The following is a 66262-nucleotide window of genomic DNA, read 5'->3' as shown; positions in this document are numbered from 1 at the left end:
TGATAACCGGCATGTAGATTGTAGTTGTTATTTGTTTCACATTGCTGTCATGGATTCTAATGGCAGGATATGTCCTACATACGAACAGCCTTGATTAAATTGCTTCCTTGATGCTATATCGTAATCGCCAACAAAGGCTGTATGTATCGAGTTATGTATCGAGTACACTGAGCCCAAACATATCTGAAATGGAACAAACAGTACATCTGCTAAATTGAGAAAACATTGTGTCATGTAAAGATCCCTCGAAAGGGCCGTTTCAAATGAGGAGAAGAATAGAAAAAGAAAGATCATGGTTCTTCAAATATCATTGAAATGTGGAGTGGCACAGCGGAACAATATTGCTTATTTTGGAAGGAAAAAGTCAAACAGATTTTTAAGACAAGTTGGGAAATAATGTTCAAAATAAATCTACACGTATGGTCATCATAAGATGCACCCTCAACAGCCATGTTTTTAAATGCCATAGATGCTATTATTGGTACAGATCTGCTAACTTCAGAACGAAAGTGAATGAAATTTGTACCTGCCTGGAAAAAAAAAATCTTGTAGAATAGAAAACTACACACAGCCATTGCAAAACGATCAAGACTGATGCTATTCATTTCTTGAAAATTTGCAAATACCGGAAGAAGGCAATGCAATTTCGTGTGCAAGTTTACAATAACATTCAAATCAAATTAAGTACCGGGTATACTCAGCCACCATAAACAGTATCCTCAACGACTGTGGCAGCATCTTTGTCAAAATGCCTTTCATACACATGTACACTGTTCTTTTGGTGAAAGCAATATAAGAATACTTCTACACAGCCATTTTATGAAATGTGGTAGTAAAAAAAAAAAATCATCGAGGAACAGTGAATTAATCAATTAATTAGACAAATTCGTATAGCGCAGCTGCAGCATTGCTGCTACTATGTAAATATACTCTACTGCGCTGTGATGTAACAGAGCTCCTAACATTGTTACTGATTAGACACTTAAAAAATAGGTAACAAATTAATCAAAGGCTTCTGAAACAAGGTAAGTCTTTAACAAAGATTTGAAGACAACAAGTGATGGGGTCTTCCTCATATTTTCAGGTAATTTGTTCCAAAGTTTTGGAGCAGCACAACTGAAGGCACAATCCCCCAAGGTTACTTTTGTTTTTAAGTGAGGTTGCTTTAGAAGCAACTTATCCTGTGTACTTCGTAAATTATGAGAATATGAATGTGACTTCATTGATATTAATTCTGACAAATAACCAGGTGCTTGACCATGCAGTACTTTATGAATGACTAACAAAATCTTACATACAATTTTCTGCCTTACTGGCAACCAATATAACTTCATCAAAACATGTGTAATATGTGAACATTTTGACGAACTGGACACAAGTCTCGCACATGCATTCTGAAGACGCTGAAGCTTGGTCATCTGTGAATCTGGTTAGCCAAACAATAACCCATTACAATAATCAGGCCTACTGCTAATGAAAGCGTGAACAACAGTGAAATAAAAAAAAATGATTTAATTGGTGAGCTAGTTCTAAGATATAATTTCAATTGAATTCTGATTACAGTGAATCATGTTAAAGGCATTGTATTCCTAAGGAAACATAACAAATACGGGCACTTTTTTTTCTTAATTTTAAAGGCCATTTTTCGTTTTTATATCTGGAAATCATAAAATGCATAAACTTATGAAAGGGTCAAAGATCCAGTAAATATCCTCCAATCCCCCAATACCTGCTCTGTGTAGACAATAATGTTAATTATCCAAGAAAACCTAGTTCAAGGAAAGTGAACATTCAATACATGATGGTACAAACATGTCAATTTAATACTTTGTCAATTATGTGGAACTGTCGTCACACATTGTCAAGACGTACTATAGACCTATTTGGAGAAGCACGCATTTATGGCGGAGGCATGCCAGTCGCCATAGCGACATTTCTAGGTTTGTCTTCTAGTTTCAAGTTACATTCTCGGGAGAGGTCCTAGGAAAGTCCCATGTTTGAATAACATGGTGTTACTATCAGACTTAATAGACTGATATTGTTCCTGAATATTCATATTCCTTACTTTTTCATTGAAAATCTTCTGTATTGCTACGTAAAATATGCTTCATTTTTTTTCACTGAAATCTTGATTTTTCGTTTTAGAAATTTAGTTTTTGAACTAGCTAATTGTGCAAGCTCTGCTTTTTAGCAGGTTCCTTCCATATATTCCTTACTAGCGGGGCTACTGGATATTTCAACTCACAGTGATTTCATGATTATGATAATCAAATTTTCTGAATCAAATGTATCCATATGTGTTTGTAGGTGCAGCTGTATATAATATCATCATTATGCATTTCTGATCTGAATGCTGATTCAACTGAGAATGTACGAATGTATTTGCTTCATGACATTTTGTATTGTTTGGATATGGAAAGAAATGAATGAAACGAAATGCAATTAAAACGACAATGAGTCATTATTATCGGAAGTGCGCTTCCCACGCCCACCTTGAGAGTGGCTTCGTGCTTTTGACAGTTGACCGTCCGCCCTTTTGTCGTTCAGGCTCAAGTCCACATTCATGACGCGTTGTGGCTACAAAACTTGTGGCTATAACGAATAAAATACATATAAGAATCGTTCCTTTTTTATTAGCAAAAACTATAATTCATTTCATTCGGGCTGGATCACTCCTTTCATTAGTGTTGTTATGAAAGAGCATACCCATCATTCTTATTCCACTCTGAAAACGGATCTATCATACACTAATCATCCTTAAAGGGGAATTTACCGCAACTACTAGCATATGAGTCAAAGCCGCAATATCAGTATAAAGAACACATCGGTGAAAGTTTGACGAAAATCGGATAATCTGTTCAAAAGTTATTGGTATCGAGACCACTGGATCAGAAGACTTCATGACAGCACGTATATGCCCTATACAATGTAAAAAAAAAATATGAAAATACAACATATTTTCGTTTTTCGAGCATAGTGAAAGGGCAATATACTGTAGTATAGACTTACGTTATTTCAGAAAGCAGGGGGACAATATTCTTTACCGTTGAAATATGTCATTAACAAGTCAAGGGAATGTGTACTTTTATATTGATACATTTAGAAATCATTATTTATTTATTTATTTGTTTTGTTTCAGTAGGGTAGTTCTGTCAGTGGCTTAACACTGTTATTCTCAGAGGCCCTACACATATAATAACGTACATCACGAAATACATTGTAGACACATTTACCAAGAAAAATAACATAATGTACAATTACGGTACACTTACAACATGGCCAAATAATTGAGCATTGCGGAGGATGGTAGAAAATAAATAAATAACATCATTTTTATCATTACAGTTCACTGAAAAAGTGATAAGCTGAGACATACCTAAGAAAAATCAAAATGTCTAGGTTACAGCACATGTATATATTGCATAATCCATAATTCTTCATATCACTTCAGATTACATAATTGTGATCTTTTTCGGAAACAATCAACACACAAATTTATTCATTTTTATTATTATATGATAACAGAGCCTTTAAAAACAGGCTAGCTAAATAAACACAAATTTCCTGCTCACAGAACCTTTCTTTCATTCATTATAATTACTGAAATACTATAGCATATGAGAGAGAGAAAAAAAAATCCTGTTTCAATCAGTATCATATCTGATGGTATCGACCGGAATCTCGGTATTCAAGTGGATACACAACACATTAACCTCAATTTCATTTTCTTTTCTTTTCCCTCTTTTGCCCTTTGTACCTTGCTATTTCAGCTCTCATTATAATTCATGTCATCAGCACTTTGGGTCCTATCTCCATTGCAAAACGTATTCACATTGCTATTTGCTCCTGGACCCCACAGTTACAATTAAAGCTTTACTTCTGCAGTTCTTTCATATTTCATATCTTCTTTAGAATTCTTTTTTTATTGGTAGATATCCATACCTTTACATCATAATAAATTTCTTGTTGGTTTGTATTTCTTTTTTGCTTAATATATGTATAGTATAAATGCCAATTGAAATATGAAACAAAATGCGCACTGAGAGTTTAGATATGTCCGAAAAGATTGAATTGTGTTGTAGATTGCTGCAGTATTCAAGCACCAATTATTTTCGTCCGGCAACCTTTAATGATCATGTATAGTGCTTAATATATGTATAGTATAAATGCCAATTGAAATATGAAATAAGATGCGCACTGAGAGTTTAGATATGTCCGAAAAGATTGAATTGTGTTGTAGATTGCTGCAGTATTCAAGCACCAATTATTTTCGTCCAGCAACCTTTAATGATCATGAACTTTTGGTAGGGTATTTGGTTCAGCCCAATCAAGGTTGAGTGATTAGAATTCTCTGAGAGCAATTGGAACAAAATAACGGTGTCCCCCATTTGACCCCGATTTGACTTGTAGCAAAAGATGAAACTCTGAAAAAAAAGGTTGTCCAAGCTAGATTTATATCATTATCATGACAACCCTATCCCTGAAATCACTCTCACATGTTAACCTTATAGTGCGATGGTCACTTATGACTTTATACTATTTTTCATTTCATTCATTTTCATTCATTTCATTTAGTTCATTTTCAAAACAAAAGTACATATAGGCAAGGCTCGACACTAAAACATCTTTTTGATGTCCTGTTTTACCAAGTTTCATTTTTAGGGGGCCAACGATGAGATTTGGTGGCCGGAAAAATCAAACGAAAATTGGGAAACATTGAAATAATCACAAACCACGAAAAGATTGGTGAAGATTTGGCAAGAAAGTGGTAAAAATACCACTCTATAATTGCGACAAAGCACACTAAGTCTAAGTCAAAAGAATAAACATAATTTTCTATGACTATTCAACATAGGTCAGGGGCGGATCCAGGGAGGACCGCAACCGGCGCACGCCCCCCCCCCTTTATTTTTCGTTGAAGCAAAAGAAATAAAAAGAAAAAAATGGGGGAGGGGTGCGTGCGCCCCCCTTTAATTTTGTAAACGCGCCCCCTCTTTACGGAATTCCTGGATCCGCCCCTGTATGTGTATACTCATGTCTGTCACAAATATGTTGAATGTTTCTTACCTTGAACTAGCTTTGATTGGATGAATGGCTATATATTGTTTAAGAGTGCAGGTATTTGAGATTTGATGATTTTTACTTGACGTTTGACCCTTTTATAGATTCATACATTGACTACTTTTCAAGGTATGGCAAAAAGTTTAATTTAGTATTACATAGGCCTAAATAGTAAAATATTAGCATTCAACTGGGACTTTGACCCTTGACCTTATAATCAATATGAGGGAATAGTGAAATTTTGAAGAGTTGACGTTGACCTTTGACCCCTGAACTTTGACCCATGACCCCCAAATTCCCTCGATAATCACTGCTAGTCAGTACGTGCATATGCTCTAAGTTCCATGAATGTACCTTCGAACCATTCGCGAGATATGGAGAAAAAAGTGACATTTTAATATTTTCACTTGATCTTTGTCCTCTATTTGGAGATTTTTTATTTGATGACACATGTATACAGTAAGTTACAAGAAAAGACCCTCAGGCTTTGCCTAGATAAGGGGGGAAATGCATAGTGTCATTTTGAGCATTGACCTTGGCCTTTTGACCATTCACCTTGAGCATGTGCACCCGAAAGTTGGCAGGCACAACTTCGCCCACAAATGTAATACATGCCAAGTTTCATTACAATATTGTACTTCAAACGGTTATTTAGTTACGCCGTCCACAAAATTGATTACGGACGGAAGAACGGAAAGACGGACGGACGGACGGACAACCCGAAAACATAATGCCTCCGACGACACTTCGTGGGGAAGGCATACCCCCCCCCCCTAAAAAAAAAAACCAACCAAATAAACAAACAAACAAACAAACAAACAAACAACAACAACAACAACAACAAACAAAACACGGTGACATGGCAAGATTTACATTACGATAAAGAAACAAAATTGTGAACGGAAAGACATTTATATGGTGTGATTTTGGACTGTACCGAAATAAAGTATTGGTAAAGGTGGAGACTGATGAAAATGCAGGGCTTGGAATATGCAGTCCCCTCAAGAGCAATAACTAATTGCTGAACTGAAGCACACTGCCCTAAACTAGAACACATTGAAGATGCTTAAAAAAAAAAGAAAGAAGACAACCCCCACGTATATGCACATACACACACAAACAAACACGAGGTAGCTCTGTCATAGAAAAGAATAAACATAGGAGTGCCAGACCATAAGGTAATTGTGCTAAAAGAAAAAAAAAAACACCATATGGTCAAATGATTGTGAACAACCAATCAGTGACGTATATCAACATGAGAAGCGTTTAGTGGGCGGGTATACTAGTTGCGTGTTGCCTCATTTACTTCATTCGTTTGGGATTTTTTGCTGAACCGGGCACACGTTACCAGCGCTGCCACCATGCAACGATACTTTGAAAATCAAAACATCGCAAACGACTACCTTAGATTTCGGACAGGCTACTCGCCCGCAGTGGTAGACAAAGCGATAAACTTTCTTGCTGAGAAGGTAAGTATGCAGTTTGAGATTCATGGTCTAACATTGTAATGGTCCTATAATACTTACGCGGCAAGTAAAGCGAATCTTCGATGTTCATAAACTGTTGGTATTCATTTCGAACATTCCTTGACAAGATTTCCCAGAAGCTCGAGTTTTCTTTCTTTCAAAAGTTTGTCATTTACTTATGGTAATTGTCACAGTAAAATGTCAAACATTTCCCTTTTTGTCAACCGCATCATTTTTTCAAGTTATGTTTCTGATCCTTACGTGACAAAGGAAGAGAAACGGCTCAAAGACTAAAATTTCCCGAACTTTTGCAAATATCTCTAGCTGCTTTCTTTTCTTTTTCTGAGAGCTACATGTATACTGCTGCAATATCACCTTTGCAGTAAGTGTATTACTCCTATTTGTGTCAAAGTTAACTGTTTACAAGTACGCCTACTAAGAAAAAAAAGAGACGATTGAAATGTCAATATTCCGTTATCATACAGCGTCATTATACAGTGAACAACAGTACGAATTGTCTGAGGGATAAGAACCCCAAATATATACATTTGGATTGCGTGAAGGCATACAGCATCAGTAGCAAACATCAGAGAGGTTTTGGAAAATCAGTCGATCAGTACAAAGTAAATGTATTATATTTTAAAGTTTCGTTCCCGCCATCTCTACATATAATTATAAGAAGACTCTTCATTGCTTCTTCTTTCTTTTTTAAGCATAATAACATAACAATTGTTTTATAACAGTACTCTTTAAGATGTCAGAGAGAATTATATCACCTTCGACATGGTTTCATCAGTAAGTTTCAGTCATTTTTTGTATCTCCATTTTATTTTGTACGTAACAGAAAATAAGTACAACCATATCAAACATATTATTCACTCGTCATGAAAAAAATTCACATTCTGATCATGTGAAATAATACATGAATTTCATAAAAGATCTTTAAATATACAGGTCGGGGAGACCGTTATCAATAAGCAAATCGCTTGACTTGGACAACGGCCTCTGAAAATTATGCCTTGTAACAATAATCGTATTCTTTTTTAAACTAAATGAACGGAATACACACACGTAGAACAAATAACGTCAAACTTTAAAGTAATTTGAATGTCATTTGACCAAAAAGACAACACATGGTGGAATGTATAATAAGAAGAGGGAAAAAACGAGAATAAGGGACCCGAATAGGAAGAGCAGAGACGAGAAGAGAGGAGAAGAGAGAAAAAAAGATGAGATACAGCGTTCAGGAGTTGGGAGCTAACAAAAGCGTAATTTCTAATTCGAGTATACATTGAGAGCATATGTACACGTCAGTGACAATTCAAATAATGAAAAAAAATAAATTTTGTGGAATTCTCTTCATATTTACTTATATCATAATTGCAGTATTCACTGTAACATCGTAAAATGTCATGGTTGAAGTCCCCCTGTCCAACGATGGCTGTATACTAAATCTTTAAAGATTCCCCTATCGAAGGATTTTCCAATTTTTTTTCAAATTCTCATTTCCTTACGAAATGAGCATTTTGACCGTTAGGAAATGAGAGCATTTAGTTACAAAATGCTCATTTCGTTACGAAATGACTGCATTTCGTTGCGAAATGTTCTTTTCGTTAGGAAATATAGTCATTTTATCGACGAAACGTTCATTTCATTACGAAATATTAATTTCGTATCGCCGAAATACTGTTACTTTGTAACGAAATGCTGTCATTACGAAATATACTCATTTCTAAACGAAGTCATAATTTTGTCAACGAAATGATTGATTTCGTAACGAAATTGACTGTGTGTCACATTGCGCCCCATAAAATATAACTTTGGATGTGCAGAGGTGCATGCATGTGTGTCACTAATAAGCAGTTTCCTCTCGCACGATGCTTCCTCGTATACACAGTAAAATTAGTCAATCTTACGTAGTGGTTTGAACCATGTGTGCTAAATTTAAAATTCATGAAAATGTGAAACTGTCCTCACTTGGCAATAACGGAACTTTACAAACTTGCACGCTCATAATAGGCCTACAGTACACCCCCCCCCCCCACCCCCGGGCGCCCGTGATACTGAGCATGGAGCCTATTGTATAGATTAAAAAAATCCTTGAATAGTCATGTACACTATTGTTCAGCTACCCGCATTATCATTAGTTACTTTCCGTAATTGATTGTGTCATGCCAGAATGATTAAAGGATTCACGCAAAACAACTTATCATAAAAACAGGCGGTGGATTATTTTATCTTGATATTGACATAACGCATATATCCGCAGAAAACCGGTCCTTACCACTTTGCACTCGATGTCGGGTGTGGGCCGGGTCAACTTACTCGTCTCCTGGGGGCGCACTTCACCTCCGTGACTGGTATGGACATCAGCCCGGCTCAGATCCAAGCTGCGAAGACTGCCCAAAATCCGGAAAATGGAACTTTTAGGTAAACGACGTACATTCTGATTTTCAATGTGATAGATTTCAGGCTCTTGAACAGTAATATTCTAATTTATCTATTACATGCAGCAGAAATACTTATTTCATTGCATTTAATTTGTTGGTTTCTGCAACTTTTCCGTGAACACCATTTTAGAGAAAATGCATACATGTAATACAAAATTAATTAAACAGGTAGGCCTAGGCCTATGCCTATAAACTCGGACCCTTGTAAAGGGATCGTTTAGGGGCCGAGTTTACTCGTTAGGCCGAGTTTACACTCAAATACGGTATATAAACATGAATAAGAAATGTATATTGGATTTCTTGATATCAAATTAGTGTGATGTAATCAGCTGACGATACAGTAATTGACAATATTAAATGGGTTAGTCAAATACGGATAGTAATTGGCTAAACACAGTCACGTGATGGAGGTACATATGTTATGTTCGCCCATGACAGAAGGCCTAGGACCGCGCGCGCACAGTGAATTTGGTTCTGCGCGAGGGAGCGATCGAGTGCGTTGTGCTGGTGGTTGTCGTTGACGTATTTGACGTATTTGACTAACCCATATAACAGATGATGACTTTTGTTGTCGGGAACCTGTACCAAACGTTCCACCCTCAGGGTTTGAAATGCTAATTCGGGAGGCTATAGGCTTATAACCTTTCGAAATAGCATTTCAAACCCTTCGGGTGGAGCATTCGGAATGTTCCCTCCCCCGCCAGTCATCATCTATAATGTATTTCTCTTAGTACGTCTTATAAGAACGACTAGAAGTAGGTACAGGGTGAATTTAGATCACAAAAAAAAGTGATCGGAGGGCCCTTCACATTCATTTCTATATGTGTGCGTGTGTGTGTGTGTTTATTTATGTTTTGTGCATTGTTTGTTTGCTTGTTTTGTAAACAAATATATTGAATGTAGACTCAGTTTTCCAATGTGATGGAATTCCTTTTTCCGCAAGGGCAGATCGTCCATTAAAAAGACAAATGTAATGATTTCACGTGTAAAGTTTTCTTCAACATGACCGAAAACAACAACAACAACAATAACAATGACCAGAACAACAACAACAACTCATACTACTACTGCATTTTCTTCCACTACTACTACTACTACTACTACTACCACTGCTGCTACTGCTACTACTACTATGAGCATGAGGAATGAGGATGAGGAATCGACGCGGCAGATGGTTTATACAGGCCATGAATGTTCCGAGTAAACACTCTGACATTGATAAAATTAAAGTGAATGATGAAGTGATTAATGATTCTCTTCATATTGCAAATATTTTCAATTCCTATTTTTCAAAAATAGGTGAAAATTATGCTCAAACTATTCCTGCAACAGAAACTCATTTTACTGAATTTTTAGGTCAGCGCAACTCTGATTCCATATTTTTTACACCAACTAATAGATTTGAAATTATTGATATAGTTTCCTGTTTTGAGAACAAACGAAGTTCTGGTTATGATGAGATAGATAATTTCATACTTAAGGGTGTTATTTCCTCGATTGCTGATCCACTTGTTCATATATTTAATTTGTCAATCCTCAACGGTGTGTTTCCGGATAAAATGAAATTGGCTAAAGTAATACCAATATTTAAGAAAGGTGATAAACTTGAAGTCAATAATTATCGCCCAATTTCATTATTGTCCTCACTTTCTAAGGTTTTAGAAAAACTCATTTATAAGAGAATGATCAATTTTTTGAAGGTACATGAAGTTTTTACGAACTATCAGTTTGGTTTTCGTGAGAAACATAGTACTTCGCATGCTATTTTGTATTTCGTTGATAGAGTAGTTCATGCCATCGATAATCATTCTCATTTAGTTAGTATTTTCTTGGACTTCTCCAAGGCCTTCGACACCATCAATCATGACATTTTACTTTATAAATTATCGCATTATGGAGTACGTGGGAAGGCCTTGGAGTGGTTCAAGAGTTATTTGTTCGATAGAAAACAATTTGTTACAATTAAAACAATGATTCAGTTATCAGAGAAGTCAAATGTGGCGTCCCACAGGGAAGTCTTTTAGGGCCGTTATTGCTCATTATCTATATCAATGATTTTTGTCGTGTATCTGATGATCTCTCTTTTATTCATTTTGCAGATGATACTAACGTATTTTTTGCCCATAATGATATTGATTTACTTGTTCACAAAATTAACATTGAATTGAATAAAGTGACAAATTGGGTCAGAGCTAATAAGTTATCACTTAATGCTCAAAAAACGAAATACAGTTAAACTCGCATAAGTCGATCTTCTCGGGACTGAGCAAAACACATCGACTTAGGCGAGTTTCGACTTGTGCGTAAGTCGAAAAAATCGACTTACAGTTACACCACGCGTACATATTATATGTATAATGTACATGTATGTTGTCTACTCTGGAGCCGAGAGCTGGAGCGGTGTGCGCGATATTTGCCCTTCGAATGTTACCGTTAATCATTTTCAAATGTAAAAACAAGCAACCGACATTCATTCTAGGATCTTACGGAGCTGAATATCATCCTTATTCATTTCCGAACGTGAAAGCAAACATCCGCTTTTTATTTTATCATCTGAGCCGATTGATACCGTTAATCATTTCCAAATGTAAAAGAAACAATCTGTTACTTATTTTAGCATCGTACGGAGCAGAACATTACCGTTATTCGATCTCCAAATTCAAAAGCAAACACCCGACATTTATTTTATGATCGTAAGGACCCGAATGTTACTGCTGTCCACTTCCGAAAGTGAAATTAATCATCTGACAATAAGGAATTATGTCAGCATCGTAAGGAGCCGAATGTTATACTGTTTTTCATATTCGAACGTCAAGGCAGACATCCGACATTTACTTTACCTTTAAACGCAGCTGAATGTTATCGTTATTCATTTCGAAATGTTAAATAGCAAATGTCTGATATTTATCTTAGCATCTTAATTATGGAGCAGAATGTTACTGCTATTCACTTCCGAACGTAAAAGCAATCATCTGACATTTTTATTTTGGCATCTTCCGGAGCCGAATGTTACATGCTATTTACTATCGAACGTAAAAAAAGCGAACATTCGGCATTTATTTCATCATCGTATGGAGTTGAATATTATTGTTTTTCATTTCAGAACGTCAAAGGGATCATTCGACATATATTTTAGCATCTTCCGGAGCTAAATGTTATTGTCATTTACTTTCGAACGTAAAAGCGAACATCCGGCATTCATTTCATCATCGTACTGAGTTTAATACTATTGTTATTCATTTCCGAATGCCAAAGCAAACATTCAACATTTATTTTAGCATCTTACGGAGCTGAATGTTATTACTATTTACTTTCGAACATAAAAGAAAACATCAGACATTTATTTTATCATCGGACGGAGCTGAATACTATTGTTATTCATTTCCGAACGTCAGAGCAAATATCAAACATTAACTTTACCATCAAACGCAGCTAAATGTTACTGTTATTCATTTCGAAATTAAAAAGCAAACATGCGACAGTTATTTAGCATCGTATGGAGAAGAATATTGCTGCTACATGTATTCACTCCCGAACGTAAAAACAATCATCTGACATTTCTTTTAGCATCTTCTGGAGCCGAATGTTATTGCTATTTACTTTCGAAAGTAAAAGCAAACATCCGACATTTATCTCATCGTCGTACGAAGTTGATTACACGTGTATTATTGTTATTCATTTCCAAACGTCTAAGGGATAATTCGACATTTACTTTAGCATCTTCGGGAGATGAATGTTATTGTTATTTACTTTCGAACGTAAAAGTAAACATCCGGCATTTATTTTATCACCGTATGGAGTTGAATATCATTATTATTCATATCCGGACGTCAAAGCAAACATTCGACATTTATTTCAGCATCTTCCGGAGCCGTAATTTATCCTTATTCATTTCCGAACGCAAAATCAAATATCTGATAATTAATTTCAATACCATACGGAACTGAATCTTACCATTATTCATTTCAAAAGTATAAGCAAACATCCGACATTTATTTTAGTATTATACGGAGTCGAATATTACCGTTATTCATTTCTAAAATTAAGAGCAAACATCTGACATTTATTCTAGCATCTTATGGAGCCGATTGTTACCGCTGTTCATTTCCAAAACTGAAGGCAAACATCCGGCTTTTGTGGTGACCCGGCGTGCGTTTTTGGTGACCCCGGTCGCAAATCAACCATTCGCGAAATCGTGATTCGATTCGCGAAAAGAAAGCTAAATATAAGGCATAGATCGCTACACTCGGCAGGGGCTACGTCGTCCTTTCACCAGGTCTCGGTAACGGAAACCAAAATCTCGCGTGAGTTCTTGCGTTACCTATCGTTAATGTCAACGAAACATCGTTGATTTGCGCTTGGGATCGTTACTACAAACGTTCATTTTCCCGATCGTTAGTTTGCGTTACAAACGATTCAGGTGAAACCGCTTGCGTTAATGAAACGTAATGTTTATTAACGCAAAGTTTCTTTTGGTATATACAGTATGTAAACAAAAACTGGCGTCTCGTGATTTTGACAGTGATTTATTACACAATAAAATCTTATTCGACTTAGGCACAGTGAATTCAATGGTTTTTCCGTGAAAGTGTTCTTGGAATTTCATCGACTTAGGCGAGTATTCGACTTAAAAAAATTCGACTTGTGAGTGAATTAATACACGTAAGTCAATGGGGAAAAATCGGGACTTTTTAAAATCATCGTTTAACTGTATATGATTTTCAGCAATACTGTTGATAGTTTAAACACTAGTATAGTTTTAGATGATTCTCATCTACAAAGAGTATCAAATATTAAATTCTTGGGGGTCATTGTAGATGATAAACTTTCCTGGAAATCACATGTTGATAATATTTGTAATATAATATCGCGTAATACAGGTGTTATTAATAGATTGAAATTTCATATTCCTCAAAAAACTTTACTTATGTTATATTCGTCGTTAATATTGCCTCATTTGAATTATGTAGTTTTAGTATGGGGCAACACGCATCAGAATTTACTTGAAAGAGTGTCCCTCTTGCAAAAGAAAGCACTCCGCATTATCTGCCATTCCCCTGTACGTTCTCATACAAACACGTTGTTTACCTCCAATAAGCTCTTAAAAATTAAAGATTTATTTTTGTATAACTTAGGCTAATTTATGTATAAGTATTGTAACAATTTGCTTCCGTCTATTTTTAATTCCATGTTCCTAAAAAACCAATCATTTCATGAATATCCCACTAGGCGTTCCAATGAATTTCACTTACCCCTCTTACGCACGATTCTTGCTAAAAATACACTTATTTATATCGGCCCAAATTATTGGAATTCTCTGAATCATGATACAAAAAACGCCCCATCCATACATTCTTTAAAGAGGAGACTGAAGTCCTTTCTATTGCAGTCGTATGACTTTCCAGGACTCAACTAGCCATTTGGCCTTCTTTCTCATATACAGACTTACTTTTTCCTCTTTGAAGAATAAATTCTAATCTTTTGGATGTCTGCTGCTATCTACGCTTTCGCCAAAAGAGTCAAAGACATGAATGTCTGCCTTATTCCTGTTCTCACGTCCCTTCATTTCCTTGCTTTTCTCCTTTCAGACGCTACAATCCCTTTTTTCCCCTCCACAACCATTTTCTGTTTCTCTTGATACGCTTCTGTCGAAGATCGCTGTCTCTGTTGTGCATTTTCGTTTGCTATTTTGTCTTCTATTTGTTCATCGTTTCCATTCCGTTTTGTCCCGTACAGCCTTTTCTTCAGTAGTTGTTTTGCTGTCTAGTCTTGTTTCATGTTTTTTCGCGTCTGTTAGTCTTGTCCATCCCGTTTTGTCCCGTACAGCCTTTTCAACAGCAGTTGTTTTGTTGTCTAGTCTTGTCCTATGTTGTTCACGTCTGTAATAGTAAGTGTATTTATCTGTGATTCTAGTTCTCAGTGGGCTTCCAGACTTCTTCCTCTTTTTTTTTTCCTCTCCTATTGTATCTATAATGCTTTAGTTAATTTTTCCATTGATGTTATTATTCCAGAGGGGCCCACATTCTACAAGCTCTGTCTTTTTAGTGGGTCTCTCCATTTTTCGCACTTTAAGCAGTTATACATGTACTATATTTCGATCACTTCTGTTTTTTTTTTCTACAATGTATAATTACTATGTGGTCCTCCTCAATTGTTTTATATTCTTTTCGATACATAATGTTCTGTTTACCTTATTCTCTGTTGTCAAAAGAAGTGTAACTTATATGTTTTGTCGAAAAATGAAATAAACTTTGAATTGAATTGAATTGAATTGAATTCTCTGGTTGTGTGTTTCTTGTTCTTTCTTTTGTTTTGGAATAAAAAATAGGGGACGGAATGGTAACAAGCCCAGCCCTCCAGACCTTTTTTATGATCCCTGCATGGGTGGATGGTGTATACCGAACAATTTTCAGTATCATTCTTCTCAAATATCACAGGAATCGTGTTACAAGCTAAAAGAATTGGGAGACTGAACGAAATCCAACATTGATTAGGTCATGTGTGCCGTTGTCCATACACTTTGGGTTTCTCTCTATGTTTAAGGACAATGAAGTAAAAATAACAACAGCAATACACCAGAGGGGGAACAGATTGTTATTCTATTGCGAAGCAGAAGAAGTAAAACTCTTCCAGATAAGAGAAGGATGAAGTAGAAAAACAATAAGATGGAATGATTTCGCCAGAAGGACATCATATGACATAAAGGAGTGAGACCTCACATTCTGGTTTAAAACAAATGTTGAACACATATAATTACAAATCACTTTGCCGGCATAACAATTTCAACGAAGCAGCATTCTTTTTACATCTTTCTTAATGCGGATATAACGATAGAATTTGACCTATTGTGTCAATTATAGTTTATCAAACATCTGAACCAGTGTGTTTCTAAGGCCCATATTGTATTAAAAAACCATTAATCTTGTGATTACCTATTACGTGGCATTCATCACACTGTATACTTGAATATAGTTCCGTCCAGATGCTGATCCTAAACGTCAACGTTAGCTAACTTAGAGGAAAGAAGTTCTTGTCCCTTAACGGGATGGTATAGTTTTGGTTGAGATGGAGTTTCAGATTTTAAATTTTTCAAGATAATTCCAAACCACTAATCCAAAATATTTGAAAGAATACAATCAAGATAACGAAAGGCTTAAAACGTTTATTTGATTTAAAGAAAGGTTTTGAAATGACCGAGATATCGAAAAACAATAATAAAGCAAAACAAAGTCGTCCTAACAAAAGTTAGGACCAGCCCTTTATTTGGACCTCTTTGTTTTGGATATCTCAGCTATTTCAAGGCCGTTTTTTCATAAAATAGATTTTTATTTCTTTTAGAATATCTTTCTTTTGTTATTTCATATAAGTGGTTTCTAATAATCTCGTAAAAAGTAAAAAACAGAATCCTCATCTAAAAAAAAATAACAAACAACTAACCCTTCAGGGGGCAAGAGCTTATCCTCAAAGTTAGCTTAACCCTTAAAGTAAGAATCACCACCTGAACATAACTATTGAAGTGATGAATCTCCAGAATTAAAAAAAAAAGAGCAATTCACCACTGTTCTCAAAACCTTACAAAGTGGGATTTTTTTTTCTCCAATAATTATCGAAACTATTCCTACATGTCCTAGAGGATCTGTGATGTGATGTTACTTCATGCAATAGAACAAACTCCTATAGTTTTCGGCGCAAGGGCAAAATATTGTTACAAAGTATTTACAACTGCAACTGATTTACAAATTGCTTATGGTGCCAGTATTATGTTTACTATTGTACAATGGGGAACAAGTATCAATAAAAGCACAACTATCACTACACCATTTATCAAATTATTTCTCTTTGTAATAAGTCATAATTCTTCCCATTTTTCCCATGGGCTGACATCACATCACAATCATATACTGTAGGAAAAATCAAAAGTAGGAATTTCTTTCCAGAAACTTTCTCGTTGACCAATATGTTGACGGAAATTTTTAAAGTTTGCGACATCCGTCACCTTCTCATATCCCGTCTTCACAGGGTCGGTCAGGCCGAGAGCTTACCGGTCAACGATGCCTCCGTCGACCTCATCACGTCGGCGACGGCGAGCCACTACTACGACTGGCCCGTCTTCGAGAAGGAGGTCGACCGCGCTCTTAAAGCGAACGGCTGCCTGGCCTTGGCGTTTTACGACCTCATCTACATTGATCATCCAGACGGGGAGACCAAGAAGAAATTGACTACTTGCATTGACAACTATCTGAACTATGTTAGTTATGGGATGGATATAAATTCCCTTGTCTGCAACTCTCGTCCTTTAACCCATTATGTGTTTTGAGTGCCTATTACTACAGAAAGCTCCATCCTCTCTCTCTCTCTCTCTCTATCTTTTTTTTTTTGGGGGGGGGGGGTGTCGGGTATATAGATAAACAGAATATTGTATCATTTGTCCTTCAGACTCTTAAAACTCAACTCTTAAGAAATAAGAAACAAGAAAAGAAACAAGCATGATTTAGTTGATTATTATTATTAGGTGCATGGCCGTGCATCACAAAACCAACAAAAAGTCGCACGCCAAGATTTTACATGAGAATTCAAAATAGGTGAATTGGGTTAGCTCATTATGAAATAGTCAAGCTGTAGTTTCTCAAAATTTTGGAAAGAGCTATTCTTTTACAGAAATTTTATTTTTGGATCATAATATGACTGGATAACTGTGATTTTTGCATATTTTCTACAGCACTTTGGCCCCTTTTCATTTCTTAAAATCCTCTTTACCCCTTCGCCTTTAACTATAAGAATCCTGGAATAGATTCTGCTATACTGCTTTGAAAGTTAGTAATACAAAGCATATGCCAATGTACAAAAATTGTATTTTATATAAGAATCCCATCATTGTGCATGGTTACTATGGAGTTTTAAACGCTGTTTTTGTCCCATATATAGCGCAGAGAGCAGCTTAGTGAGGACTATGCACTTTAATTAATTAATACTAAATTCCGAAGCCTCTTTTCAAGAGAGCATTTTCGAGAATGTGTCCTTATTTTCCATTATTTAGATGGGTTATGAAATTCCATTCGATAATTGAGTTATATATATGTATATATGTATATATATATATGTATATATACATATATATATATATATATATATATATATATATATGTATATATGATATATTGCGAATTCAAATTCAAATTCAAGTTTCAATGGATTTACTACGAATTTGCTGCATCGAATATAAACAACAATTGAAATACAGTCATTTTTTTTTGTTTACAAGATAATGGAACATACAGTGTGTACATACGAATATAAAACTGAGATGCTAGTATACGTGTACAGATTAAAGAAAAGAGTAAGAGAACACGTCGATAGGGAACCACTCGGAATAAAGAAAATCAAAATGATCTGACTGAATTGCACCTGTATTGGGAGTGTAAATGCAGAAGGCTGTCGAACGTCAAATAAGCCTATAGCTTGTAGATACGACAGCCTTGATTCATTGCCATCATTTTTATTTAAGAGTTCAACATTAAGAGGCAAATTGTGGAATGCCCATTACTATAGTAATTTTCTAGTCAATGATTGCTTATAATAGAATAATGAAATAACGCTCAATTTCCTTCCTTCAGAACAATGACCAACAACTTCGGGCCAGTACTCCTGACGGATACTTCGTAGATTTTCACAGACTCCGTGTTTCCTACAAAGAAAGCACATCGTACGTACCTTAATCTCTCGAAATGTTTTGTGCAAAAAGGGAATGGTTTAGAGGGCGATTTTTTTTTTTTTTTTTTTTTGCCAGCATGCACTCTTATGTCTATCGATATCATTAATTTGTTTATTGCAAAGGCAAATGTTTTTGTTTATCATGTAATACCTGATTTATCTTGTGTTATGTTTTTGTTAAAAGAAAGGAAAGAAGAAGAATGAAAATAAATGAATTGAATCGAATTGAATTGAATTGATTGGTGTAAAGTCACTACAGCGACCGCTTCCCGGTCTTAGTGAGAATCCTCTTATCTCAGATCTCACGGACGCTCCTTTAATCGACACCCTTATTCAAACCTGGCGGAAGTTTTGAATTTTTGTAGTGTAGCAAAGAATTCTGCGTAAACAATGTGCTGGTTTTCATGAAATATGAAATTGTTTTCTTTTTGTCAAATATCCCATATAACATCGATAGTGCAGTGGCAAAATATTGAACCTTTCACTCAATCATTGATCTGCACGCTGAATATGTTTATGGGTATGTATACATAATAAACTGAAGGCAATGTCAATGCCATTTTTAGACTTTATATGCCAGACTTTCAAACCTACATAACTTTCTATTTTCCTGAAAAACGATCATCTTTTTGTAGAGACCAGGGAAGGCTTTTTGTTTGTCTGTTTGTTGTACTTTGTTTGTTTGTTTGTTTGCTTGCTTACTTGCTTGCTTGCTTTACTTGTTTTCGTGTGGCGACGGGAGCTGGATGGGGGGAAGAGGGACCAGGGGCAATGCACCCCCCCCCCCCCCCCCGTATTTTAGATTGGTAGCTTTGGGTCATTTTTTTTTTTTTTTTTTTTGGGGGGGGGGGTAATATTTTGGGGGACCATAATTCATATTCATAATGTGTGTGTGAGTGTATGTATGTGCGTGTATGTGAATGTGTGCGCGTGCGCGAGTGTTCCGCGGCCCATTACGTGTTGCCTCACAGTGCATTTTCAAATCCTTTTGAGCAATTATACGGAGTATGGAAAATATCTCAGGCGATTTTGTGCTTTTTCCCTATATAGTTGTCACGTAGATGTGCGGCAGGAAACTACCGTCTTCGAATTTGTGGAATGCTACAAGACGTACGCGTGTAACTTTCTATATTTGAAGGATCATCCAGAAACAACACGCTTCGTAGACTTCCAAAATAGGTGTGTATCCATATATCATACTGGTTCGGCATTGTGTGCAAAAGTTTGTCCGAGTTCATCTTACATAGATTCGCTCATTTTTTGAGATAGGCCTAATTATGTAAATGACAATTCCAAAGACTGTGAATAGATTGGTTTTGACGCTGCAAGAGGCGATAGATAAAATGGCATTTAGTGTACATTTGCACAGTTATTGTATCATGTTTCAAACTAAAACATGATTTTTACTGATTTGTTCTTATTTGAAAATACTGACAGGGTAACCGTTTTTATCATATGCATAGATTTTAGAACAGAAGAGACTGCCAATTATTCCTATTTTCAACAAATCAAAATTGTGATCCAAGTAGTTTCTGTTGGAGGATATTTCATTTATCATTAATGCTAGCGAAATGAAATGAAATGAAAATATAAATCATGTAACCAATACTTTTAATTAGATACGCTGTAAACATACACATAACGAATGCATTAACCAGATAATCGTATAATACTGAATTAATGCACATCTATATATTTATTGGTCCAGTTCAGAAAATATATTCATGATATGAGTACAGAGAGACAAGAAATATAGGGCCTATATGCAAGTTTATAAGGGTGCACGTCACGAGACTTCATACACCTACGAGTCGTACAGACCACGACTCATACAACTCACAAGTCATAATATGAGTATAGCTCACGAGTCTTATAGCCCATTAGCTCGACACTAAGCTAACAAGGCGCACCAGACCGACATCACATTTTTTACGCCCCGTGCTGTATCTGTCGAACTCGTGGGCTGTTTTGACCCATAGTGTCAAACTCATGGGCTTTATTCGCCTAGTATCAAACTCATGGGCTGTATGACTCGTGAGCTGTATGACTCATTGACCTGTTTAAATGTCGAACTCGTGGGCTGGAAGTGACTCGTGGGTGTCGGTTCAGTAGAATGACCCCGTTTTAGGCTCATTGTGGCTTGAGAAATTGTGAAAAAGTGTTTGGGGTAAAGGTAAACTACCTGGTTGGTTGAGGTTTCTTTAACTGATAACAAAATGGACAACATTAAGTATACAAACAATGAGACAATTAAGTAAAAGCATGTAAATTATAACAACATTCATGATAAATACTGGGAAAGAATATGATTGGAAAGTGTATGAAATAAGTCAAAGGACAATGGATTACAATAAGTTGTACTGCAATCATTCAGGAGTTAAGATTTTTGAAATGGAAAACACATTCATAACAAGAAGAGTTTTAAGTTATATTACGTTTTCTAAGCTATGTTTTTATATATATATATTACTACTCATCGATTTGTTCATCTATGTTAGCGATATAACATAATGTTTGTTTATCTGTCAATCTATATTTACTTGTTTCATATATTAGTTGTTCTTTATTTACACTTTTATTCATTTTATTTTCATGTAATGTAGTAGTACCAGTAGTAGTAGTATAGTACATGTTGTTGTTGTTGTTGTTGTTGTTGTTGTTGAAGTGGTATAGTACACATTTTGTGGTGGAGATGGAGTGTTTTTGTTTTATTGTAATCGTGCTGTCATTATGATTTATCATAATCGTCATCTCAAGTTTTGATTTCTCCGTTATAACAGCATCATGTCCATTCTTGGGGGAGGTGATCCAAAGACAACTAAAGTCACGGCCACGAAGAGGGTATTTATGTACATCGCAAGAAAACCAGCTGACAACTAGAAAATAGCTTCGTGTATCTCAATAGAACTACTTGATGATTATTTTTTTGTGTCTTTCTTTCTGCTGCATTGATTAAATCGTTGATAACATCTTGCATGAGAGTATTATTGTTTGTACTGCCTTACAGAATCGTGATGAGTGAAAGTTTCATTTACACATAAGTCACGGAATTAGTATATCGTATACTCAAAGATTATAGCCCCATCAATACAAATCGTTGATTGCCGCTGGGAATAAACAGATAGTGAAGCAACTCATTTATTTTGTAAACCGGATGAACCATACTATGGTCTTCCATGGGGACCAGAAGGAAAAAAAAAACCCACATAATAATTATTAATAAAATAAGTATTATACATGAGAATCTTTGAATTATTCTAAAAATACATTCCAATTATTTAATGATAATCGCTCAAGAAAATAAGGTAAGTGTTGGGCAGTTGCGAATATATGAGTTGAAAGACTATACGCAATTTTTGCCTCTAGAAATATATGCGTTTACAACTGTTTGTTTGAACTTTATGGAAAAAGAGATTATTATATCGGAAATGGTAAGGTTTATCAAAATATCACGATAATTTTCTTGCGAATAGTGTTAACGATGATTTTAGCAAAGTGCACTTATTATCTATAACATTCTTCTGCTTCTGTTTTTTTTTTTTAAACAAGTACTGCCGAGTGCGCATTTTTCTCTTCTAATGTGATTATTCAAAGATTCTGGCTTCAAGCGCAACGAGTAAAACAAAGGTAACTCATTTCCATTATTCGTTCGTTCGTACGTATTTTATTTTGCTTCTCAATCAAATCAAATAAAAGATGAATAACATCAATGTGACAAATTCAAACCAAACATAACCAAAGACAAAAGAGCAATACCATGTACGAAACAAAAGTGCAGTTGATTCTATATGCATAACAGAAATCTTTGTAAAACATTGATGGTTACATAATATACAAATAAGGCAGTGTCGATTTGATTAAATAGGGAAGCAGGAGACTGTCATGCAGCATAAGCATAGCTTGACTGGGCTGATGGCCTCAGTTTTCCATTAGCTTATTATGTAACAGATAAGTATCTTTAAAAAGGAAATTATCTCTTCAATTCATTACCATTAACATATTTAAAGAATACATTGCTAACAGATGGTGCAATGACATAGAAACAATTCTCATATGTCATAATCTTATCTTTAATGTCGAGTTCTTTTATTTCCAGCTTTGGTACTATTGACATTTTCGAGCGTTCATCTTGCCGATTTATATACGAGGAATAATAGGACGGACATTCAGCAATGCCAATTTTAAAGACGAAATCTGCCCCCAAAAGAAATAAATTTTAAAAGAAAGAGAAAAATATTCCCTTCAGACCGATACAAAAATAAAAAATCGAATGAGAAGAAAAGTAAATATGACATTTTGAAATTTCACTTTTTCGGAAAATATTTCTTGACCAGTCCTTATAAATATTCAAATCAGCAAGTTAGCGATGTCATGATCTCACAATTTCTTATTTATTTCATATACAGGAATAACAAAACACTCATAGTTTATTTTAGCTGTATAAATACAAAATTTGTCTTAAAACCACCCAAAAAATAATAACTCTGATATCTTGGTTTGCGAACATGCTTTTACTTGTATTAACTAAAAGTAACACTTTCCCCCCAAATTTCATATACAACCTACATGAAAAATTGTGACGGTATGACATCATCAACTCGCTCATTCAAGGATTGGTCTAGAAATATTTTCCGAAAAAAAAAATCGAAATTTTCAAATGGCATAACTTCCTTATTTCTTATCCGATTTTAGTCATTTTTGTATTATTCTGTAGGGAATATTTTGCTCTTTCTTTTGAAGCTTATCTATTTTTTGGGATGGATTTCTTGTTTAAGACGAACATATTCGCAATTGTGATATAAAGACAACACAATCGACTCCCATCGACATGCCATTCTTAAATGATACTATAATGTATATTGGAAGTAAATGCCAGCAATTGGTCTCAGAGAACAGAAAAGTTGATAATCTCAATTTTTATTTATATGGAGAAAGGGATTGAAAGTACTTGTACTTACTTCGTCGAAGCATGTTACCGTAGAGATAATGAATAGCGACATAAAACTCGTATACACACGCCTCTATACAAACTGGAAATCACTGTTTGGAAGTCTTTCATCTGATCGATACTGTCCAAACTTCTGACATTGAGGGCGTTTCGGTTTTGTGAGAGGTTGACCGAACACAATTTCTCAGTTTTTTTTTTTAAGAATACCTTTTCAAACACATATCACTTTGAATTAAAGACGTTTAAAGAAAGTGATGCGAGACTATTCACTTCGAAGAAGTCGAGTCAGAGTGTATTTCTTCATCCTTTCATGATAGCTCCCGAAATCTGAAGTTATAGTAACAATTGGCTTGTCGTATAGCTGTCTATAACTGCGATAATTTTGACACTTCTTTTTTTCATGGGTTTTTTTAATGCTTTCAGCTGAAATCCGAATATCACCTCCACATTTTTTTTTCTCAAAATAAGCAAAATTACACTTCACACCACGCATATACCTCCATCTGTGTTATGTGTGTGTTTGTGGCGTTTGTGTTTGTGCTTGTTGCTTTGTTGGTGTGGTTATGTGATCCCCAGATGTCAATGATATGTGTCTGTCTAGGTTCTGTGAGTGGTTAATAGGGAGGTCATAGGTATTTTTTCTCTATTGCGTAAGTTTGTTAGTCTGTTTGTTTTGTTTGTTTTGTTTATGTTTGGTTTTTTCTCGATTGTTTGTTTCTTTGTCTTCAAAATATTCCCCAAGGTCATTGGATTTTGATGAAATTCAGGAAAAAAAAAGTTAATCTTGACACAAGACAGGGATGAATAACATTTTGGTATTATGGATCATCCGATTACCATGTGGATCCGGGATCCTTTTATTTTATTTCAATTTCGTATTTCTCAATGAAAACTACGTGAAATGATTTATAGCAAGTTGAAATAACTATATATGTACATAACATCCAGCAAGATACACAGGAGAATATTGCAAACAAACAGAACTGTTTGTGATCAGTCTTTCTATGAAAGTGTAAATCTGAGTATAAAGTGCTAAAGAAATATTATTAGAATGATTAGACGATAAAAGCAGTGGAAGCTTATTGAGGGTATGTGCAAGTACAACTAAAACCGAGTGTAAAGATGAAGATACACAGCGTGAATAGAATGAAATATATATATATATATATATATATATATATATATATATATATATATATGAAAGACAAGAATATGGCAAATCCTTCCCATAGTCTTCTGAAAAAATAGATTATGAGAACAAAATAGATAAACCACAATGCTGCAGACAGACCAACAGTTATTATTTCAGCAATGTTGACATTGTGCATTGATAAAACGACTTGGACGATTAGAAAACTTTACACGTGGGTGGGTTCTCTGAAGAGACGAAGGAAGTATTGAGAAGAAAAAAATCAAAACATATCAGTTCAAGAATGATCTACCAGCCAGCTGCAATGAAGTGAGCACAACAATGCCAGCTGTTATGCGCCCGGACTCTTCAGAGTAGGAATCCATCTGAAATACTAGTATTAAGCATCTGATAATTGACATATAATTAACAACTTTACCCTCTAGAATATGTCTAACGTTAGATTATATAGATCTGTACCAGAGCAGTCAGAACCAAATTTGCCAAGAAATGGCCAACAAAACAATACCCCCCCCCCCCAAATAATAATAATAATAATAAATAAATAAATATATAAAATGTTTTGAACACACGAGCACATTGACACAGACACCCCCCCCCCCCCCCACACACACACACATACACACAGCAGCTTCACACACAAGCGGAAGCCTACAGTACCCGGGTTTTCCATGCATCCACAGATAGGCCTACATGTTATAAGAGTAGCTATGTAAAATGCGCACGCGGGAGCCCGTCCCTGGGCCCTTAGGTCCGATAAGGTAGTCCCCTTGCAAACTACTGAGACAAGACACTCAACTGTAGGCCTACCCCTGTATTCTTGAGAGCTTCGACTATCCCAAATGGGGTCTATTTTATCCGTCTGAAAAAGCCAACAGTCTGTTTGGTACAGTACTGGCGGTAGAGTACCACGGTTACATGGGTCTATCAATCGCGTGACGCTGACAGGTCCATCACGTAGCCGGCTGTAGGGATAAAGTACTAGCATACTACGCAGACTTTAGAGCGATTTAGAGTTAGAATAGAACTAGAAATATTGGTCTAGTATAGTCCAGCTGCTCGTCTGAGCTGGCACAGAAATTTCTTACAGAATTATAAATATCTTTTATGGCTTAGGTTTTGTTTGTTGCTCCCATATCTTGATTGAACCGAGTCGTCCTCTCGTATGCATGATGGCGATATGTTGTACGTTACGACGCCGGGACTGCACTGCACTGTTTACATACAGTATACATACATGTATGTACATAATTACGTGTAGGCCCTACGTATGATAGGTAGGTCGCAAGAAGTTGCGGGCGACATCGACACCAAAATCAAAGTGAGAAACCCGTCAACCTGTGAGATATGCGCATGTTCCATTATTCACTCTCCAGACCGAGTGGAATGAGAATTCTCATCAGACAAACGTCACAACAAACAGCTCCTTTTCAAAGAGCGAAAAGAATTTCATGGTACAAGTCAGCTCGTGGAAGACCCCAGGGACCCGGCATTAGCTCTAAAAAGTGTGGAATATCACTCGTACACGTTTCGCTCGAAATCGGAAGAAAAGTTTCCCTCGGTGGTGGGAGCGAAAAGGTATACATACCGTCTAAAAAGATTGACTTTACAGTCTTTTTCGAGCTAATCACATTTAGGTTGAGAAAAAGAGTGAATTTAGCTCGCTTCCATTTACAGAGTACCCTCCCCTTTCAGTCCTTTCTACTAAGTACACTTTAGATTGGCAGATTCAAAATGTTTCATCTCGAGTGTGCACCAGGTCTCTTACTTCAGTTTAAAAAATGCAAATGTTCCGCGGGTTGGAGGAGATATCTAGATACAGTGTACTTTCAATTAACGGAGGGTCCCCCCCCCCCGCAAAATCACCATCGTGTGGGAGGAGAAATGCCCCTTATCCACACCCTCATGTGCTTGCTTTTTCTGTTTGAATTGCTCAACAGATAGCGTTCATGATAATTATTCATCGTAAAAAATAATACAATGAGTTTATCAAAATAAAACTTACCATTTTATAGGCAAATTGTTCATTGTAATCTACATCAAATTATTCTGCTACCTTAAACAAGTGGGACTGTTTCAAGTTGATAAAACACCCAAAAATGCGTAAAATCGCACCATTTACAACATCAAAATGCAAAAAGTTCTCACCGTGGGAGGGGGACACCCTCTCCCACACCTCCCTCCGCCCCCGCCGCTCGCTCCGCTCGCTCGGGCTCGGTCGCGTTCATGACATTCAGTGGAAGAATTATACAAGAATTTTGTTTAATGATCCCATTTAACACAAATTGTTCAATATTAATCGACATCAAAATATTCTGTTACCATAGACAAGTGGGACTGCTTCAAGTCGATAAAACACGTGAAAACGTGCATCAAATTGCACCATTTACTACATCAAAATGCAAAAAGTTCTCACCGTGGGAGGGGGACACCCCCCCCCCCCCTTCCCACCCTCCCCCTCGCTCGCTCGTTCCGCTTGCTCGGGCTCGGTCGCGTTCATGACATTCGGTGGAAGAATTAATACAAGAAGTTTATTTAAATGATACCATTTAAGGCAAATGGTTCAATAATAATCTAAATCGAAAATATTTCGCTACCTTAAACAAGTGGGACTGTTTCAAGTCGATAAAGTCAAATCGCACCATTTACAACATCAAAAAGTTCTCACCAATAGATAATAATAGATAATAATGCCAGCACAACCTTAAAATTAATCTTAACCGTTTGTTTGCCCATTATTTAGAAAGACGGTCCTTACGACTTTGCGCTTGACGTAGACTGTGGCTCTGGACAATTCACCCGACTCTTGGCGGCGAATTTCACATCCGTAACTGGACCGGACGTGAGTCCCGCACAGATCCAAGCAGCCCAAAGTGTACAAAACTCGACAAACGTAACATTTATGTTGGTTTCAGTGATTCTACGATCGAATATTTGTGTACTGTTGGCGGCTTTGCATTGTACATTGCTGATTCAATAGAACAGGAAAGGTATAGTGGTGTTATGATGTTTACAAGCATGCGCACTTTAGTCCATTTTCTTCTTCTTTTCCCCCTTCAAATCAAATTATATTTCCAATATCACATTTTCAAGAAAAAATGCAACAATAAACAAGTAAACATGTATGAAACTGTTTGTTCAAAAGCATCGTTTTATTAGTAAAGAGAGGCCTACGTATATCATCAAATAATTATGAGTATGTCGTAAAGGTCTCTTGTCATATCGCTGGAATTCACATTCTCCTCCGACCACAAAATATTATATTAACATGTCGATCATAGCTGTGAATAATACATAATTATGATACCAAAGATTCTATAGGATCTTTGATGATACGTACTTCGTAAGGCTTGGTACATCTCATAAAAGCCGTTATACAAACAGGGTTTTGAGGAAAATGACTTTGAGTATACATTACAGGCGACTCCCTGTATAACTCTCTGGGACCGACAGTTTTCTTTTATTATCTCGAAATTTTGTTACAGTCAAACGTTGAAAATATAATCATGAAGATATAACTACGATAAGGAGATCGATCAAGTGTTCAGGACCAAGGGTTGTCTGGCCGTGTTGGTGTATGATCTCGTCTACCTTGATCATCCTGATGCAAAGGTCAAGAAGCAGTTAACCGACTGTATCGAAACCTACATGGACTATGTGAGTTTCCCATCTCACACTGCATGCAAAAACTAACTAATTCAGACCCAATCCACTCTCCCTGAGAAAAAACAAACAAACAAAAGAAAGAAAGCAAAACAAAACAGAAGGAAAAATGAAACATAAAGATACAGAATTATGATTGTGCTGACACCTTTATTGTGGAAACTTTTGTGGGGAAATCCACTGTGCATGGCGTTCTAGTTTCTTCTTTAACGACACATGAAACATTTCATTTCCTATCCTATCTCCTTGTAGTTTCTTTCTATGATGATCATAAAGATATTTACTGTCATTTTCGCTAGTATTCATTTCATCGTTTTAATTCGATGTTCATACTCACCATCAGCATTACTCTCAATTTCAGGCCAACGACCAGGAACTTAACCCTATAAAGCCCAAGGGGGGGGGGGGGCACATTGTGCCCCCCTACCAGATTTTCGTTTGCCATTCCTTCGCCCTTAATCCGATTTCAACCAAATTTAATGACTTTTCCTAAAATCTTATTGCGAACATTTTGATATATAATTTAGCTATATTTGATGTTGCTGGTTGCCATGGCAACCATAAACTGACAACCATGTCAGTCAGATTTTGGATCTTTTTTCTGTTCCCATTTCATTTAACAGCATTACAGTGTATGAAATGGGTGTTTCTTGGCTGAAATTTGTTGAAGGAGCAACATTCGAAGTAATTATGGTCCTGGAAAGTTTTTCTTATTATTTCCTTTGTTTTTATGTGACAAAGGCATAAAACAATAGATATGATAGAGATAATTGAAAACAATAATATTTTCTAAAGATTGCCCTTATATTTTGAGTTATTTTGATTCCTTCACCCAAGTTATGCCTCTGATATCATGAGTTTATCATATTATCAATTTGCAATTTCAAAATTCCATTATTATGCAATACGAAAATGTCATAACTATACATGTACCCATCCCAAACATTTCATCTCAGGTCTCAATGTATCACTATGTTGATATGAATAGCGCCCCCATGTGATGACCTTGAAAAATTTCAACCATAATAAATAATAAAAATCAAATTCCACTTGCTTATCATTAATTTGTGGCAAATATGAAAATGATTGGTCTATAATAAGACATATATAATGGGGATAAAGAAATTATACAGAAAAATCATGTTTTTCGCATATTTCCTATGTATTTCTTTATATTTTGGTAAATAGAGCCCTCCATGGGTGACCTTGTGAAAATTCAAATGTGCGATCATGTAGAGTATGAGTTACTCTACCCACGTGCCAAATATGACGATGATACATCAAATAATTAAAAAGTTATACAGGGGGGATCTTTATTCTCTTTCAATCAAGACTATAAGTGATCGACGTAATCGAACGTGCGTGCAATATTTCTTCTTATCTCCGTATTTCATGAGACATCACCTAACTTTGAACACGTTTATGTAATAAAAAAAAAATGTAGACATTTTTAAGTGTAGTAATTACCTTATACTACTACTCATTTTTGGCCAACCAATAAAAATAATAATACCTGATTAAATTTTGAGTATAAAAATGCATCATCTTATCAAGATCGGTGACTGTTTCATTCGAAAATACAGTATACTAGTAGATACCAGTTTCCGTATTATGGCACAGTTTGCCCAAGAAGATGATGAGAATGAAGGAAGAGGACTAATCAAGGCACAGGTTGATTGTGTGCTAAAGTGGCTTTGAACAAGACAGATATATTTATTCCGTTTTCTGTGGTATTGAGCTATTTAGTGAGCTCCCGTTATAACGAAGTCCTCGGGACCGGCAATTTTCTTTCGTTATAACTGAATGTTGCGGCCTAAATTTTTATTTCGTTGTAACCGGAATTTCGTTATAATCTTGTTCGTTATAACGGGAGTTCACTGTATAAAGGTTGTGATTATTATTTTCATTCGCGACAGAGATGACATGGAGGTACGAGAGGAAATTTCCGTCCACAAATTTGTGGAGTGCTACAAAACATTTGGATGTAACGTGCGATTTTTGGAGAGGAATCCCGAGACATCTCGATTCAAAGACTTTGAAAATAGGTAGGTATGCCGTTATATAAACATTCTATTTGCACGAGGAGCTCGCATTTAATGATTTTTTATTCTATCGTTAAGGATACAAAACGAAAGCAAATATAGAACGTATTGACTAGAAGAGATTGCTTGTGACAAGGCTGGATTAGATAAAGAATTAAAAAACATTCTGCAATGGTATCAGTGAATGCCTCGCTTTGCGGTTTGAATAAAAGGCGAAAGACTTTAGGGCACAAATATATTCTTCATCACCTTGAGCTTCCTCTTAAAATTAAAACTTTATTTGCTTACTTGGATATTTATCTAAAAACAAAGTTGATATCATTATGATTATATTAATGTTTTATTGAAACTTATGTGATTCAAAGTTCCTTAAAATAAATGAAAGAAAGATATTATTCAGAGGAGTGAAGGCTCAGGTTTGAGATTCTTCAGTTCGCAACTGCTGATCTGTAAATTATTTGTTCCATGTTCATCGTGTCACTGCCGACAACCAGGGACAGCCTGGTGGTAGTGTCGCTGCCCGGAAAGCAGTAGATGATAGGTTCGAGTCCCACTGGTTCCTTTTTTCCGACATGTTTGTTAATTTACAAATCAGCAGTTGCGATCTTAACAAATTTTTATTTGTAGAGGGAGACATACTGAAGAATCTCAAACCTGTTCCTTAAAATTCATTGTACTCATGTAAGCGTTATGCATATTGCTTTGTATCACTTTATATGGAAATAAAATCGTTAGAATTTGAAACTTTGTAATTGTCGTAAAAACTTTTTTTACTACTATTTTATTTTTCCTTATAAGCATTTACGTACTTTTTATTACTTTGCCATAATTGGTTATCATTTCAGATTTGAGAAAATGGTTTCAAATGATAAGAATCCCTGCCTCATACCCATATGCAAGAACATTAGACATTTATAAAGAGTAGACCAAGCAACATGTCTGTAGCCAGGGGGGCGATGGGGGCGGTCGCCCCCCCCCCCCCCCTAAGATTTGGACCGGGGATTTGGGAGGCGGAAAAAAAAAATGCGTGTATACTGTTTGCATTCACATGAAGCGGGTATCCTTTGCAACCTTTCATCAAATAAAATATTTTTTGAATATTTCACTCAAAGTGTGCACCAGATCGTTGAATTTCAATTCAAAATATGCAAAATCTCTCGTGCTTGGGAGGGGGTATCCCCCTCCCAAACCCTCCCCCTCTGTGCCTCTTTCCCTAGCTTAGTACACTTTTTAGATTTACAAAAAAAAAAAAAATAATTCTGAGTGCACAACACTTATTACTTATATTTCGAAAACTCAAGGTTCCCTCATGTATAAGGGGAATTTCCCCTTTTAATCGACCCTTTCCTCCCTCAGTCCCCCCCCCCCATCAGTTTTTTTTTTTTTTGTGATTTCCCAAATGTTGATTCCATCAAATATGCGTATACGAGATGTCTCAATTTCAACCTTAAAAAGGCAAAAGCTCCATCGGAAGGGAAGGTTGGAGATAACACTCGCCCACGCCTTCTCCCTGCTCCCCCGCCCCTCCCCCCCCCCCCCTTCCGCCATGCATAGAAGTAGACTGTGGCTATACCCAGATCGCTTTATTTCAATTCTAAATACGCAAAAGCTCCGCGAGCGGGAGGGGGAAATCCCCCTTCCCCTATAAGCTCTATACCTCACTAGACGTTATACATACACACAGATGGTGCACATTCGGAATAAGAGCTAAATTCCGTGATTTTAACACTTCGATGAAAAAGTATTGCACCAAAATTTGCACCAGATCGCTGAATTTCAGGTCTGAAAACGCAAAATCACTTTCGTGTGGGAGGGGATATGCCCCTATCTACACCCTCGTGTGCATGCTTTTTCTGTTTGATTGCTGAACTGCAGACAGCGTTCATGATATTCAGTGTAAGAATTAATACAAGAAGATTATTTAAATGATACCATTTTAAAGGCAAATTGTTCAATAATAATCTACACTAAAATATACTGCAACCTTAAACAAGTGGGACTGTTTCAACTCGTTAAAACGCGCAAAAACATGCATCAAATTGCACCATTTGCAACATCAAAATGCAAAAAGTTCTTACTGTGGGAGGGGGGACACCCCCCTCCTACACCCTCCCCTCCCCCCTCGCTCGCTCCGCTCGCTCGGGTTCAGTCGCGTTCATGATATTCAGTGAAAAGAATTAACACAAGAAGTGTATTTCTATTATGCCATTTTATAGGTAAATAAACAATTGTTCAATAATAATCTACATCAAAATATACTGCTACCTTAAACAAGTGGGACTGTTTCACGTCGATAAAACGCGCAAAAACTGGCATCAAATTGCACCATTTACAACATCAAAATGCAAAAAGTTCTTATCGTGGAAGGGGGGACACCCCCCTCCCACACCCTCCCTTCCCCCTCGCTCGCTCCGCTCGCTCGGGTTCAGTCGCGTTCATGATGTTCAGTGAAAAGAATGAATACAAGAAGTGTATTTAAATGATACCATTTTATAGGCAAATTGTTCAATAATAATCTACATCAAAATATACTGCTACTCTAAACAAGTGGGACTGTTTCACGTCGATAAAACGCGCAAAAACATGCATCAAATTGCACCATTTGCAACATCAAAATGCAAAAAGTTCTCACCGTGGGAGGGGGGACACCCCCCTCCCACACCCTCCCCTCCCCCCTCGCTCGCTCCGCATGCTCGGGTTCAGTCGCGTTCATGATATTCAGTGAAAAGAATTAATACAAGAAGTGTATTTAAATCATACCATATTATAAGCAAATTGTTCAATGATAATCTACATCAAAATATACTGCAACCTTAAACAAGTGGGACTGTTTCAACTCGTTAAAACACGCAAAAATATGCAGCAAATTGCACCATTTGCAACATCAAAATGCAAAAAGTTCTTACCTCCCCCCCCCCCCCCCCTCGCTCGCTACGCTCGCTCGGGCTCGGTCGCTTCGCTCCCTCGCAGACTAACCGCCCCCCCTAAGATGAAATCCTGGCTACGCCGTTGTCCGTCCATCAGTGGTCATAATAATAATTATGTGATTGAAATTTAGCAAGCCACACTTCTGCAATACTCCTGTTGTGCAATAATTATTCCTGAATGTTATGATATTGCAATATTTTCTGTGAGTTTTTTGGAATGTTTCTTTTTTCTGATCCATATATTTTGTGTGTATTTCACATCTGCATTCCTTAAATTGATATTTTATATTTACCATATGATTTATATTGACAACTATATAGATATATATCTTTTTTTAAAGATGGTGCTATTTTAATAACACACATATTTTTTTTATTATAATGATGAGCTGAATTGAGATTATTGTGTGATATTGATTGAGTTTATGTATTCAGATCACTATTAGAAAATAATCTAATTGAAATGTGAAATGTAAATGAATGCTGTTATGTTTGTATGTTTATTGCATATGCGTGGGTAGCCCCCCCCCCCCCCTTTGTATAGGGTATTTCGGTTTTTGTACAATTTCGATCATTAATGATAGATAATATTGTTAAAATGATAGTAATGTTAAAAGATTATATGGATTGAAATTATCATTTTAATAGAAATACAAGATGAAAAAGAAATAGATTTATTATTTCATACCTTTTTGCACATCTCATTCCAAGTCTATCTCTCTTGCTATCTCCTTCCTACCCCTTCTGTGTTTCTCTCTCTCTCTCCGTCTTCATTATACACAAGTGTTTGATATTTCTTATGTTATCACTGCCCGCCTATTTTTTTTTTTTTTTTTTGGTGTATGTTGGTGTTGGTGTATGTATATGTGATGGTGACATGAAGATTATGTATAATTTTTCTCGCAGCTTTATCAAAGTGTATGTATAAGTGTATTTGATTAATTTTGCTATTTTGGTAATCAGATGTTCATGGCTGGAAATGAATTTTTAAATAAACCATTACCACACCACCATTAATTTGATTCATGTGCCTTATCAGTGATTAAAGAGAGAGAGAGAGAGAGAGAGATCCTTTTAATTCCAATGAATGTGAAAAAATACTAGACCTATACGCATTGGTATTTTTTTTAAACAATGAACAGCGTTATGCTGAGCCGCAATGGGATACCTGATGCAGTAATCATGGGGCGCCATTTTACTTTGTATCTGTCTGCGTCTTTTCGAAATATAATGTTCTGAGCATGCGCTGAAGCGCCTGTCAAGTCGATCTACTTTTAGCTTGCGTCGCCTGAGTTTTTCACTACGCCTTCTGGGCTATTTTTACGTCCGTAGAGATCTACTCACAGAACTCTTACCAAGAGTTCTGTGGATCTACTTCATGCAGCGATCATATGAGGGCGCCATTTTATTTTTTGTACGTTGCGTCCCAGCATAATCTAACGCTCCTTTCCAGCACGACGCAGGGGAGAGGAGAACGTCCAGCGCACTCGTCGTCTCAAACGTCCGCGCGTCAAAATCTAAAGCTCCATAATGCTACTTTGCAACAAGGAGAGAGGAGAACGATGAACACAGTTGTCGACGTCAGAGTGTCGCAAATTTAAAAGCTCCCTAGTGATTCGTGGTTTTTGGAAGCATTCTGCAGCCGATTTGTTCATTCATGACTATATAGATTCTATTTCTTTCTGCATGAAGTCCTCTACGTGAACGCTAGTAAGTTGAAAAGGAGAGACTGAATCCACCCATTTAGAAAAATAATGAAGTATATTCTGTTCCTTATCTTCCCGATGAATCTTGCAGCATCATGGCTATCCCTGACAGGCGAAAACCCACAAAGGACTATGATCACCATGGTAACGCCAATCATGATGCGCCTTGCGAGAAAGCCATGAACTACAAAAATCTGGACAATGAAACTTATGTATTACATAATAGAGTAACTATCATAAGCCGTCAGTAAATGTACCAATTTGTGTATTGTTATTTTTCTCTCCCCGAAGGAGAGATCGAATATTTCGTGTAAACACAAATGATGTTACATACCCGATATCGCTTTATATATATATATATATATATTTTTTTTTTTTTTTTTTTTTTTTACAATGAAAGATCTGCACATCTATGAATAAAAAAAAAAGAATAAAATGACACCCAGCGTTTGCTGGGTGTGTGAATATCGATCTATCTGTATAGACTACATAATCGACAAAGCAATATAGTTTCTTTACACTCATGTAAAAGGAGATTGAAGCTTTTTCTTGAGCAATTTTATAGTGACAAAGGGGCCCACACTCTACAGGCATCGTCTTTTCAGTGGGTCCGTCCGTTTTTAGCACAGTATGTAGGCCTCCAGTTTCATTACAATGTATCATTACTGTAAGTTTTGCAATTGTTGTTGTTTACTCTGTTCAATCCACTTTGTTTCGTTCACATGATTTCTGTCACGGCGTAAGTAAGTGAAATGTGTATTATGTTATTGTCAGAAAAAAATCGAAATAAATTTGAATTGAATTTGAATTGAAAAACATTATTACTTGGCTTTACAGAGTTGAGCAAATAATTTGTTTTGGGTTGTTGTTGTCGTTGTTGTTGTTGTTGTTGTTGTTGTTGCCGTTGTTGTTGTTGTTGCTGTTGTTGTTGTTTTGCAGCCTGTCTGTACTATAATGACGGATAGTCACAACATCGTTTCAAGTGTATAAAAATAAGAGACTTAGAAAGATGGTGGCTTGATATAACAGATTAAAACTAATACTCTTGGATTATAAAGGGCACTAGTCCAGGCTAGAAGGCACCCAACCTTGTTTTTTGATATATACAATGTTTTTTGATGGTTTCTTGTCAATTCGAGGGTGCTGATTCCAAATCCGATTGATGCCACTCGCGTAACCTTGAGCATTTTCGGCAAAATGCGAAAATCCAAAATGGCCGCCAGATATGCTAATTCGGCCGTGATAAACACAATAATGTACATTATATGACCAATTATTCCACTAAACTTTGTACATTTCTGTTCCTAGAGTTACTCCATCTGCGTTTGCAAGCGAATTTTCATTTCATATAGGTTCATTTAGCATTTAAAGCTCATTTTTTTATTCAAAATGGCCGCCATTCCTATGCTTATGTATTATATGAATGGCAAAACATATGCATGGAAATATAGAACATATTTACTGTATTTCCAGTCCCGTACCTACGCTATCATAAAGTGTTGCATGTGCAATATGTTGGGTGTCACTTACAATATAGGGGGCCTACATAATGATGAGCATTTGATATTCATAAACCTTACGATGTTGAACACAATTTCTTATATATTTCATTTTGTCTCAACAAAAGTCTCAACAATATAAGTTCACTAAACGTCTCGCAAGGAATCAATATACCATCATATTCTACATGCCGGTTGAATATAAAAATGTAATACTAACACAATATATTAAGGAGCCTAGATACATGGTATTTATCAAATAATGTTGAAAATGGAGGGGAAGCTAGAAAGCAAAGCTTGTAATATGCATTCCCCTAAAACCATATCAACAAAGTACAGAAAAATCCTATACAGTATAAGTGCAGAGATACATGGTTGCAGACAAAAACACATTAATGATACAACTAAAAACCCTTTACATCATATAGATTTTTTTTTTCCAGCAAGGAGTTGGGGGGGGGGGGGGGGAGCAGTCCTGCAATGAGGCGAGTTCGAAATGGATCATAACCTCCATCACTTTGATATGATTTAATTTAGAAGTGCCGCCTTGATATTATCGAGCAAACCTGATTTTCTTCTTAAAACAACAACAAAAACTGTTGAAGGCATAAACGAAACTGTCCTAATGCAATACCGTACAAACTGTTCATTTAACATCAACCAAGGAGCAATGTGAGATACCTCTTTCAGTTCTCTCACAGTTCCCAGGTGTTGATAATATACACTTTGACATCATTTGATCTCATTCAGTCTTGTCTTAAAACTAAAACTGTCATTTCTATTGTCTTTAATGAACCCTTTAGCATGCAGCAGGCGACATCAGTCCTAAATTTGCAGAAATCTCAGGCTTAAGATGCATATTAGTCCTGCAATTGTTTTAATTGCAACCACATCTGGTGATGTTCAGGGAGGCATTTCATGAAGTATTTTGTCCGACAAAGTTGTCGGACAAATTTGCTCTCAGCCAATCAGATGCAAGGAATTCAGTAGCTTGTAACAGTTTGTCAGAAAAATATCCTACCAAAACGCTTTATGAAATGCCCCCAGCACTTCCTCAGGGGTCAGAGGACGATTATTTGCCATATACAAACAGGATGAAGACATGAAGACTTGCTTGATCACCACCCGTTGAAGCCCTGTGGCTTTGTTGCCAGGCCAGAGACAGTGTTGTAGGTAACTTGGGTGTTATCAGAGATGACATCAGACCAGCATCTGCACCAACCTGTTTTGGGGTCAAAGCTTTCAAGTTACAGTAGGGAAATCTAGGCTTGCGGGATTTCAGGCGCATTGATGGCAGGTTGTTCAAGGGGGCATTTCATGAAGTGTTTTGTCAGATCTTTTCTTTTTGACAAACTGTTATAAGCTATTAAATCCTTGCATCTGATTGGCTGAGAGCAAATTTGTCAGACAAATTTGTCAGACAAAATGCTTCATGAAATGCCCCCCCCCCCCCCCCCTGCTATCGTGTTTGGAAGGTCAGGGTATAATGCGTTGACGGTATACTGGTGACACTTGCCATCCTTTCCTTCCAGTGTGAGGGAGAGTGATCGAGTGCCAGTGAAGGAGGGTGGACTTCCTTAGCCTATATGCTTGGAAGGCTTGCCACAGAGGGCTACCTTGAACATAGCGTTGGCAAGATGGTTACTATACTAAGATGGAAGGCATGGGTCTGATGATAATCTGATAAAGGTTGGGGCAAAGTCTCCAGAAGATGAAGTACTCCACTATTGTCTTGAGATGGGTCAGTACTCGGCTCATGTCATCCAAGGACTTTCTATGAGACGTAAAGGCAAGATCATCTGCAAACTTCCTACGTGAAGTGAATGTAATGTCACCACATATGATGTTAAAAAGACCTCTAGTGGAGTTAGGTTACAGCCACCATTAAGGAGGCCATCATTCAAAGTCCTAACACAGCTGGTCTGGTTACCGAGAGCAATCCTGAATCTGCAAATGCTGAAGATTAAAGACAAGCAGTGTGAAGTTGTTATAACACTGCTTTCAGAATGAGGCAGCACTGTACAGATCTCAGAGTCTCCCTCGACATCATAGGCCTATACTCAAACACATTCACTCCGAAAAAAACGGTGGTAAAATTCATCTACCATATATAATTCATCCGGGTTAACATTAAAAACTTTGGGGCTTTGTTTTCATTTCAGAGATTTGACAACAGGAGGTGAGGTGGTCCCTTTTTCCACTTTCCCCTGCCTCATGTTCTTTCTCGGATGAGGGGACTGAAAAGTTTGTATAATATCGCTTATAGATAATGTAGAACAGGACAGTTAATTGGAAATTTCATTTGTGTCATCATCTAGGATTCAGTCTTTTAATTCAGTAAATCAGAATGAATATTTTGTTGTTGAACATATCAAGGCAGGTAAGTATCAAATGTTCATATCTAGTAATTCCTGATAAACGATCTTGATGTTGGCGTCAATTCAAGTTTTGGTGGATTTTTCCAAACACCTACGGAAAAATTCAGACTGAGGTAGCAAATTTGGATGTATGCATCAAAAAATAAAACAGCCTTTGTTAGTAACAACCTTCTGATTTATAATCAGCACGCAAATTGGTAAACAGTGTACCTGAGTGACAGAAAAAAAAAGAAAATTTGTTTATTTCACACGCTCTGCCGTTCGTATTGTGCAGGGGTATATGAGTGGCATCCATTTTGAAGTTTTGTATTAAGAAGAATATAATAAGCCTAAAAACAATAAACTTTCTGTTTGTTTGCTTTTTTGTTTGCTTGTTTTGCTAGTGGCACTCATCAGATTTGCATTGCACATGCAAAACTTGATAAAAGCTTAGGTATGTGACTGAAAATTCGTCTTCTATTTCTATGCATATTTTTGCCATTCATATAGTACATGACTATAGGAGTGGCGGCCATTTTGAATGGAAAATAAGCTTAAAATACTAAATGTACCTCTTCAAATGAAAAATTTCTTGCATGTTCAAGTAGAATTACTCAAGGAACAACAATTTTAAAAAACTTTGATGGAATAATTTGTCATAAAATTGACATAACTGGGATTATCATGGCCAAATTAGCATATCTGGCGGCCATTTTGGATTTTTGCGTTTTGCCGAAAATGCTCAAGGTTACGCGAGTGGCATCAATCGGATTTGGAATCAGCACCCTCGAATTGATAAGAAACCATCAAAAAACATTGTATATATCAAAAAACAAGGTTAGGTGCACTTTCTATGGAGCCTAGCCTGGACTACACTGCTCTTTAAACTGGAGCACATTGCAGATGCTTCAATAAAGAAAAGAAAGACACCCCCACGTATATACACACACACACAAACAAACACGATTCAGCTCTCTCATAGAAAAGTATATGGGAGTGCCAGATTGGCAAGGTAATTGCGCTGTAGAAAAAGAAAACCCGATCTGGTCATGGTATGATCGTGAGCAACCAATCAACGACGTGTATCAACATGAGAAGCGTTAAGTTGGCGGGTATAAAAGTTGCGTATTGCCTCATTGACTCATTGAATTGACTTCATTCGTTTGGGATTTTCTGCTGAACCGGGCACACGTTACCAGCGCTGCCACCATGCAACGATACTTTGAAAATCAAAACCTCGCAGACGACTACCTTAGGTTTCGAACAGGCTACTCGCCCGCAGTGGTAGACAAAGCGATAAACTTTCTTGCTGAGAAGGTAAGTATATATGCAGTTTGAGATTCATGGTCTCACATGGTAATGGTCCTATAATACTTACGCGGCAAGTGAAGCGAATCTTGGATGTTCATAGACTGTTGGTATTCATTTCGAACTTTCCTTGACAACATTTCCAAGACGTTTTTTTTCTTTCAAATGTTTGTCATTTACTTATGGTAATTGTCACAGTAAAATGTCGAACATTTCGCTTTTTTTCAACTGCATCATTTTTCAAGTTATATTTCTAATCCTTACGTGGCCAAGGAAGAGAAACGGCTCAAAAAAACTAAAATTTCCCGAACTTTTTCAAATATCTCTATATCATAACTGCTTTATTTTCTTTTTCTAAAAGCTAAATGTATACTGCTGCAATATCACCTTTGCAGTAAGTGTATTACTCCTATTTGTGTCAAAGTTAATTGTTTACAAGTACGCCTATTAAGAAAAAAAAGAAACAGTTGAAATACTATATATCAATATTCAGCTATTATAAAGCTTCATTACAGTGAACAACATTACGAATCGTCTGAGGGATAAGAACCCCAAATATATACATATGGATTGCGTGAAGGCATACAGCATCAGTAGCAAACATCAGAGAGGTTTAGGAAAATTAGCCGATCAATACAAAGTAAATGTATTGAATTTTTAAAGTTTCGTTCCCGCCATCTCTACATATAATTATAAGAAGACTCTTCATTGCTTCTTCTTTCTTATTTAAGCATAATAACATAACAATTGGTTTATAACAGTACTCTTTAAGATGTCGGAGAGAATTATATCACCTTCGACATGGTTTCATCAGTAAGTTTCAGTCATTTTTTGTTTCTCCATTTGTACGTAACAGAAAATAAGTAAAACCATATCAAACATATTATTCACTCGTCATGAAAAAAAATTCACATTCTGATCATATGAAATAATACATGAATTTCATAAAAGATCTTTAAATATACAGGTCGGGGAGACCGTTATCAATAAGTAAATCGCTTGACTTGGACAACGGCCTCTGAAAATTATGCCTTGTAACAATAATCGTATTTTTTTTTTTAACTAAAGGAACGGAATACACACACGTAGAACAAATAACGTCAAACTTTAAAGTAATTTGAATGTAATTTGACCAAAAAGACAACACATAGTGGAATGTATAATAAGAAGAGGGAAAAAACGAGAATAAGGGACCCGAATAGGAAGAGCAGAGACGAGAAGAGAGGAGAAGAGAGAAAAAAAGATGAGATACAGCGTTCAGGAGTTGGGAGCTAACAAAAGCGTAATTTCTAATTCGAGTATACATTGAGAGCATATGTACACGTCAGTGACAATTCAAATAATGAAAAAAAATAAATTTTGTGGAATTCTCTTCATATTTACTTATATCGTAATTGCAGTATTCACTGTAACATCGTAAAATGTCATGGTTGAAGTCCCCCTGTCCAACGATGGCTGTATACTAAATCTTTAAAGATTCCCCTATCGAAGGATTTTCCAATTTTTTTTCAAATTCTCATTTCCTTACGAAATGAGCATTTTGACCGTTAGGAAATGAGAGCATTTAGTTACAAAATGCTCATTTCGTTACGAAATGACTGCATTTCGTTGCGAAATGTTCTTTTCGTTAGGAAATATAGTCATTTTATCGACGAAACGTTCATTTCATTACGAAATATTAATTTCGTATCGCCGAAATGCTGTTACTTTGTAACGAAATGCTGTCATTACGAAATATACTCATTTCTAAACGAAGTCATAATTTTGTCAACGAAATGATTGATTTCGTAACGAAATTGACTGTGTGTCACATTGCGCCCCATAAAATATAACTTTGGATGTGCAGAGGTGCATGCATGTGTGTCACTAATAAGCAGTTTCCTCTCGCACGATGCTTCCTCGTATACACAGTAAAATTAGTCAATCTTACGTAGTGGTTTGAACCATGTGTGCTAAATTTAAAATTCATGAAAATGTGAAACTGTCCTCACTTGGCAATAACGGAACTTTACAAACTTGCACGCTCATAATAGGCCTACAGTACACCCCCCCCCCCCACCCCCGGGCGCCCGTGATACTGAGCATGGAGCCTATTGTATAGATTAAAAAATCCTTGAATAGTCATGTACACTATTGTTCAGCTACCCGCATTATCATTAGTTACTTTCCGTAATTGATTGTGTCATGCCAGAATGATTAAAGGATTCACGCAAAACAACTTATCATAAAAACAGGCGGTGGATTATTTTATCTTGATATTGACATAACGCATATATCCGCAGAAAACCGGTCCTTACCACTTTGCACTCGATGTCGGGTGTGGGCCGGGTCAACTTACTCGTCTCCTGGGGGCGCACTTCACCTCCGTGACTGGTATGGACATCAGCCCGGCTCAGATCCAAGCTGCGAAGACTGCCCAAAATCCGGAAAATGTAACTTTTAGGTAAACGACGTACATTCTGATTTTCAATGTGATAGATTTCAGGCTCTTGAACAGTAATATTCTAATTTATCTATTACATGCAGCAGAAATACTTATTTCATTGCATTTAATTTGTTGGTTTCTGCAACTTTTCCGTGAACACCATTTTAGAGAAAATGCATACATGTAATACAAAATTAATTAAACAGGTAGGCCTAGGCCTATGCCTATAAACTCGGACCCTTGTAAAGGGATCGTTTAGGGGCCGAGTTTACTCGTTAGGCCGAGTTTACACTCAAATACGGTATATAAACATGAATAAGAAATGTATATTGGATTTCTTGATATCAAATTAGTGTGATGTAATCAGCTGACGATACATTAATTGACAATATTAAATGGGTTAGTCAAATACGGATAGTAATTGGCTAAACACAGTCACGTGATGGAGGTACATATGTTATGTTCGCCCATGACAGAAGGCCTAGGACCGCGCGCGCACAGTGAATTTGGTTCTGCGCGAGGGAGCGATCGAGTGCGTTGTGCTGGTGGTTGTCGTTGACGTATTTGACGTATTTGACTAACCCATATAACAGATGATGACTTTTGTTGTCGGGAACCTGTACCAAACGTTCCACCCTCAGGGTTTGAAATGCTAATTCGGGAGGCTATACGCTTATAACCTTTCGAAATAGCATTTCAAACCCTTCGGGTTGAGCATTCGGAATGTTCCCTCCCCCGCCAGTCATCATCTATAATGTATTTCTCTTAGTACGTCTTATAAGAACGACTAGAAGTAGGTACAGGGTGAATTTAGATCACAAAAAAAAAAAGTGATCGGAGGGCCCTTCACATTCATTTCTATATGTGTGCGTGTGTGTGTGTGTTTATTTATGTTTTGTGCATTGTTTGTTTGCTTGTTTTGTAAACAAATATATTGAATGTAGACTCAGTTTTCCAATGTGATGGAATTCCTTTTTCCGCAAGGGCAGATCGTCCATTAAAAAGACAAATGTAATGATTTCACGTGTAAAGTTTTCTTCAACATGACCGAAAACAACAACAACAACAATAACAATGACCAGAACAACAACAACAACTCATACTACTACTGCATTTTCTTCCACTACTACTACTACTACTACTACTACCACTGCTGCTACTGCTACTACTACTATGAGCATGAGGAATGAGGATGAGGAATCGACGCGGCAGATGGTTTATACAGGCCATGAATGTTCCGAGTAAACACTCTGACATTGATAAAATTAAAGTGAATGATGAAGTGATTAATGATTCTCTTCATATTGCAAATATTTTCAATTCCTATTTTTCAAAAATAGGTGAAAATTATGCTCAAACTATTCCTGCAACAGAAACTCATTTTACTGAATTTTTAGGTCAGCGCAACTCTGATTCCATATTTTTTACACCAACTAATAGATTTGAAATTATTGATATAGTTTCCTGTTTTGAGAACAAACGAAGTTCTGGTTATGATGAGATAGATAATTTCATACTTAAGGGTGTTATTTCCTCGATTGCTGATCCACTTGTTCATATATTTAATTTGTCAATCCTCAACGGTGTGTTTCCAGATAAAATGAAATTGGCTAAAGTAATACCAATATTTAAGAAAGGTGATAAACTTGAAGTCAATAATTATCGCCCAATTTCATTATTGTCTTCACTTTCTAAGGTTTTAGAAAAACTCATTTATAAGAGAATGATCAATTTTTTGAAGGTACATGAAGTTTTTACGAACTATCAGTTTGGTTTTCGTGAGAAACATAGTACTTCGCATGCTATTTTGTATTTCGTTGATAGAGTAGTTCATGCCATCGATAATCATTCTCATTTAGTTAGTATTTTCTTGGACTTCTCCAAGGCCTTCGACACCATCAATCATGACATTTTACTTTATAAATTATCGCATTATGGAGTACGTGGGAAGGCCTTGGAGTGGTTCAAGAGTTATTTGTTCGATAGAAAACAATTTGTTACAATTAAAACAATGATTCAGTTATCAGAGAAGTCAAATGTGGCGTCCCACAGGGAAGTCTTTTAGGGCCGTTATTGCTCATTATCTATATCAATGATTTTTGTCGTGTATCTGATGATCTCTCTTTTATTCATTTTGCAGATGATACTAACGTATTTTTTGCCCATAATGATATTGATTTTCTTGTTCACAAAATTAACATTGAATTGAATAAAGTGACAAATTGGGTCAGAGCTAATAAGTTATCACTTAATGCTCAAAAAACGAAATACAGTTAAACTCGCATAAGTCGATCTTCTCGGGACTGAGCAAAACACATCGACTTAGGCGAGTTTCGACTTGTGCGTAAGTCGAAAAAATCGACTTACAGTTACACCACGCGTACATATTATATGTATAATGTACATGTATGTTGTCTACTCTGGAGCCGAGAGCTGGAGCGGTGTGCGCGATATTTGCCCTTCGAATGTTACCGTTAATCATTTTCAAATGTAAAAACAAGCAACCGACATTCATTCTAGGATCTTACGGAGCTGAATATCATCCTTATTCATTTCCGAACGTGAAAGCAAACATCCGCTTTTTATTTTATCATCTGAGCCGATTGATACCGTTAATCATTTCCAAATGTAAAAGAAACAATCTGTTACTTATTTTAGCATCGTACGGAGCAGAACATTACCGTTATTCGATCTCCAAATTCAAAAGCAAACACCCGACATTTATTTTATGATCGTAAGGACCCGAATGTTACTGCTGTCCACTTCCGAAAGTGAAATTAATCATCTGACAATAAGGAATTATGTCAGCATCGTAAGGAGCCGAATGTTATACTGTTTTTCATATTCGAACGTCAAGGCAGACATCCGACATTTACTTTACCTTTAAACGCAGCTGAATGTTATCGTTATTCATTTCGAAATGTTAAATAGCAAATGTCTGATATTTATCTTAGCATCTTAATTATGGAGCAGAATGTTACTGCTATTCACTTCCGAACGTAAAAGCAATCATCTGACATTTTTATTTTGGCATCTTCCGGAGCCGAATGTTACATGCTATTTACTATCGAACGTAAAAAAAGCGAACATTCGGCATTTATTTCATCATCGTATGGAGTTGAATATTATTGTTTTTCATTTCAGAACGTCAAAGGGATCATTCGACATATATTTTAGCATCTTCCGGAGCTAAATGTTATTGTCATTTACTTTCGAACGTAAAAGCGAACATCCGGCATTCATTTCATCATCGTACTGAGTTTAATACTATTGTTATTCATTTCCGAATGCCAAAGCAAACATTCAACATTTATTTTAGCATCTTACGGAGCTGAATGTTATTACTATTTACTTTCGAACATAAAAGAAAACATCAGACATTTATTTTATCATCGGACGGAGCTGAATACTATTGTTATTCATTTCCGAACGTCAGAGCAAATATCAAACATTAACTTTACCATCAAACGCAGCTAAATGTTACTGTTATTCATTTCGAAATTAAAAAGCAAACATGCGACAGTTATTTAGCATCGTATGGAGAAGAATATTGCTGCTACATGTATTCACTCCCGAACGTAAAAACAATCATCTGACATTTCTTTTAGCATCTTCTGGAGCCGAATGTTATTGCTATTTACTTTCGAAAGTAAAAGCAAACATCCGACATTTATCTCATCGTCGTACGAAGTTGATTACACGTGTATTATTGTTATTCATTTCCAAACGTCTAAGGGATAATTCGACATTTACTTTAGCATCTTCGGGAGATGAATGTTATTGTTATTTACTTTCGAACGTAAAAGTAAACATCCGGCATTTATTTTATCACCGTATGGAGTTGAATATCATTATTATTCATATCCGGACGTCAAAGCAAACATTCGACATTTATTTCAGCATCTTCCGGAGCCGTAATTTATCCTTATTCATTTCCGAACGCAAAATCAAATATCTGATAATTAATTTCAATACCATACGGAACTGAATCTTACCATTATTCATTTCAAAAGTATAAGCAAACATCCGACATTTATTTTAGTATTATACGGAGTCGAATATTACCGTTATTCATTTCTAAAATTAAGAGCAAACATCTGACATTTATTCTAGCATCTTATGGAGCCGATTGTTACCGCTGTTCATTTCCAAAACTGAAGGCAAACATCCGGCTTTTGTGGTGACCCGGCGTGCGTTTTTGGTGACCCCGGTCGCAAATCAACCATTCGCGAAATCGTGATTCGATTCGCGAAAAGAAAGCTAAATATAAGGCATAGATCGCTACACTCGGCAGGGGCTACGTCGTCCTTTCACCAGGTCTCGGTAACGGAAACCAAAATCTCGCGTGAGTTCTTGCGTTACCTATCGTTAATGTCAACGAAACATCGTTGATTTGCGCTTGGGATCGTTACTACAAACGTTCATTTTCCCGATCGTTAGTTTGCGTTACAAACGATTCAGGTGAAACCGCTTGCGTTAATGAAACGTAATGTTTATTAACGCAAAGTTTCTTTTGGTATATACAGTATGTAAACAAAAACTGGCGTCTCGTGATTTTGACAGTGATTTATTACACAATAAAATCTTATTCGACTTAGGCACAGTGAATTCAATGGTTTTTCCGTGAAAGTGTTCTTGGAATTTCATCGACTTAGGCGAGTATTCGACTTAAAAAAATTCGACTTGTGAGTGAATTAATACACGTAAGTCAATGGGGAAAAATCGGGAGTTTAACTGTATATGATTTTCAGCAATACTGTTGATAGTTTAAACACTAGTATAGTTTTAGATGATTCTCATCTACAAAGAGTATCAAATATTAAATTCTTGGGGGTCATTGTAGATGATAAACTTTCCTGGAAATCACATGTTGATAATATTTGTAATATAATATCGCGTAATACAGGTGTTATTAATAGATTGAAATTTCATATTCCTCAAAAAACATTACTTATGTTATATTCGTCGTTAATCCTCATTTGAATTATGTAGTTTTAGTATGGGGCAACACGCATCAGAATTTACTTGAAAGAGTGTCCCTCTTGCAAAAGAAAGCCCTCCGCATTATCTGCCATTCCCCTGTACGTTCTCATACAAACACGTTGTTTACCTCCAATAAGCTCTTAAAAATTAAAGATTTATTTTTGTATAACTTAGGCTAATTTATGTATAAGTATTGTAACAATTTGCTTCCGTCTATTTTTAATTCCATGTTCCTAAAAAACCAATCATTTCATGAATATCCCACTAGGCGTTCCAATGAATTTCACTTACCCCTCTTACGCACGATTCTTGCTAAAAATACACTTATTTATATCGGCCCAAATTATTGGAATTCTCTGAATCATGATACAAAAAACGCCCCATCCATACATTCTTTAAAGAGGAGACTGAAGTCCTTTCTATTGCAGTCGTATGACTTTCCAGGACTCAACTAGCCATTTGGCCTTCTTTCTCATATACAGACTTACTTTTTCCTCTTTGAAGAATAAATTCTAATCTTTTGGATGTCTGCTGCTATCTACGCTTTCGCCAAAAGAGTCAAAGACATGAATGTCTGCCTTATTCCTGTTCTCACGTCCCTTCATTTCCTTGCTTTTCTCCTTTCAGACGCTACAATCCCTTTTTTCCCCTCCACAACCATTTTCTGTTTCTCTTGATACGCTTCTGTCGAAGATCGCTGTCTCTGTTGTGCATTTTCGTTTGCTATTTTGTCTTCTATTTGTTCATCGTTTCCATTCCGTTTTGTCCCGTACAGCCTTTTCTTCAGTAGTTGTTTTGCTGTCTAGTCTTGTTTCATGTTTTTTCGCGTCTGTTAGTCTTGTCCATCCTGTTTTGTCCCGTACAGCCTTTTCACCAGCAGTTGTTTTGTTGTCTAGTCTTGTCCTATGTTGTTCACGTCTGTAATAGTAAGTGTATTTATCTGTGATTCTAGTTCTCAGTGGGATTCCAGACTTCTTCCTCTTTTTTTTCCTCTCCTATTGTATCTATAATGCTTTAATTAATTTTTCCATTGATGTTATTATTCCAGAGGGGCCCACATTCTACAAGCTCTGTCTTTTTAGTGGGTCTCTCCATTTTTCGCACTTTAAGCAAAGTTATACATGTACTATATTTCGATCACTTCTGTTTTTTTTTTTCTACAATGTATAATTACTATGTGGTCCTCCTCAATTGTTTTATATTCTTTTCGATACATAATGTTCTGTTTACCTTATTCTCTGTTGTCAAAAGAAGTGTAACTTATATGTTGTGTCGAAAAATGAAATAAACTTTGAATTGAATTGAATTGAATTGAATTCTCTGGTTGTGTGTTTCTTGTTCTTTCTTTTGTTTTGGAATAAAAAATAGGGGACGGAATGGTAACAAGCCCAGCCCTCCAGACCTTTTTTATGATCCCTGCATGGGTGGATGGTGTATACCGAACAATTTTCAGTATCATTCTTCTCAAATATCACAGGAATCGTGTTACAAGCTAAAAGAATTGGGAGACTGAACGAAATCCAACATTGATTAGGTCATGTGTGCCGTTGTCCATACACTTTGGGTTTCTCTCTATGTTTAAGGACAATGAAGTAAAAATAACAACAGCAATACACCAGAGGGGGAACAGATTGTTATTCTATTGCGAAGCAGAAGAAGTAAAACTCTTCCAGATAAGAGAAGGATGAAGTAGAAAAACAATAAGATGGAATGATTTCGCCAGAAGGACATCATATGACATAAAGGAGTGAGACCTCACATTCTGGTTTAAAACAAATGTTGAACACATATAATTACAAATCACTTTGCCGGCATAACAATTTCAACGAAGCAGCATTCTTTTTACATCTTTCTTAATGCGGATATAACGATAGAATTTGACCTATTGTGTCAATTATAGTTTATCAAACATCTGAACCAGTGTGTTTCTAAGGCCCATATTGTATTACAAAACCATTAATCTTGTGATTACCTATTACGTGGCATTCATCACACTGTATACTTGAATATAGTTCCGTCCAGATGCTGATCCTAAACGTCAACGTTAGCTAACTTAGAGGAAAGAAGTTCTTGTCCCTTAACGGGATGGTATAGTTTTGGTTGAGATGGAGTTTCAGATTTTAAATTTTTCAAGATAATTCCAAACCACTAATCCAAAATATTTGAAAGAATACAATCAAGATAACGAAAGGCTTAAAACGTTTATTTGATTTAAAGAAAGGTTTTGAAATGACCGAGATATCGAAAAACAATAATAAAGCAAAACAAAGTCGTCCTAACAAAAGTTAGGACCAGCCCTTTATTTGGACCTCTTTGTTTTGGATATCTCAGCTATTTCAAGGCCGTTTTTTCATAAAATAGATTTTTATTTCTTTTAGAATATCTTTCTTTTGTTATTTCATATAAGTGGTTTCTAATAATCTCGTAAAAAGTAAAAAACAGAATCCTCATCTAAAAAAAAATAACAAACAACTAACCCTTCAGGGGGCAAGAGCTTATCCTCAAAGTTAGCTTAACCCTTAAAGTAAGAATCACCACCTGAACATAACTATTGAAGTGATGAATCTCCAGAATTAAAAAAAAAAGAGCAATTCACCACTGTTCTCAAAACCTTACAAAGTGGGATTTTTTTTTCTCCAATAATTATCGAAACTATTCCTACATGTCCTAGAGGATCTGTGATGTGATGTTACTTCATGCAATAGAACAAACTCCTATAGTTTTCGGCGCAAGGGCAAAATATTGTTACAAAGTATTTACAACTGCAACTGATTTACAAATTGCTTATGGTGCCAGTATTATGTTTACTATTGTACAATGGGGAACAAGTATCAATAAAAGCACAACTATCACTACACCATTTATCAAATTATTTCTCTTTGTAATAAGTCATAATTCTTCCCATTTTTCCCATGGGGCTGACATCACATCACAATCATATACTGTAGGAAAAATCAAAAGTAGGAATTTCTTTCCAGAAACTTTCTCGTTGACCAATATGTTGACGGAAATTTTTAAAGTTTGCGACATCCGTCACCTTCTCATATCCCGTCTTCACAGGGTCGGTCAGGCCGAGAGCTTACCGGTCAACGATGCCTCCGTCGACCTCATCACGTCGGCGACGGCGAGCCACTACTACGACTGGCCCGTCTTCGAGAAGGAGGTCGACCGCGCTCTTAAAGCGAACGGCTGCCTGGCCTTGGCGTTTTACGACCTCATCTACATTGATCATCCAGACGGGGAGACCAAGAAGAAATTGACTACTTGCATTGACAACTATCTGAACTATGTTAGTTATGGGATGGATATAAATTCCCTTGTCTGCAACTCTCGTCCTTTAACCCATTATGTGTTTTGAGTGCCTATTACTACAGAAAGCTCCATCCTCTCTCTCTCTCTCTATCTTTTTTTTTTTGGGGGGGGGGGGGGTGTCGGGTATATAGATAAACAGAATATTGTATCATTTGTCCTTCAGACTCTTAAAACTCAACTCTTAAGAAATAAGAAACAAGAAAAGAAACAAGCATGATTTAGTTGATTATTATTATTAGGTGCATGGCCGTGCATCACAAAACCAACAAAAAGTCGCACGCCAAGATTTTACATGAGAATTCAAAATAGGTGAATTGGGTTAGCTCATTATGAAATAGTCAAGCTGTAGTTTCTCAAAATTTTGGAAAGAGCTATTCTTTTACAGAAATTTTATTTTTGGATCATAATATGACTGGATAACTGTGATTTTTGCATATTTTCTACAGCACTTTGGCCCCTTTTCATTTCTTAAAATCCTCTTTACCCCTTCGCCTTTAACTATAAGAATCCTGGAATAGATTGTGCTATACTGCTTTGAAAGTTAGTAATACAAAGCATATGCCAATGTACAAAAATTGTATTTTATATAAGAATCCCATCATTGTGCATGGTTACTATGGAGTTTTAAACGCTGTTTTTGTCCCATATATAGCGCAGAGAGCAGCTTAGTGAGGATTATGCACTTTAATTAATTAATACTAAATTCCGAAGCCTCTTTTCAAGAGAGCATTTTCGAGAATGTGTCCTTATTTTCCATTATTTAGATGGGTTATGAAATTCCATTCGATAATTGAGTTATATATATGTATATATATATATATATATATATATATGTATGTATGTATATATATGTATATATATATATATATATATATATATATATATATATATGTATATATGATATATTATATTGCGAATTCAAATTCAAATTCAAGTTTCAATGGATTTACTACGAATTTTCTGCATCGAATATAAACGACAATTGAAATACAGTCATTTCTTCTTGTTTACAAGATAATGGAACATACAGTGTGTACATACGAATATAAAACTGAGATGCTAGTATACGTGTACAGATTAAAGAAAAGAGTAAGAGAACACGTCGATAGGGAACCACTCGGAATAAAGAAAATCAAAATGATCTGACTGAATTGCACCTGTATTGGGAGTGTAAATGCAGAAGGCTGTCGAACGTCAAACAAGCCTATAGCTTGTAGATACGACAGCCTTGATTCATTGCCATCATTTTTATTTAAGAGTTCAACATTAAGAGGCAAATTGTGGAATGCCCATTACTATAGTAATTTTCTAGTCAATGATTGCTTATAATAGAATAATGAAATAACGCTCAATTTCCTTCCTTCAGAACAATGACCAACAACTTCGGGCCAGTACTCCTGACGGATACTTCGTAGATTTTCACAGACTCCGTGTTTCCTACAAAGAAAGCACATCGTACGTACCTTAATCTCTCGAAATGTTTTGTGCAAAAAGGGAATGGTTTAGAGGGCGATTTTTTTTTTTTTTTTTTTGCCAGCATGCACTCTTATGTCTATCGATATCATTAATTTGTTTATTGCAAAGGCAAATGTTTTTGTTTATCATGTAATACCTGATTTATCTTGTGTTATGTTTTTGTTAAAAGAAAGGAAAGAAGAAGAATGAAAATAAATGAATTGAATCGAATTGAATTGAATTGATTGGTGTAAAGTCACTACAGCGACCGCTTCCCGGTCTTAGTGAGAATCCTCTTATCTCAGATCTCACGGACGCTCCTTTAATCGACACCCTTATTCAAACCTGGCGGAAGTTTTGAATTTTTGTAGTGTAGCAAAGAATTCTGCGTAAACAATGTGCTGGTTTTCATGAAATATGAAATTGTTTTCTTTTTGTCAAATATCCCATATAACATCGATAGTGCAGTGGCAAAATATTGAACCTTTCACTCAATCATTGATCTGCACGCTGAATATGTTTATGGGTATGTATACATAATAAACTGAAGGCAATGTCAATGCCATTTTTAGACTTTATATGCCAGACTTTCAAACCTACATAACTTTCTATTTTCCTGAAAAACGATCATCTTTTTGTAGAGACCAGGGAAGGCTTTTTGTTTGTCTGTTTGTTGTACTTTGTTTGTTTGTTTGTTTGCTTGCTTACTTGCTTGCTTGCTTTACTTGTTTTCGTGTGGCGACGGGAGCTGGATGGGGGGAAGAGGGACCAGGGGCAATGCACCCCCCCCCCCCCCCCCGTATTTTAGATTGGTAGCTTTGGGTCATTTTTTTTTTTTTTTTTTTTTGGGGGGGGGGGGGGGTAATATTTTGGGGGACCATAATTCATATTCATAATGTGTGTGTGAGTGTATGTATGTGCGTGTATGTGAATGTGTGCGCGTGCGCGAGTGTTCCGCGGCCCATTACGTGTTGCCTCACAGTGCATTTTCAAATCCTTTTGAGCAATTATACGGAGTATGGAAAATATCTCAGGCGATTTTGTGCTTTTTCCCTATATAGTTGTCACGTAGATGTGCGGCAGGAAACTACCGTCTTCGAATTTGTGGAATGCTACAAGACGTACGCGTGTAACTTTCTATATTTGAAGGATCATCCAGAAACAACACGCTTCGTAGACTTCCAAAATAGGTGTGTATCCATATATCATACTGGTTCGGCATTGTGTGCAAAAGTTTGTCCGAGTTCATCTTACATAGATTCGCTCATTTTTTGAGATAGGCCTAATTATGTAAATGACAATTCCAAAGACTGTGAATAGATTGGTTTTGACGCTGCAAGAGGCGATAGATAAAATGGCATTTAGTGTACATTTGCACAGTTATTGTATCATGTTTCAAACTAAAACATGATTTTTACTGATTTGTTCTTATTTGAAAATACTGACAGGGTAACCGTTTTTATCATATGCATAGATTTTAGAACAGAAGAGACTGCCAATTATTCCTATTTTCAACAAATCAAAATTGTGATCCAAGTAGTTTCTGTTGGAGGATATTTCATTTATCATTAATGCTAGCGAAATGAAATGAAATGAAAATATAAATCATGTAACCAATACTTTTAATTAGATACGCTGTAAACATACACATAACGAATGCATTAACCAGATAATCGTATAATACTGAATTAATGCACATCTATATATTTATTGGTCCAGTTCAGAAAATATATTCATGATATGAGTACAGAGAGACAAGAAATATAGGGCCTATATGCAAGTTTATAAGGGTGCACGTCACGAGACTTCATACACCTACGAGTCGTACAGACCACGACTCATACAACTCACAAGTCATAATATGAGTATAGCTCACGAGTCTTATAGCCCATTAGCTCGACACTAAGCTAACAAGGCGCACCAGACCGACATCACATTTTTTACGCCCCGTGCTGTATCTGTCGAACTCGTGGGCTGTTTTGACCCATAGTGTCAAACTCATGGGCTTTATTCGCCTAGTATCAAACTCATGGGCTGTATGACTCGTGAGCTGTATGACTCATTGACCTGTTTAAATGTCGAACTCGTGGGCTGGAAGTGACTCGTGGGTGTCGGTTCAGTAGAATGACCCCGTTTTAGGCTCATTGTGGCTTGAGAAATTGTGAAAAAGTGTTTGGGGTAAAGGTAGACTACCTGGTTGGTTGAGGTTTCTTTAACTGATAACAAAATGGACAACATTAAGTATACAAACAATGAGACAATTAAGTAAAAGCATGTAAATTATAACAACATTCATGATAAATACTGGGAAAGAATATGATTGGAAAGTGTATGAAATAAGTCAAAGGACAATGGATTACAATAAGTTGTACTGCAATCATTCAGGAGTTAAGATTTTTGAAATGGAAAACACATTCATAACAAGAAGAGTTTTAAGTTATATTACGTTTTCTAAGCTATGTTTTTATATATATATATTACTACTCATCGATTTGTTCATCTATGTTAGCGATATAACATAATGTTTGTTTATCTGTCAATCTATGTTTACTTGTTTCATATATTAGTTGTTCTTTATTTACACTTTTATTCATTTTATTTTCATGTAATGTAGTAGTACCAGTAGTAGTAGTATAGTACATGTTGTTGTTGTTGTTGTTGTTGTTGTTGTTGTTGTTGTTGAAGTGGTATAGTACACATTTTGTGGTGGAGATGGAGTGTTTTTGTTTTATTGTAATCGTGCTGTCATTATGATTTATCATAATCGTCATCTCAAGTTTTGATTTCTCCGTTATAACAGCATCATGTCCATTCTTGGGGGAGGTGATCCAAAGACAACTAAAGTCACGGCCACGAAGAGGGTATTTATGTACATCGCAAGAAAACCAGCTGACAACTAGAAAATAGCTTCGTGTATCTCAATAGAACTACTTGATGATTATTTTTTGTGTCTTTCTTTCTGCTGCATTGATTAAATCGTTGATAACATCTTGCATGAGAGTATTATTGTTTGTACTGCCTTACAGAATCGTGATGAGTGAAAGTTTCATTTACACATAAGTCACGGAATTAGTATATCGTATACTCAAAGATTATAGCCCCATCAATACAAATCGTTGATTGCCGCTGGGAATAAACAGATAGTGAAGCAACTCATTTATTTTGTAAACCGGATGAACCATACTATGGTCTTCCATGGGGACCAGAAGGAAAAAAAAACCCACATAATAATTATTAATAAAATAAGTATTATACATGAGAATCTTTGAATCATTCTAAAAATACATTCCAATTATTTAATGATAATCGCTCAAGAAAATAAGGTAAGTGTTGGGCAGTTGCGAATATATGAGTTGCAAGACTATACGCAATTTTTGCCTCTAGAAATATATGCGTTTACAACTGTTTGTTTGAACTTTATGGAAAAAGAGATTATTATATCGGAAATGGTAAGGTTTATCAAAATATCACGATAATTTTCTTGCGAATAGTGTTAACGATGATTTTAGCAAAGTGCACTTATTATCTATAACATTCTTCTGCTTCTGTTTTTTTTTTTTAAACAAGTACTGCCGAGTGCGCATTTTTCTCTTCTAATGTGATTATTCAAAGATTCTGGCTTCAAGCGCAACGAGTAAAACAAAGGTAACTCATTTCCATTATTCGTTCGTTCGTACGTATTTTATTTTGCTTCTCAATCAAATCAAATAAAAGATGAATAACATCAATGTGACAAATTCAAACCAAACATAACCAAAGACAAAAGAGCAATACCATGTACGAAACAAAAGTGCAGTTGATTCTATATGCATAACAGAAATCTTTGTAAAACATTGATGGTTACATAATATACAAATAAGGCAGTGTCGATTTGATTAAATAGGGAAGCAGGAGACTGTCATGCAGCATAAGCATAGCTTGACTGGGCTGATGGCCTCAGTTTTCCATTAGCTTATTATGTAACAGATAAGTATCTTTAAAAAGGAAATTATCTCTTCAATTCATTACCATTAACATATTTAAAGAATACATTGCTAACAGATGGTGCAATGACATAGAAACAATTCTCATATGTCATAATCTTATCTTTAATGTCGAGTTCTTTTATTTCCAGCTTTGGTACTATTGACATTTTCGAGCGTTCATCTTGCCGATTTATATACGAGGAATAATAGGACGGACATTCAGCAATGCCAATTTTAAAGACGAAATCTGCCCCCAAAAGAAATAAATTTTAAAAGAAAGAGAAAAATATTCCCTTCAGACCGATACAAAAATAAAAAATCGAATGAGAAGAAAAGTAAATATGACATTTTGAAATTTCACTTTTTCGGAAAATATTTCTTGACCAGTCCTTATAAATATTCAAATCAGCAAGTTAGCGATGTCATGATCTCACAATTTCTTATTTATTTCATATACAGGAATAACAAAACACTCATAGTTTATTTTAGCTGTATAAATACAAAATTTGTCTTAAAACCACCCAAAAAAATAATAACTTTGATATCTTGGTTTGCGAACATGCTTTTACTTGTATTAACTAAAAGTAACACTTTCCCCCCAAATTTCATATATAACCTACATGAAAAATTGTGACGGTATGACATCATCAACTCGCTCATTCAAGGATTGGTCTAGAAATATTTTCCGAAAAAAAAATCGAAATTTTCAAATGGCATAACTTCCTTATTTCTTATCCGATTTTAGTCATTTTTGTATTATTCTGTAGGGAATATTTTGCCCTTTCTTTTGAAGCTTATCTATTTTTTGGGATGGATTTCTTGTTTAAGACGAACATATTCGCAATTGTGATATAAAGACAACACAATCGACCCCCATCGACATGCCATTCTTAAATGATACTATAATGTATATTGGAAGTAAATGCCAGCAATTGGTCTCAGAGAACAGAAAAGTTGATAATCTCAATTTTTATTTATATGGAGAAAACGATTGAAAGTACTTGTACTTACTTCGTCGAAGCATGTTACCGTAGAGATAATGAATAGCGACATAAAACTCGTATACACACGCCTCTATATAAACTGGAAATCACTGTTTGGAAGTCTTTCATCTGATCGATACTGTCCAAACTTCTGACATTGAGGGCGTTTCGGTTTTGTGAGAGGTTGACCGAACACAATTTCTCAGTTTTTTTTAAGAATACCTTTTCAAACACATATCACTTTGAATTAAAGACGTTTAAAGAAAGTGATGCGAGACTATTCACTTCGAAGAAGTCGAGTCAGAGTGTATTTCTTCATCCTTTTATGATAGCTCCCGAAATCTGAAGTTATAGTAACAATTGGCTTGTCCTATAGCTGTCTATAACTGCGATAATTTTGACACTTCTTTTTTTTCATGGGTTTTTTTAATGCTTTCAGCTGAAATCCGAATATCACCTCCACATTTTTTTTCTCAAAATAAGCAAAATTACACTTCACACCACGCATATACCTCCATCTGTGTTATGTGTGTGTTTGTGGCGTTTGTGTTTGTGCTTGTTGCTTTGTTGGTGTGGTTATGTGATCCCCAGATGTCAATGATATGTGTCTGTCTAGGTTCTGTGAGTGGTTAATAGGGAGGTCATAGGTATTTTTTCTCTATTGCGTAAGTTTGTTAGTCTGTTTGTCTTGTTTGTTTTGTTTATGTTTGGTTTTTTCTCGATTGTTTGTTTCTTTGTCTTCAAAATATTCCCCAAGGTCATTGGATTTTGATGAAATTCAGGAAAAAAAGTTAATCATGACACAAGACAGGGATGAATAACATTTTGGTATTATAAATCATCCGATTACCATGTGGATCCGGGATCCTTTTATTTTATTTCAATTTCGTACTCAATGAAAACTACGTGAAATGATTTATAGCAAATTGAAATAACTACATAACATCCAGCAAGATACACAGGAGAATATCGCAAACAAACAGAACTGTTTGTGATCAGTCTTTCTATGAAAGTGTAAATCTGAGTATAAAGTGCTAAAGAAATATTATTAAAATGATTAGACGATAAAAGCAGTGGAAGCTTATTGAGGGTATGTGCCAGTACAACTAAAACCGAGTGTAAAGATGATGATACACAGCGTGGATATGTGAAAGACAAGAATATGGCAAATCCTTCCCATAGTCTTCTGAAAAAAATAGATTATGAGAACAAAATAGATAAACCACAATGCTGCAGACAGACCAACAGTTATTATTTCAGCAATGTTGACAGTGTACATTAATAAGACGACTTGGACAATTAGAAAACTTTACACGTGGGTGGGTTCTCTGAAGAGACGAAGGAAGGATTGAGAAGAAAAAATCAAAACATATCAGTTCAAGAATGATCTACCAGCCAGCTGCAATGAAGTGAGCACAACAATGCCAGCTGTTATGCGCCCGGACTCTTCAGAGTAGGAATCCATCTGAAATACTAGTATTAAGCATCTGATAATTGACATATAATTAACAACTTTACCCTCTAGAATATGTCTAACGTTAGATTATGTAGATCTGTACCAGAGCAGTCAGAACCAAATTTGCCAAGAAATGGCCAACAAAACAATACTCCCCCCCCCAAAAAAAAAAAAAATAATAATAATAATAATAATAAACAAATAAATAAATAAAATGTTTTGAACACACGAGCACATTGACACAGACACCCCCACACACACGGACGGGCACACACACACATACACACAGCAGCTTCACACACAAGCGGAAGCCTACAGTACCCGGGTTTTCCATGCATCCACAGAAAGGCCTACATGTTATAAGAGTAGCTATGTAAAATGCGCACGCGGGAGCCCGTCCCTGGGCCCTTAGGTCCGATAAGGTAGTCCCCTTGCAAACTACTAAGACAAGACACTCAACTGTAGGCCTACCCCTGTATTCTTGAGAGCTTCGACTATCCCAAATGGGGTCTATTTTATCCGTCTGAAAAAGCCAACAGTCTGTTTGGTACAGTACTGGCGGTAGAGTACATGTTACATGGGTCTATCAATCGCGTGACACTGACAGGCCCAGCACGTAGTCGGCTGTAGGGATAAAGTATTACGCAGACTTTATTGCGATTTAGAGTTAGAATAGAACTAGAAATATTGGTCTAGTATAGTCCAGCTGCTCGTCTGAGCTGGCACAGAAATTTCTTACAGAATTATAAATACCTTTTAAGACTTAGGTTTTGTTTGTTGCTCCCATATCTTGATTGAACCGAGTCGTCCTCTCGTATGCATGATGGCGATATGTTGTACGTTACGACGCCGGGACTGCACTGCACTGTTTACGTACAGTATACATACATGTATGTACATAATTACGTGTACGTATGATAGGTAGGTCGCAAGAAGTTAGTTGCGGGCGACATCGACACCAAAATCAAAGTGAGAAACCCGTCAACCTGTGAGATATGCGCATGCTCCATTATTCACTCTCCAGACCGAGTGGAATGAGAATTCTCATCAGACAAACGTCACAACAAACAGCTCCTTTTCAAAGAGCGAAAAGAATTTCATGGTACAAGTCAGCTCGTGGCCGGAAGATAGATACTTTCAATTAACGGAGGGTCCCCCCCCCCCCCCCGCAAAATCACCATCGTGTGGGAGGAGAAATGCCCCTTATCCACACCCTCATGTGCTTGCTTTTTCTGTTTGAATTGCTCAACAGATAGCGTTCATGATAATTATTCATCGTCAAAAATAATACAATGAGTTTATCAAAATAATACTTACCATTTTATAGGCAAATTGTTCATTGTAATCTACATCAAATTATTCTGCTACCTTAAACAAGTGGGACTGTTTCAAGTCGATAAAACACCCAAATATGCGTAAAATCGCACCATTTACAACATCAAAATGCAAAAAGTTCTCACCGTGGGAGGGGGACACCCTCTCCCACACCTCCCTCCGCCCCCGCCGCTCGCTCCGCTCGCTCGGGCTCGGTCGCGTTCATGACATTCAGTGGAAGAATTAATACAAGAATTTTATTTAATGATTCCATTTAACGCAAATTGTTCAATATTAATCGACATCAAAATATTCTGTTACCATAGACAAGTGGGACTGCTTCAAGTCGATAAAACACGTGAAAACGTACATCAAATTGCACCATTTACTACATCAAAATGCAAAAAGTTCTCACCGTGGGAGGGGGACACCCCCCCCCCCCCACCCTCCCCCTCGCTCACTCGTTCCGCTTGCTCGGGCTCGGTCGCGTTCATGACATTCAGTGAAAGAATTAATACAAGAAGTTTATTTAAATGATACCATTTAAGGCAAATGGTTCAATAATAATCTAAATCGAAAATATTCCGCTACCTTAAACAAGTGGGACTGTTTCAAGTCGATAAAGTCAAATCGCACCATTTACAACATCATAATGCAAAAAGTTCTCACCAATAGATAATAATAGATAATAATGCCAGCACAACCTTAACATTAATCTTAACCGTTTGTTTGCCCATTATTTAGAAAGATCATGGTCCTTACGACTTTGCGCTTGACGTAGACTGTGGCTCTGGACAATTCACCCGACTCTTGGCGGCGAATTTCACATCCTTAACTGGAGCGGACGTGAGTCCCGCACAGATCCAAGCAGCCCAAAGTGTACAAAACCCGACAAACGTAACATTTGTGTTGGTTTCAGTGATTCTACGATCGAATAACTCTCTCCTGTGGCTTTCTTCTATCTTGCATAGGCCTACATTCTTATCGATGATCGAGAGAAGGACCTGTGTCTTAAAGAGAAAAAAAAATGTTTAACCTAAAATAAAAGCAGTGGTAAAGAAAAAGGAGAAGCGCAAAATCACCGCCATCGTAAGGTTGTTTTATTGTGTACTGTTGGCGGCTTTGCATTGTACATTGCTGATTCAATAGAACAGGTAAGGTAGTGGTGTTATGATGTTTACACACTGTAAAAACAGTTAGATTTAACACCACGGGTGTTAAATCTAACACCGATCAAACTTCAATAAAGGACCACACCCACAGGTGTTGAAAATGCACTGTGATGGTGTTGAAAAGTGTTCACCTGACAATTCGTGGTGTTAATTTGACACTGTATCTGGTGTTATTTTGACACTGTACTGGTGTTAATTCAAAAATGACACCACATGGTGTTGATTTGATATTTGTTGGTGTTAATATCAATGGTTTAACACCCGTCCAGCTTCAATAAGAGACCACACCAGCTGGTGTTAGTGTGGTGTAAATTTATTTTCACATTTTTTCAAAAATCTAGTATTTTAATGTAAAATTCTTGATCGTCTTGTTTAAATTAAAAATCAACAAGAAGTGCAGTTACTAAGAAACTCTACAAAAAACAGTTTAAAATTTGGAAATGACACCCGGAGGTGTTAATTTAACACCAGAAATGAGCACCGAAAATTTAACACCAGCTCGGTGTTCACTATTTAGCACCGGACTTTTTGCAGTGCAAGCATGCGCACTTTAGTCCATTTTCTTCTTCTTTTCCCCCTTCAAATCAAATTATATTTCCAATATAACGGGAGTTCACTGTATAAAGGTTGTGTACATGGAGGTACGAGAGGAAATTTCCGTTCACAAATTTGTGGAGTGCTACAAAACAGTTGGATGTAACGTGAGATTTTTGGAGAGAAATCCCGAGACGTCTCGATTCAAAGACTTCGAAAATAGGTAGGTATGCTGTATATAAGCATTTTATTTGCACGAGGAGCTCGCATTATTTTAATATAATTGAGTAGTTTTATATTTCAATCGTAGACTGATTGTATGGTTGTGTATGTCATTATAAAATGAAATATGATATTGTACAAAATTCTGCAATTCAGCCATCTTCATGGCTGCAGATGAATTTTTGAATAAACCATTACCACACCACCATTAATTTGATTCATGTGCCTTAGTGATTAAAGAGAGAGAGAGAGAGAGAGAGAGAGAGAGAGAGAGATCCTTTTGATTCCAATGAATGTGAAAAATACTAGACCTATACGCATTGGTAATTTTTTTTTTTTTTTTTTTTTTACAATGAACAGCGTTATGGTGAGCCGCAATGGGATACCTGATGCAGTAATCATGCATGGGGCGCCATTTTACTTTGTATCTGTCTGCGTCTTTTCGAAATATGATAGGGAGTTTTATATTTTGACGAGCGGATGTTCAGAGGAAAAAAAGAAAGAAAAAACATGTTCTGAGCATGCGCTGAAGCGCCTGTCAAGTCGATCTACTCTTAGCTTGCGTCGCCTGAGTTTTTCACTACGCCTTCTGGGCTATTTTTACGTCCGTAGAGATCTACTTCATGCAGCGATCATATGGGGGCGCCATTTTATTTTTTGTACGTTGCGTCCCAGCATAATCTAAAGCTACTTTCCAGCACGACGCAGGGGAGAGGAGAACGTCCAGCGCACTCGTCTCAAACGTCCGCGCGTCAAAATCTAAAGCTCCATAATGCTACTTTGCAACAAGGAGAGAGGAGAACGATGAACACAGTTGTCGACGTCAGAGTGTCGCAAATCTAAAAGCTCCCTAGTGATTCGTGGTGTTTGGAAGCATTCTGCAGCCGATATGTCGATTCATGACTAGATTCTATTTCTATTCTGTATGAAGTCCCCTATACGTGAACGCTCTATAGTAAGTTAAAAAAGAAGAAAATGCAATATATCAATTCTGTTCCTTATCTTCCCAATGAATCGTGCAGCATCATGGCTATCCTGAAAAGCGAAGAACCACAGAGGACTATGATCACCATGGTAACGCCAATCATGATGCGCCTTGCGAGAAAGCCATGAACTACAAAAATCTGGACAATGAAACTTATGTATTACATAATAGAGTAACTATCATAAAATTAATAAGCCGTCAGTAGATGTACCAATTTGTGTATTGTTATTTTTCTCTCCCCGAAGGGGAGATCGAATATTTCGTGTAAACACAAATGATGTTACATACCCGATATCGCTTTATATATATATATATATATATATATATATATATATATATATATATATATAAATTTTTTTGCAATGAAAGATCTGCACATCTATGCATAAAAAAAGAATAAAATGACACCCAGCGTTTGCTGGGTGTGTGAATATCGATCTATCTGTATAGACTACATAATCGACAAAGCAATATAGTTTCTTTACACTCATGTAAAAGGAGATTGAAGCTTTTTCTTGAGCAATTTTATAGTGACAAAGGGGCCCACACTCTACAGGCATCGTCTTTTCAGTGGGTCCGTCCGTTTTTAGCACAGTGCCTAGGTCTTCAGTTTCATTACAAGTTTTGCAATTGTTGTTGTTTACTCTGTTCAATCCACATTGTTTCGATCACATGATTTCTGTCATGGCGTAAGTAAGTGAGATGTGTATTATGTTATTGTCGGAAAAATCGAAATAAATTTGAATTGAATTTGAATTGAATAACATTATTACTTGGCTTTACAGAGTTGAGCAAATAATTTGTTTTTGGTTGTTGTTGTGGTCGTTGTTGTTGTTGTTGTTGTTGTTGTTGCTGTTGTTGTTGTTTTGCAGCCTGTCTGTACTATAATGAAGGATAGTCACAACATCGTTTCAAGTGTATAAAAATAAGAGACTTAGAAAGATGGTGGCTTGATATAACAGATTAAAACTAATACTCTTGGATTATAAAGGGCACTGCTCTTTAAACTGGAGCGCATTGCAGATACTTCAATAAAGAAAAGAAAGACACCCCCACGTATACACATACACACAAACAAACACGATTCAGCTCTCTCATAGAAAAGTGTATGGGAGTGCCAGATTGGCAAGGTAATTGCGCTATAGAAGAAGAAAACCCGATCTGGTCATGGTATGATCGTGAGCAACCAATCAACGACGTGTATCAACATGAGAAGCGTTAAGTTGGCGGGTATAAAAGTTGCGTATTGCCTCATTGACTTCACTCGTTTGGGATTTTTGCTGAACCGGGCACACGTTACCAGCGCTGCCACCATGCAACGATACTTTGAAAATCAAAACATCGCAGACGACTACCTTAGATTTCGGACAGGCTACTCGCCCGCAGTAGTCGACAAAGCGATAAACTTTCTTGCCGAGAAGGTAAGTATGCAGTTTGAGATTCATGGTCTCACATTGTAATGGTCCTTTAATACTTACGCGGCAAGTGAAGCGAATCTTGGATGTTCATAAACTGTTGGTATTCATTTCGAACTTTCCTTGTCAAGATTTCCAAGAAGTTTTTTTTTTTTCTTTCAAATGTTTGTCATTTACTTATGGTAATTGTCACAGTAAAATGTCGAACATTTCGCTTTTTTTTCAACCGCATCATTTTTCAAGTTATATTTCTAATCCTTACGTGGCCAAGGAAGAGAAACGGTTCAGAAACTAAATTTTCCCGAACTTTTGCAAATATCTCTATATCATAGCTGTTTTATTTTCTTTTTCTGAGAGCTACATGTATACTGCTGCAATATCACCTTTGCAGTAAGTGTATTACTCCTATTTGTGTCAAAGTTAACTGTTTACAAGTACGCCTATTAAGAGAAAAAGAAACGATTTAAATACTATCAATATTCAGCTATCATAAAGCGTCATTACAGTGAACAACAGTACGAATTGTCTGAGGGATAAGAACCCGAAATATATACATATGGATTGAATGAAAGCATACAGCATCAGTAGCAAACATCAGAGAGGTTTAGGAAAATCAGTCGATCAGTACAAAGTAAATGTATTGAATTTTAAAGTTTCGTTCCCTTCATGTCTACATATAATTATGAGAAGACTCTTTATTGCTTCTTCTTTCTTTTAGCATTATAACATAACAATTGCTTTATAACTCTTTAAGATGTCAGAGACAATTATATTAACTTCGACATGGTTTCAGTAAATTTCAGTCATTTTTTGCTTCTCCATTTGTACGTAACAGAAAATAAGTACAACCATATCAAACATATTATTCACTAGTCATGAAAAAACAAACAAACAAGATTTCACATTCTGATCATGTGAAATAATACATGAATTTCATTAAAGATCTTTAAATATACAGGTCGGGGAGACCTTTATCAATAAGCAAATCGCTTGACTTGGACAACGGCCTCTGAAAATTATGCCTTGTAACAATAAACGTACAGTATTTTTTTTTAACTAAAGGAACGGAATACACACACGTAGAACAAATAACGTGAAACTTTAAAGTAATTTAAATGTCATTTGACCGAAAATGACAACACATGGTGGAATGTATAATAAAAAGAGGGGAAAAAACGAGAATAAGGGACCCGAATAGGAAGAGAAAAGAGAAGAGAGAGAGAGAGAGAAAAAAAAAGATGAGATACAGCGTTCAGGAGTTGGGAGCTAACAAAAGCGTAATTTCTAATTCGAGTGGTACATCGGGAGCATATTATTATAGTACACGTCAGTGACAATTCAAATAATGAAAAAATACATTTTGTGAAATTCTCTTCATATTTACTTATATCGTAATTGTAGTATTCACTGTAACATCGTAAATTGTCATGGTTGAAGTCCCCCTGTCCAACGATGGCAGTATACCAAATCTTTAAAGATTCCCCTATCGAAGGATTTTCCAGTTTTTCTCAAAATTTTAATTTCGTAACGAAATGAGAGCATTTAGTTACAAAATGCTCATTTAGTCACGAAAAGATTGTATTTCGTTGCGAAATGTTCTTTTCGTTCGGAAATATAGTCATTTTATCGACGAAATTTTCATTTCGTTACGAAATATTAATTTCGTATCCCCAAAATACTGTTATTTTGTTACGAAATGCTGTCACTTGGTTACCAAATGCTGTCACTTCGTTTCGAAATATACTCATTTCTT

At 36.3% G+C, this 66262-nt stretch overlaps 3 protein-coding genes across 3 annotated transcripts in view; all 3 read left to right on the top strand.

The window, feature by feature from the left end:
• Window positions 1–6422: 6422 nt before the first annotated feature.
• LOC139727634 (putative methyltransferase DDB_G0268948) lies at window positions 6423–35233 on the top strand. Its single transcript, XM_071638614.1, has 4 exons — window positions 6423–6530; window positions 8797–8957; window positions 16997–17225; window positions 35216–35233. Exons 1-4 carry the CDS (start codon window positions 6423–6425, stop codon window positions 35231–35233), a joined length of 516 nt encoding a protein of 171 aa, XP_071494715.1.
• Window positions 35234–40189: 4956 nt separating this feature from the next.
• Window positions 40190–55363, top strand: LOC139727633 (putative methyltransferase DDB_G0268948). Its single transcript, XM_071638613.1, has 6 exons — window positions 40190–40297; window positions 42571–42731; window positions 50757–50985; window positions 52375–52463; window positions 53525–53653; window positions 55264–55363. The coding sequence occupies exons 1-6, from the start codon at window positions 40190–40192 to the stop codon at window positions 55361–55363; spliced, it is 816 nt and encodes a 271-aa protein (XP_071494714.1).
• Window positions 55364–64407: 9044 nt separating this feature from the next.
• Window positions 64408–66262, top strand: part of LOC139727632 (putative methyltransferase DDB_G0268948) — a 22387-nt gene continuing 20532 nt past the window's right edge. Inside the window, exon 1 of the mRNA XM_071638612.1 lies at window positions 64408–64515. Within this exon, the coding sequence (XP_071494713.1) occupies window positions 64408–64515 (108 nt within the window). The remainder of the gene's footprint in view (window positions 64516–66262) is intronic.

The sequence above is a fragment of the Diadema antillarum genome, unplaced genomic scaffold (genome assembly GCF_040938485.1).
Source record: "Diadema antillarum isolate AM-2024a unplaced genomic scaffold, OU_Dant_1.0 seq00000137_RagTag, whole genome shotgun sequence".
Taxonomy (NCBI): Eukaryota; Metazoa; Echinodermata; class Echinoidea; order Diadematoida; family Diadematidae; genus Diadema; species Diadema antillarum.
The sequence above is the reverse complement of the archived record's forward strand: the minus strand, read 5'-3'. Positions and strand labels throughout refer to the sequence as shown.

Excerpts from the sequence above, each read along its gene's own strand:
- LOC139727633 (XM_071638613.1), top strand. The coding sequence starts at position 40,190 with ATGCAACGATACTTTGAAAATCAAAACCTCGCAGACGACTACCTTAGG. Across the intron at positions 52,464-53,524 it reads TCCTACAAAGAAAGCACATC|TTGTCACGTAGATGTGCGGC; the intron begins GTACGTACCTTA and ends TTCCCTATATAG. Across the intron at positions 53,654-55,263 it reads TTCGTAGACTTCCAAAATAG|CATCATGTCCATTCTTGGGG; the intron begins GTGTGTATCCAT and ends CCGTTATAACAG.
- LOC139727634 (XM_071638614.1), top strand. The coding sequence starts at position 6,423 with ATGCAACGATACTTTGAAAATCAAAACATCGCAAACGACTACCTTAGA. Across the intron at positions 6,531-8,796 it reads TAAACTTTCTTGCTGAGAAG|AAAACCGGTCCTTACCACTT; the intron begins GTAAGTATGCAG and ends ATATATCCGCAG. Across the intron at positions 8,958-16,996 it reads CCGGAAAATGGAACTTTTAG|GGTCGGTCAGGCCGAGAGCT; the intron begins GTAAACGACGTA and ends CCGTCTTCACAG.